Source organism: Malania oleifera, chromosome 8 (genome assembly GCF_029873635.1).
Source record: "Malania oleifera isolate guangnan ecotype guangnan chromosome 8, ASM2987363v1, whole genome shotgun sequence".
NCBI classification, from domain to species: domain Eukaryota; kingdom Viridiplantae; phylum Streptophyta; class Magnoliopsida; order Santalales; family Ximeniaceae; genus Malania; species Malania oleifera.
This window is the reverse complement of record NC_080424.1, coordinates 72,667,270-72,739,358: the sequence shown is the minus strand read 5'-3', so window position 1 is coordinate 72,739,358 and position 72,089 is coordinate 72,667,270. Positions and strand designations below refer to the sequence as shown.

Genomic DNA, 72,089 nt, shown 5'->3' with positions numbered 1-72,089 from the left:
TTTGAGTACATAAAGGATTTATATGCTAAAGATTCTGATTTTGCTAATGTATATGAGGCATGTGATAAAGTTGTGTTGCATAGATTCTATAGGCATAATGGATATTTGTTTAGGGAGAATAGACTTTGTGTTTCTAACTGCTCCTTAAAGGAATTGCTTGTGCGAGAGTCACATAGTAGGGGTTTGATGGGACACTTTGGGGTACAAAAGACTTTAGATATTCTGCATGGACACTTCTTTTGGCCACATATGCGTAGAGACATAGAGAAAGCATGTTATAGATGCATTTCACTAAGTCTAAGGTCTTACCTCATGGTCTTTACACTACTTTGCATGTACCAAGTGAACCTTGGGTAGATATTTCAATGGATTTCATATTAGGTTTGCCTAGGTCCAAAGGGGGTATGGACTCTATATTTGTGGTGGTTGATAGATTTTCTAAAATGACACATTTTATTCCTTGCCATAAAACTGATGATGCCACAAATATAGTCAATTTATTCTTTAGGGACATTGTGCGATTGCATGGCATTCCTAGGAAAATTGTGAGTGATAGGGATGTTAAATTCCTTAACTACTTTTGGAAGGTTTTGTGGGGAAAGTTAGGAACTAAGCTATTGTTTTCTACTACTTGTCATCCTCAAACGGATGGTCAAACCAAAGTAGTTAATCAGACTTTAGCTACCTTATTGCGTGCAGTCATTCAAAGGAATTTAAAATCATAGGAAGAATGCATACCACTGTTGTGTTTGCTTATAATAGAACTGTGCATGCCTCTACTAATTTTTCTTCATTTGAAATTGTTTATGGTTTTTATCCTTTTGACTCCATTGGATTTGATGCCGCTACCTATGAATGATATTGTAACGCCCCTCAATTTCTTAACATAAAATATCACATAATAAATAAAATAGTCAACCCGAACCCGTGGGTAGCGGGGACACCTGTCAAACACAGCGGAAAACCTAGCAACAGTAAACATAAAATCTTAAACATCCAATCATAAAACATAATACCAGAGCTTTCTATAACATCAAAATACTGTTATGATATACAACCTCCAAAAGTCAAAATAACACTAGGATTAAATAACAAAAACTCCCGATCCTAGTTCAATGCTTACCCTTCTAGTAGGGAAGTTCCAATCACTCAATGGCGGCTTTAGCCCGCCGGTCTCACTGGATTTCCTGAAAATCAGTTTATGTTCGGGGGTGAGACACTTCTCAGTAAGGGAAAATAAACTAAATACAGCTGTGTGGCAACATGAATATTTAATGCATTTGTACGTATACAATACATTTCATAATTCTATAAACATAATCATATCGTACTGGGTAAACATATATTTTCACATCTGTTAATAAATCATATCATACATAAAATCATCTGTTATAACTGTAGTACTGAAAACAAACCCAGGATGACTAGCTAGCTGGTGTCATGTATTACCCCCCATGACGGGTTGTGCAGCCCGAAGGCGGGACCCGACAATGGCTGGCCGACCACTGCCGAATCAAATATGTCTGTAAGTATGATGAGCCCGCCACACCCTGGTCCGGACTGCTAAGTGGACGTCCACACTCTACTGAAAGCCACATCGACTATCCATCTCCCATCCCCTCATGGGACGGTAGCACTAATAAGGCCTCGTGCCAAAATTAACCCATAGCTACGGTACCGAGCTCCTGGTCTGAACTAACTAACATCCTGGTTATGAAAACATATAATACATGATTATACGTAACATCATTACGGCCTCGCGCCGAAAACATAGATACGGCCTCGCGCCGAAATCATACATATGGCCTCGCGCCAATAATATAAATACGGCCTCGTGCCGATAGCATAAATACGGCCTCGTGCCGATAACATAAATACATGGCCTCGCGCCAATAACATAAATACGGCCTCGTGCCGATAACATAAATATATGGCCTCGCGCCAAAAACATAAATACGGCCTCGTGCCGATAACATAAATATATGGCCTCGCGCCAAAATTGTTTCAGGTATATATATACTGAAAATACATCATTTATCACATAATCATCAAAATCATCACAACATAACTCATATTTTCATAATACCTGAAATCATGCTTTGTTCGTAAAATCTTTCACATCATAATACATTTCACATAAAATAATATTCATACCACACATATGCTTTTAAAAGTCATACTTTATATTCTAAAATCATGAATTTCTTACATCTCATACATACATATACATTTTAATCATCATAACAGTATTTTCCCAATCGTACATTTCATTCGTAATACACAATATAACATATGCTTTTATGAAAATAAATTTACTCATAATCAATAATAATTTGTATAGAAAATTACTGCTTTAGTTTATTCCGTTACCTAGCTATTGAGAAATTTCTTAGGACCCAAATCCTACGCCCTTAGCGCTCGAAATTCAACTCCTGAAATTTACATTTTTCCCTAGATTAATTAATCTATTTCTCCAAAATAATACTCATCTAGCCTTCCTTAGGCTCCATATACCTCAAATTAATATTTAAACTATTATTTAATATCCCTACTTAATTTTTCAAATTTTTACCTGCGGGTCCTAAAATTACACCCGCGGCGCTCACCCGAACCCTAAATTTTAGAAATCCTACTTCAGTCTCAGATGCTTAATATTTTAGTATTTCTAAATTAATGTTAATTAATTAAAAATGAGCCCCTTAATAATCGCCGCACCCCAAATTTGGGGTTTTTGCCCGATACCCTCACGAGAATTCCGTCCCACAAGACTTGTAGAGAATCATCCCTAGATTCTCGTGGTGGTGTCCGTTTATCAATTGGGCTTATATTTTGCAAGAAATTAAAGAAAAAGGGAAAAATGGCTTACCCTAGGGAATATGCTTATGCCACTCCTACCACCGATCCGCTCCGGTAGAAATGACGGCAGCGGCGAATGGAGTCCAGTGGTATCTTTGGATTTTCGATCGGGCGAAAATCTGTCACGAAATCGAGGAGAGAGGGAGAGAGAACGTGAGGAGAGAGAGAGGACCTGCGTTGCTGCTAAGAAAAGGAAAATAAAAGAAGAAGAAAAGAAAGAAGAAGAAGAAGAAGAAGAAGAAGAAGAAGAAGAAGATAGATGATAAGGGGGGGGGGGTTGAATTTAAAATAGAATCCACCTGAAGCTTAGCTTCAAGTGGTTTAACATATATATATATATATATATATATATTATATATATATATATATAATATATTTAATTAATATTAATAATATATTTTATTAATAAAAAATAAAAATAAATTTTAATTAATTAAATTTTTGTTTCCTTTTTCTTTTAAATTCGATTAATTAATTAATTAATTAATTAATTAATTAATAATAATTTATTTATTTTGAAATCAATCCACTAATCTGTTATATCTTTTTTTTTTTTTTTTTTTGGGTTTTTACATTCTCCCCTCCTTATAAAAATTTTATCCTCGAAATTTGTCATTTCCCCTGTTTCCCTTCCTTAGCGAAAACACTTCTTATTTTTATTAATTACTCTCACTTATGGCAGAGGAATACCGTGGTTACAACAACGGTTCTTGGAGATCACAACTATTCAAAATTCTCCTAAAACCATTCACGTTTCAAAACTAAAAACCCTATATATCTTACGTTACACTATACAATTAAAAACTACAATACTATTCCATTCACTTGACTGGCTCAGCTCTAAACTCCACTGAATAAGTGCTGATATCTTTGGCGCATTTGATCCTCTAGTTCCCAGGAAGCCTCCTCAATGGCATGGTTGCGCCACAGAACTTTTGCCAGTGGAATCTTCTTCGTGCGTAGCTCCTGTTCCTTCCAATCAAGAATCTGCACTGGCACTTCCTCATAAGCTAAAGTATCACTCAATTCCAATGCTTCATATCTAATCACATGGGAGGGGTCTGGGACGTATTTCCTTAGCATAGAAATGTGGAATACGTCATGGATAGGACCGGTGGTAATGCCAAACGATAGGCAACTGGACCCACTCTCTCAAGAATCTGGAATGGTCCAATATACCTAGGGCTCAGCTTACCCTTCCTCCCGAACCTTATAACACCCTTCAGCGGTGCCACCTTCCGAAACACGTAATCTCCTGTGTCAAACTCCAATTCTCGCCGACGAGTATTAGCATAACTCTTCTGCTGGCTCTGCGCTGTCCTGATCCTGTCTCTGATGAGTCTAACTTTATCCTGAGTCTACTGTATCAGCTATGGCCCCAATACCTGTCTCTCACCAACCTCATCCCAGTACAATGGGGATCGGCACCTCCTGCCATACAGTGCCTCATACAGTGCCATCCCAATGCTGGCCTGGTAGCTGTTATTATATGCAAACTCAACCAGTGGCAAATACTGCATCCAACGACCTCCAAAATCCAGCACACATGTTCGTAGCATATCCTCCAAAATCTGTATCATCATCTCTGTTTGTCCATCTGTCTGAGGATGAAAAGCTGTGCTGAATGACAACTAAGAACCCATGGCCTCTTGCAGACTCTTCCAAAAATGAGATGTGAACCGTGGGTCTCTATCTGAAACTATGGACACTGGGACGCCGTGGAGCCTAACTATCTCCTGGATGTATAACTCAGCCAATTTGTCCATGGAGTAGCTAATTCTGATTGGCAAAAAGTGGGCAGTCTTCGTCAACCGATCCACCACTACCCAAATAGCGTCTTGTCCATGCAATACTGGCAGTAATCCTGAGACGAAATCCATCGCTATATGCTCCCACTTCCATTCAGGACTGTGGAGTGGCTGCAACGATCCCGTCGGTCTCTGATGCTCAGCCTTCACTTGCTGGCACGTCAAACACTGACCCACAAACTGAGCTATCTCCCTCTTCATGTTGCTCCACTAGAAGGACTCTCAGAGATTCCTGTACATGTTAGTGTTACCCAGATGTACAGTATATAGGGATCGATGTGCTTCCTCCAGAATGACTTTCTTGATCTCAGGATCGGCAGGAACACATAACCGGGTATGGAACCTTAGGGCTCCATCATCTGAAATGCTGAACGCTGGTTCTTGACCATCCTATACCTTTCCCATAAGCTCTACTAGTTCTGCATCATTCCTCTGAGCTGCTTTAATCCTCTCCTGTAGAGTCGGTTGCAAAACCAAGTCAGCAATGAACGCCTGGTGATCGCCCTCTACCAGCTCCACACCGAGACTCTCCAGATCCATCTGAATCGGATGCTGAATCTCCACTGCAGATACAGATGATTCCACTGATTTCTGACTCAAAGCATCAGCAACCACATTAGCCTTTCCTAGGTGGTAGCTGATAGTGCAGTCGTAATCCTTTATTAGCTCCAGCCATCTCCTCTACCTCATATTCAATTCCTTCTGCGTGAAGAAATACTTTAAGCTCTTATGGTCAGTAAATATCTCACACCTACCCCCATATAAATAGTGCCTCCAAATCTTCAGTGCGTAAACAATCGCCGCCAACTCTAGATCGTGGGTAGGGTAGTTCTTCTCATATTCTTTCAACTGTCGTAAGGCATAGGCTATCACTCTCCCCCACTGCATCAACAAGCATCCGAGCCCTTTATGGGACGCATCACTGTAAATTACGAACCCCTCTTCTCCTAAAGGAATCGTCAACACAGGCGCAGTGATGAGTCGCTGCTTCAACTCCTGGAAGCTCTGTTCACATTCATCAGACCACTCAAACTTCGCTCCTTTCCTGGTCAATCTAGTCAACGGGCCTGACAATCGAGAGATGCCCTCAACAAACCTGCGGTAGTACCCAGCCAATCCCAGGAAACTCCTGATCTCGTGCACGTTCTTTGGTTGTACCCAGTCTACTACCGCCTCAATTTTACTCGGATCAATAGAAATACCACCCTTGGATATAACGTGTCCAAGGAAGGTAACCTGTTCCAGCCAAAACTCACACTTCTTGAGCTTCGCATATTGCTTCTTCTTTTGCAACACCTGCAACACTATGCTCAGATGCTCCTCATGCTCCTCTAGACTCTTCGAATACACCAGTATATCATCAATAAATACTACCACAAACCGATCCAAGTACTGGTGAAAAACCCTATTCATAAGATCCATAAACACTGTAGGAGCATTCGTCAACCCAAACGGCATAACTAGAAATTCATAGTGATCATACCGTGTTCTGAATGCCGTTTTCGGAACATCTTCCGCCTTGACTTTCACCTGATGGTACCTGGAGCGTAAATCTATCTTCAAAAAGATCTGTGTCCCCTGTAACTGGTCAAACAAATCATCAATACGCGGGAGCGAGTATTTATTCTTGATAGTTACTTTATTGATTTCTCGATAGTCGATGCATAATCTCATCGAGCCATCCTTCTTCCTCACAAACAAAACTGGTGCTCCCCAGGGTGACACACTGGGCCGAATGAACCCCTTATCTAATAGTTCCTGCAACCACTCTTTCAATTCTTTCAGCTCTGCCGGTGCCATTCTATACGGTGCCTTCGAAATCGGTGCTGTCCCTAGAACCAGATCAATAACGAACTCTACCTTACGATTAGGAGGTAGTCCCGGCAAATCCTCTGGAAATACATTAGGAAAATCTCTCACCACTGAGATATCCTCCACCCTCAATTCCCCTTCTGATACAGCCTTCACATAGGCTAAATATCCCTGACAACCTTCTGATAGCAATCTACACGCCTGAATAGCAGATAATAACTGAGGTGGGGTGCACACACGTGATCCCACGAATTTGTACTCCTGTCCCTCTGGAGGTCTAAACACTACCACTCTCTGATGGCAATCAATGCTAGCATAGTAGGCAGCTAGTCAATCCATGCCCAAGATTACCTCAAACCCATGCATGTCTAAAAGCACCAGATTAGCTAACAAATACCTCCCTTGAATATCCACTGGACAATCCCTGAGTACCTTCCTACATACCCCTACGGTCTCAGTTGGCATAGCAACAGACAAACTAATTTCTAACTGCTGAGGCTCAAACCCACACAATTTAACGTAATCCCAGGCGATAAATGAATGTGTCACCCCATAATCAAACAAAACTGTAGCTTTAAATGACAGTATTGAAATAGTACCTGTCACCACATCTCCTGCCGCCTCAGCATCACCCGGTGTCAAAGCAAAAAGTCTGGCTAGGGCCGTATTCCTCTGCTGGCCTCCTCGTGGTGCCTGGTAACCTCCTCGTGCAGGTTTAGGAACAGTACCAATCTGTGTCGGACACTCCCTCATTATATGTCCTGGCTCCTCGCACCTGTAGAACACACCTCGCCCATCACGACACTCTCTCAGGTGTCTCTTCCCGCAAGATGGGCAAGCGGGAGATGGCTGTGCACCCTGGAAACCTCGATTCCCGGTATTTTGTCTCCAGTCCCTATAATAGCCACCTCTTTTCCACGCGACGCGGTCGGCTTCCTGCTGGAAATCAGAAGGTATGGATCTCTTCTTCTGCCTCTGCTCCTCAGCCTCCAATCGCTCACCAATCTCTGCTATAGTGGCTCAGTCAACCAACTCAGTGAAGTCCTGCAACTTCAATATCGATACCTGCTTATAAATTTCTCTCCTCAAGCCTCTTTCAAACTGTCGTACCTTCTTCGTCTCATCTGGAATAATGTACGGGGTGAAGCGAGATAGTTCGATGAACCTCGCCGTGTACTGCTATACTGACAGCTGTCCTTGCTTCAGATTCAGGAACTCCGTAATCTTAGCCTCCCTGGAAGAGGCTGGAAAATACCTGTCGAAGAATATCTCTCTAAATCGCTCCCAAGTCATCTCTACAAGTATAGTCCTCTGTTTCTCTAACAATCTCACTGCTGACCACCATCTCTCGGCCTCCCCAGTCAGTCTATAGGTGGCAAACAATACCTTCTGCTCCTCCGAACACTGCAGCACTGAAAATATCTTCTCCATCTCCTGCACCCAATTCTCAGCGACTGCAGGATCCGTTCCCCCTGAGAAAGCTGGAGGATTCATCTTTATAAACTTCTCGATCGTACAACCGTGGCCTACAGACGGACCACCCTGCTCCTTCGAACTCCTGGCAATTTCTGCCATAACCTGCTATGCTACGCTGCGTAAGACTGCATCTGAATCACTACCCGCAACGCCTGAGGGTCCAGCACCCTCACTCCCACTGGCGTAAGCACTATTTCCACTGTGGTCCATCCTGAAAGAAGAAATAACCTAACTCAAAACATCTTTCTTTATACATATCACTCAACTCATATGGTATATTTTCCTAATTAACTCATCACTCTTGATCTTAATTCAAGGTTCCATCCTGAAATCTAGATACCCAACCCGACGATAGTTTATAATGAATTTCTTGAAATCGTCACCCCAGGAAAATCATACAAACCACCACGGAAGTCCTGCATCTAGACTACAAAACCAGACCTCAAATCCTCTTATCCTATACTCTGGTGTTATTACTGCTGCACTCTAGAGTCTACAGAACCTAGTATCCTAGGCTCTGATACCAAATGTAACGCCCCTCAATTTCTTAACATAAAATATCACATAATAAATAAAATGGTCAACCCGAACCCTTGGGTAGCGGGCACATCTGTCAAACACAGCGAAAAACATAGCAGCAGTAAACATAAAATCTCAAACATCCAATCATAAAACATAATACCAGAGCTTTCTATAACATCAAAATACTGTTATGATATACAACCTCCAAAAGTCAAAATAACACTAGGATTAAATAACAAAAACTCCCGATCCTAGTTCAATGCTTACCCTTCTAGTAGGGAAGCTCCAATCACTCAATGGCGGCTCTAGCCCGCCGGTCTCACTGGATTTCCTGAAAATCAGTTAATGTTCGGGGGTGAGACACTTCTCAGTAAGGGAAAATAAACTAAATACAGCTGTGTGGCAACATGAATATTTAATGCATTTGTACGTATACAGTACATTTCATAATTCTATAAACATAATCATATCGTACTGGGTAAACATATATTTTCACATCTGTTAATAAATCATATCATACATAAAATCATCTGTTATAACTGTAGTACTGAAAACAAACCCAGGATGACTAGCTAGCTGGTGTCATGTATTACCCCCCATGACGGGTTGTGCAGCCCGAAGGCGGGACCCGACAATGGCTGGTCGACCACTGCCGAATCAAATATGTCTGTAAGTATGATGAGCCCGCCACACCCTGGTCCGGACTGCTAAGTGGATGTCCACACTCTACTGAAAGCCACATCGACTATCCATCTCCCATCCCCTCATGGGACGGTAGCACTAATAAGGCCTCGTGCCAAAATTAACCCATAGCTACGGTACCGAGCTCCTGGTCTGAACTAACTAACATCCTGGTTATGAAAACATATAATACATGATTATACGTAACATCATTACGGCCTCGCGCCGAAAACATAGATACGGCCTCGCGCCGAAATCATACATATGGCCTCGCGCCAATAATATAAATACGGCCTCGTGCCGATAGCATAAATACGGCCTCGTGCCGATAACATAAATACATGGCCTCGCGCCAATAACATAAATACGGCCTCGTGCCGATAACATAAATATATGGCCTCGCGCCAAAAACATAAATACGGCCTCGTGCCGATAACATAAATATATGGCCTCGCGCCAAAATTGTTTCAGGTATATATATACTGAAAATACATCATTTATCACATAATCATCAAAATCATCACAACATAACTCATATTTTCATAATACCTGAAATCATGCTTTGTTCGTAAAATCTTTCACATCATAATACATTTCACATAAAATAATATTCATACCACACATATGCTTTTAAAAGTCATACTTCATATTCTAAAATCGTGAATTTCTTACATCTCATACATACATATACATTTTAATCATCATAACAGTATTTTCCCAATCGTTCATTTCATTCGTAATACATAATATAACATATGCTTTTATGAAAATAAATTTACTCATAATCAATAATAATTTGTATGGAAAATTACTGCTTTAGTTTATTCCCTTACCTGGCTATTGAGAAATTCCTTAGGACCCAAATCCTATGCCCTTAGCGCCCGAAATTCAACTCCTGAAATTTACATTTTTCCCCAGATTAATTAATCTATTTCTCCAAAATAATACTCATCTAGCCTTCCTTAGACTCCATATACCTCAAATTAATATTTAAACTATTATTTAATATCCCTACTTAATTTTTCAAATTTTTGCCTGCGAATCCCAAAATTACACCCGCGACGCTCACCCGAGCCCTAAATTTCAGAAATCCTACTTCACTTTCAGATGTTTAATATTTTAGTATTTCTAAATTAATGCTAATTAATTAAAAATAAGCCCCTTAATAATCGCCGCACCCCAAATTTGGGGTTTTGGCCCGATACCCCCACGAGAATTCCGTTCCACTAGACTTGTAGAGAATCATCCCTAGATTCTCATGGTGGTGTCCGTTGGTCAATTAGGCTTATATTTTGCAAGAAATTAAAGAAAAAGGAAAAAATGGCTTACCCTAGGGAATACGCTTACGTCGCTCCTACCACCGATCCGCTCCGGTAGAAATGACGGCAGCGGCGAATGGAGTCCAGTGGTATCTTTGGATTTTCGATCGGGCAAAAATCCATCACGAAATCTAGGAGAGAGGGAGAAAGAACGTGAGGAGAGAGAAAGGACCTGCGTTGCTGCAGGAAAAGGAAAATAAAAGAAGAAGAAAAGAAAGAAGAAGAAGAAGAAGAAGAAGATAGATGATAAGGGGGGGGGTTGAATTTAAAATAAAATCCACCTGAAGCTTAGCTTCAGGTGGTTTAACATATATATATATAAATATATATATATATATATATATTAATATAATAATAATATATTTTATTAATAAAAAATAAAAATAAATTTTAATTAATTAAATTTTTGTTTCCTTTTTCTTTTAAATTCAATTAATTAATTAATTAATTAATAATAATAATTTATTTATTTTGAAATCAATCAACTAATCTGTTATATCTTTTTTTTTTTTTTTTTTTGGGTTTTTACAGATATGGCTAGCTTAGACGGACGACATAAAGCTGACTTGGTGAAGACGATCCATGAACAAGCACGACAGCACTTCGAAAAGAAGAACTGACAATATTCATCTCAAGCCAATAAGGGGCGCAAGTTTGTTACTTTTGAACTAGGAGATTAGGTATGGATGAATATGAGAAAAGAGAGGTTTCCTACAAAAAGGAAAACAAAGCTACACCCGAGGGGTGATTGACCTTTTCAAGTGCTAGAAAAGATCAACGACAATGCATACAAGTTGGATCTATCGAGTGAGTATAAGGTCAATGCAACTTTCAACGTTTCTGATTTATCCTCTTTTGATGTAGGTGATGGTTCGAGGACGAATCCTTTTGAGGAGAGGGGAAATGATATGAACCAACAAGCTCCGATTACACAAGATGATCTACACATACCAAGCAAACCCATCACAAAATGACTTTTTTAAAGAGCCTAAGATGGTAAATTGTCTAAAGACGCGTGAAACTAGAACCTTAATCCAATAGGGGCTCTTTGGGGAATTTTTATTGTTTTAATTAAAGTATGGGCTAAATAGTGGGCCAATTGTGTCAATTAAGCATGACATGTGACTTGGACATGTTTCATTAAATGACATGGCACATGGCATGTGACTTGCACATGTTTCATTAAATGACATGGCATGCTTAAGGTTATGTGGGGCTATTTTATTCGCCAGATTGATGTCATAGCCTATTTTTATTAGGCAGACTAATGTCATGGGTTTCTTTTATTTTCAATAAATAGTCAACTCTCTATTGTATTGAAAAAGGAATATTTTTGACTGAATACAATTCCAAGTGAGGTTTATTTCTCTTCAAGTTTTTCATTGAACTTTCACCGAACTTATCAAAGATGCTACCTTTGTGGCGTTCATCCATTAATTTGATATTCTTGGTTTATGCTTCAGGTCAAGGAATAGGTCAAGGATCCACTACCATATCGAATCTTATTTTCGGTTTGGGGTTTTGATAAATCTGATTTGGGGTCTCTGAACGTTCGTTCTTGGGGTTCCGCATCAACAACCCAAGGCCATAATCTCTAACTAAAACCAAACCCAAACAAAACCAGCTCATTGACCCAAGCAAGCCCAGAAGCCTATGACCCACCTTTTAAATAAAAACCCCAAAAGCTCACTCCATGTTGTTTTAAAGCCATCTGACCCATTTTTAACCCCGAAACTCCACTCCCTATTTTTAAAAAACTAACCGACCCATTTTTAACCCAAAAGCCCACTCTCTATTTTTTCAAAAACTAACTGGGCGATTTTTTTCAAATAAACACCCAGAAGCCCACTTCCTATTTTAAAACTAACTGACCTATTTTTTAAACTAAAAACCCAGAAGCCCACTCCCCATTTTTCAAAAACATTTGCCCTATTTTTAATGAAAAAAAAAAAACAAAAAACAAACCCAGAAGCCCAAGGCCCAACTTTCAAACTTAATTGAGGCTCATTTAAAAGGATCCAATCTTGGCCCCATTAGGGCCTAATTTCAAAACCCAGTGGGTTGACTCAACTGAGTCAACTTGAGCCTAACTTATTGAGTCAAGGAAAAACCAGATCCGATCTGGGCTAAGAACATCAAACCAAACCCAAAAATCAGCACACGAATCCTAGATTCAAAACAGATTAGCACACAAATCACCAAACCAAGCTAGATCAGGACACAAATCACAAATTTCAACACAAGCTGGTGCTCAAACACAAAACTGAACACACATCAAACACTTAAATCACCTACGCGAGCACAAATTTGCACACAAAATCATAAATACAAACCCAAACCCTAACCCAAATCGGGAAATAACACTTATTTGTTAAGATCATTTTCTGAACCCTCCTTCACACCGAATGAAACCCAACTACAAAAACAAAAATAGAAAAAGGGGAGAGGGACCTGTCAAACCATAGATCCGATAAAAAAGTCCTCCATACGCGCGTTTGATCCCTCGCGAACCTTAGGGGCCATCCTTTAAGAAACTAAAACTGAAATGAGAGAGAAGCACCATAATAGAAATAGAAGAGGGGAGAGAGAAGAGAATTTGGGAGAAGAGAAAAAGAGTTGATAGATCGAACGAGAGATCTGAGAATCAGAAAGGGAAAGAAAGAGAAGGAGAGAGAAGAGAGCTCGGGAGAAAAGAGAGTGTTGACTTTTTGAGTCCGATCCTAGTTTTGATTATGACAAATAACAACATCTCACTTTTGTACTTAGTAGATATAAAGGTTTATAATTCTAGAAGCACAAGTGAAGGATGCAAAATTGAAGCCGTAAATGCACTTCAAGCTCACACCAATCGGCGTATTCCATGGGAATCATGAGAGCAAGCTTGAAGACTTTATTTATTTTTGGGTTGTAATAATTAATTAGGTTTAATTGTACATGCATCTCATGATCTAATTCGAAGCTCATTCTTGACCTAAGACTGACCTTAGGCACTCTATATTTCATGGAAAATCATTTTACAAATGTGCAAACCCTTCATGTTTCTTCCGGCTCATTAATGAACAATTTTCTCGATCAATCCATTATCATATTAAAACATGTTCAACACGAAAGTTGTGGGATTTTCTCTCAACTTTATGTTTCGACCAAGAACGTTAGATTTGAAGTCGTATAAGACACATTATGATCAAAACACTGAAAGGTGTCTGTAGTAGAAAAATTCCCTTCATGTTTCTTTCATCTCATTGATGGGTTTTTTTCTCAGTCCATAACTTCTTATCTTAAATAGTGTTCAACATAAAAGTTGTGTGTTTTTCTCTTAGCTTTCTTTTGATACTGAAAGATATTCGCGTAGAAAGCTCCCCAACGGCAGAAAAAACGACTAGTTTTCAAATTAAATCATATTTTAATACCCCAATGGCCATAAAACGGCTTTTTGGTTTTTGCCTATAAATACAAGTCAAAGACAATTGAAAATTTAAGGAGAAACATCCTGAGAGCATATCTACAAATTTTTTGTTTCTCCCTCATTTTTCATTCCCCCTTTGTGCATTAAATTTCATATTTCTCCTACTCTTTCACTTTGAAAATTCTTTTTGGGAGAAACTATTGTGGGTTATTGAAGGAAACTTGGAGCATATATCCACTCATATATTTCTACTTCAAAGGCTTTTTTTTCTTGAGGTAATTTTGAAAAGATTTGAGCATATATTCAAGTTTATATATATTGCTTAAAGGCCTCTACTTTTTATTTTTGTTGTTTTTCAAAGATCAAATTTCTCCTACTCTTCTTGAAAATATTTTTGGAGAAAAATATTTTGGATGTTTTATTTAGAAAGGCTTGAGCTTATATTCAAGTTTTTATATATATAGTTTGATAGCCTTTTTATTATCATGTTCTTCAAAGATCAAATTTCTCTCATACCTTTTATTTGAAAATATTTTGGAGAAATTTATTTTAAAATTGTCTTGAAAGCTTAAGCATATATTTAAGCTCAAACATATATTGCTAGAAAACCTTATTATATTTGTTTTTATAAAGGTCAATCATTTTAAATGAAAATCCTAAATTCTCCTATTCATTTACTTGGAAATATTTTTATTGGAGAAAATTTATGGGTTAGTTCAAGCATACTTTGAGCATATATATTTATGATATATATTGTGCTTGAGAAGCTTCTTGACAATGACTAAGACTAATATTCCCTTTCATATATTTTGCTCGAAAGCCTTATTTAAATTAAATTTTAAAATGTCATTTTCAAAAAGAAAATCATTTTCCATTTACTTGAAAAATATTTTGTGAGGAATATCATACTCTACTGAACTTCATTTTTAAATCATTTGAGAGTGCATATTAAAGCTTTCATTGTGTACATCTCTGCTTATCTGAGAAACATTCTCTTTGTATACAAATTTTTATTATTATTGTATTCCCGGCATGTGGTCAGAAGAGGATTGCACTGGTCTGTAACGTGCACCGGATTGGTTCAAACCGCGTTAGGAGAACTAAAAGCACCGTCCTCTAAGGTGTAGTTGTAGGTTGTGGCTCAACCCCGAAATTTGACCTGGGGTTTACCTCACCTCGTAAGGAGAGGTTGTAATGGTGTCGCTCCACCCGATAAGTGCGCAAAAGTTGTGGAATCCTCTAAACTAGTTTGGCTTGAGGTGGGGACGTAGGCAGGATTGGCCGAACCTCGATAACAAATCCTCTCTCTCTCTCTCTCTCTCTCTCTCTCTCTCTCTCACACACACACACACACACACATTTAAATTACGTACTTTAATTTCCACATGTGTATGAATGTTTATTTATTGTCATTCTTATTTTTCATGCACGCTTTAATTTTTAAATGAGATTTAATGTGGTGAATCGGTGAAGTTTAAATTAGTAAAATATTTTTAAATTCCAACTCACCTCCCTCTTGGGATCACACCATAACTCTCAATTGGTATCAGAGCCCGATTACAATAAGTTTAACCATTTTTGCATAAAGATTGTAAGGACTCGTATTTGGTGTATCCTTGTTTTGAGGATCAAACCTTTGCAAATCCTCCATTACTTTTATTGTGTAGATTTTACCATTTGAATATTGAAAATGATTTTTGTAAAATCAATTGATTGGACGTTTTGGAAAGAGTTTGTCAAAGGATTTTTATCTCAATAAAAATGATATTAAAAATTCATAGTTTCCCAAGCTTGAATGTGAAATGAATGAGCATGACATTGGTTTTAACGCATATCATTTGAGTGTCATGCATTATTTATTGTGTCTTATGCTACTAATGTTTTTGAAGAGGTTTATATCTTGTACTAGTAGTGCTAAGTATTTTGGGAACAATAAGAAGTGTGGAAAAACCAAGATAGACAAGAACACCACTTCAAGGATTTCGGGCTTAAACGACTAAGAAGTTAAATCAAAATAGGTACATCTTCCTCCTTCAACTTTATTAAGTATTCTATGTCATGATTCATGTGATATTTTTGTGTTAAATTTTTTATGAATCATGTGATATTAGTATACCATCTTATGAGATGCTACATAAGAATATTTTATATACTCATAAGATTTTAGGAAATAATATAAAAGGGGTTATAATACTTTAAATGCTTAAGTAGTGTTTTATGCTTAAAATATTAAATTTTAATATACACTATTGTTTTATTGAGAACCATAGAAGAGCATGCCAATATAAGAATTTTAGTGAAATATCCAATCTAATAACTTTATATATATATATATATATATATATATATATATATATATATATATATCATGATGATTGGTTAGTATTGGATTATATTGGCTATAGCATGCTTAAATAAATTATTATTTCTTGAATTGAATCTTAGAAGCTTGCTTAGGTGAAACTCTCCTCAAGTGGACATATGTGTTCTTATTTCTTAAAGTTATATATATGCTTAAAGTCTTAATTGTTGTCCACCACATTGAATTGAGTTTTAGGGAATCTATCAATTGTATGTATCATATATCCCTAAACTCTTCATTGAGCTTAAGTGATCAATCATATTCAAATGCATTTTAAACTCATCCCTAGTTGAAAATATTAGTTATGCCAAATATTGCTAATTGAAATGTAATGTGTCATGCCTATATGCTAAAAGTCTAATATTTGCTGCATGCTGAAAACCTTTGAAAGGATAAATATATGATGAGTGCGTGTAAATGAACATCATCCTTGAACTAATTGCATTCATGTATGCATGCAAATATATAGGGGAGCTTAAGCCCCATCCTTATGAAAAAGGATTTAAAATCACCTGTCCTATGGATTCATATGCACTGTTCTTCCATTGTTTTTATCTTTGAGTCCTAAAGGTATTATGGAATACCTTGTGTGCTAAATTCCTATAATCTCTCGCATGCTAAGTTTTTATTATAAAGAATGAACATATGATGAATGTTTTTAAATGAAATTCATCCTTAACTGTAAATGCGCTTATGTATGCTTGAGAGTATACAAGGGTGTTGTGCCCCATCAAAAGAAATTAAAATAGAGCTTTATTGTAGCATATGTATCATTGTTTTTGTTTTTGAGTCCTAATCTTTTATGGATCCATGAACATTATATCCTGTTCGTTATAGAATTATACTATAATATGGATTGTTCTTGAATTTAGGAACATCATTGTATGACTAAATTTCAATTTTTTAATGCATGTAAATTCTATAGAATGATTTTACTAGTTGGATGAAATACCAAATCTTTATCCAGTAAATTTTTTAAAAAATTGTTGCTTATACTATCATAATGAATTTTTCACCGTTGGTATTAGTATAAGTAGATAAAAGCATCTAAGCTAAGATTCAAATCGAAAGGGGGAGCATCTAAAAATAACTTTTTATCTTGTTATGCTTACCAACATTTTTGGCTTAGATCTATTTTGAAATTCTCTGTGGCTTGTGTACTTTAAAGCATGATGATTTTATTGAAAAACTTAAGTGACAACTTATTGCTTGCCACAATCTTTTAAAATTTTTTGTATGAAATTATTCTAAAATTTTGAAAAAAAATTTAGATCTATATGGTTGGGTTTTCTGGTTATATTATGGACTATTCTTAAACATATACCAGAAAATTCTTTGCTTGCTTAAGTCCTTATGGTTAAAGTTTCTTTTTCAGCAAGGATTGTCCCAAGAACTTATTAGTAATATCCAAGGGGTAATTTGTTTTAAAATTTTCATGGAAATAATGATCTTATAATTTCTAAATTTTATCTCTTGCTTGTGAGTTTAAATGCATTCATGACATGTTTTACTAAAATTTGTTTGTGTCATGAAATTTTACATTTTAAGGGCTTTACAGTTTTAAATGGTCTTCTTTTCAGAGGAGATATTTTTTATGGCCCTTTTGTTGATGATAAAAGGGGGAGAAGATCTATGAGCAAAATTAATATTCATTTATTCTCTTACTTTTGTTTTACAAAAATGGAAATTGATAAATGTGATTAATTGAATATTTTTACGTAAGCTTCAAACATATGCTGCACATTGAACCACTGAGTTTAAATGTATAACTTGGAAATTTCTAAAGTCTTCATCAGTGAAAATGAACGTTATTGAATATCTTTTAAATTATGCACAGTTTCAGGAGGAGCCTTGTCAGGCGAACCCAATTTTGCTCTTGTATTTGTCATTATCAAAAAAAGGGAGATTGTAGACTTTTGGAGTCCGATCCCTGTTTTGACTATGACAAACAACAGTATCTCACTTGTGTACTTAGTGAATATACAAGTTTATAATTCTAGAAGCACAAGTGAAGGATGTAAAATGGAAGCCGTAAATGCACTTCAAGCTTGCACCAATCAGCGTATTCCATGGGAATCATTAAAGCAAGCTTGAAGACTTTATTTATTTTTGGGTTGTAATAATAAATTAGGTTTAATTGTACATGCATCTCATGATCTAATTTGAAGCTCATACTTGACCTTAGACTGACCTTAGGCACTCTATATTTCATGAAAAATCATTTTACAAATGTGCAAAAATTATTTCAAGTGCAAAAATCTTTTTTTTTTTCTATATGAAAAACTCCAAAGCAAGCTTTTCAAAGATCCCTCCATGTTTCTTTCGGCTCATTCATGAACAATTTTCTCAATCATTCTATTCTCATATTAAAACATGTTACATATGAAAGTTGTGATATTTTCTCTTAGCTATCTATGCCACAAAGAATGTAGAATTTAAAGTTGTATACAAAACGTTATAGTCAAAAAAATGAAAGGTGTCTGTAGTAGAAAAATTCACTTCATGTTTCTTCCATCTTATTGATGGGTATTTTTCTCAGTTCATAACTTCTTATCTTAAAAACTATTCAACATAAAAGTTATGGGTTTTTCTCTTAGCTTTCTGTTGATACTAAGAAAGTTCAATTTGGAGCTACATAGAAAACATTATGAGCAAAAAACATAAGGGTGTCCACATAGAAAGCTCCCCAAAGGCCGAAAAACGGCTAGTTTTCAAATTAAATCATATTTTAATACTCCAACAACCATAAAACAACTAGTTTTGGTTTTTGCCTATCTATACAAGTCAAAGATACTTAAAAAATTGAGGAGAAACATCTTGAGAGTGTTGGCCTAACTGGGTTTTTCAATCTTGTTTTGATGATAACAAATGAAGGATGTTTAACTTGTGTTGTTAAGTGACTTTATTTCAGGTCTAAGTAAAAGGACACTCATGGTTAATCATGGAAAGTAAGTTAGAAGTCAAAGTCAATAAAGTGAAAGCTTCTCAATATATTAAAGCAATGAACGACAAATGAAGAGCTTAAAGGCTAAGCAGGACTTGAAGTAAAGACTGAACCTCAAGAGGCTGCAAGACTTAGTGATTAAGGAGATCATGCTTAAAAGAATGTTTGTAAGTACTTCAAATTCATTACTATTTAGATAAGTGAAGCTCTTTAAGATAAGAAGACTTAGAAACCATTTCTTCTAAAACCCTTGAAAATGATTTTGAAAGAATGGTACTTAAGTTTTTCAAAATGAACTAGAGTTTAAAATCAAAAATGAAAAAGAGAGGACTGGTCAGTCGACTGACCAGAACACACCATGTTTGGCCAGCCGACTAACAAGCATAATAAATGGAAAAATATATGTCTAACCGACTGACCATTTTTGAACTGGGATTAGTCAGCCGACTGACTCCCTGGTCTGTCCAGCCGACTGACTATTTTGAACATAATTGAGTTAGCTAACTGACAATCTATTAGAATTATATTTTGAGAGACAGAATGGAGTCACCTGCCTGTCTAGTCGACTGACAATTTATCGGAATTATTTTTTGAGAGATAAAATGGTGTCAGCTGCCTGTCCAGCCAATTGGCTAGTACAAAAATGACCCAGTTAAGTGAGTTAGCCGACTGACTCTACGAAAATTTTAAATTTCGAACTGTACGAGAAGTTTTTCAAAATTGATTCTATGATTTAATATCTTTTGAAAAGTTGCTAAATACTTCATGTTAAATGAGGAAACTTTTTTTTAAGAAGTTTATAAATACTTCTCTTGCTCAATAAAAAAAATACGCTCAAGCAATACACGCTTCCTATGCTAAAGTTCTCCTAAAGCTCATACTTGCTCACACTCTTACTAGAGGAAACTCTACGGACTTGTTGGGTGATTAAAAAGTTTTGGTTCTTATTTGCAACTAAAATCTCTATATTAATAAGAAAGAACCATTGGTGACTTCTAAACCTTGAACTTCACAATTTCTAATTAGTTTTGGTTTTGAAGTACGATTAGTGATTTAACTTGTACAACTTGCTCTGTGTTTGAGAGTGTTTTCGTACGCAGATATCCATTCCTTTCTACTAGATCTTTGACGGTTCAAGGTATAGTTGGATCGTTGCACCAAGCATAGGTTGTTGCTTGGAGATATTTCTCTTCATGAAAAAAAGGTTGATTGTTGTTAAGGTTTTTGTTCCACCAGGAAGGAACAAGGTATAGTGAAATCCTTAGGTGGTTGACCTAAGGCGAGGATGTAAGCTGGGGTAAGACGAACCTCGTAAAAACACCATCTCACTTTCTTCTCTTATTCTCTTTAAATTTCAGCAACAACTCACTTTCTTCTCTTATTCTCTTTAAATTTCAGCAACAATATAAACTGCATGGATATGTTAATCTTACAAACAACCTTGAATATTAAACAAACCTAAGATTAAAATTGATTGGATTGATTAGCATTGATTGTAGAAACAAAAAGGGAGTACATTCGTTGATCAACTTCTAAATTCTTTTAACTAAGGGTTTATTTAAAATATAAGTTATTGGAAAGAGTTATTGGATGTTATTTTAATTTTCAATTCAAAGGCCAACTACAGGATTTGCACATTCATATTCAAGGCTGCTGAATATTGTAAAGCATATATTGATTACTTGTATTGTGTTTGTTTGGTTTGAACAATTAATCAATTGGTTGTGGATTGAATAGAAGAAGTAAATTTTTATGTGGATTGCCTAATCAACAAGAATGTAAGAAGTCTTTAAAAGAATTGTAAAAAGTCATGAACTCATAAAAAGACTCTAAGGAATTTTAAATAACCCAATTTACCTCCCTCTTGGGACTACACCTTAGGTTTCAATTGGTATTAGAGCATAGTTATAACAAATCCTAACAAGTAGCTATATAATGATCTAGATGGCACAAATAGGAGTAGCTCCCTTTGGTGAGGGTCAATCATTAACTAGATCACCCATTTTTTGTGGACTCTATTACACCTTTTGGAAGTAACGAATGAGAATCTACCTTCAAACAATGGATTGGAAGGCATGGAATGTTGTCACAAATGGAAATCTGATCCCTACTAAACTAGTAGATGGAAAAGAAGTACCTAAAGAAGAAAAAGAACTAATCAAATCAGATTACAAACTGCTGCAAATTAACTCAAGTGCAATAAACGCCCTATATTGTGCACTTGATGCAAATGAATTCGATAGAGTAATGGCGTATAAAACAGCTAAAGAATTTTGGGATAAATTAGAAGTAACCTACAAAGGCACAGTAGATGTTAGAGACAGTAGAATTGATATGTTGACTAGTGAGTATGAAACTTTTAGGATGAATATTGATGAAACCATCACAAGCATGTACACTAGGTTCACGCATATCATAAACTCACTAAGTGCCTTAGGAAAAACATATTTCACTCATGAGATGATTCATAAAATTCTAAGAGCACTTCCACCTATTTGGGAACTAAAAGCCATAGCCATAGCAGAAGGTAGAAACCTCAAAACAACTTCAACTCATAGGATCACTTCTAACCTATGAAATGGCTTTGAAAGAAAAAAGCACTGAAAATAAAAATAAGAAGTCTATAGCTCTAAAAGCATTGAAATAACATTCAAGTGAAGAAGATAATGAATTCAGTGAATTAGAAGATGAAGAATTAGCTTTCATAACTAAAAGACTTGGAAAATTCTTCAAAATTAACAAGAAATTCACTAGAAAATTCAACGGATCAAAAACTGAAAAAGGTGATAATAGCAAAAAGGAACACAAGAGCAAAAATGAACCACCCACCTGTTATCACTGCAAAAAGACTGGACACATCAAGTCAAACTGCCCACAACACAAGAAGGAAAAGAGGAAAAGGAAGCCTGCAATGAAAGCAACTTGAGATGGCTCAAGTTTGAGTGAATCGGAGAGCGAATCCAACAAACAAGAAGTAGCAAACATGTGCTTCATGGCACACAACAAAGAGGTAAATTCTTACTACTCTCTTTCTGTAGATTTGTATAATGATTCATGTGAAAGTATGCCTTCTTATAAAGAACTCTAAGCTAAATTATTCTCTCTTCAAAATAAATCCATCAAGATCTCAAAAAGGAACATAAGCTTGAAACAACAAAATGAAACACTTAAAAATCATCTTGAATCTTCAAAAATTGTTGAAGAAAAAGACCTAAAAATTGATGAGCTTGAGAATAAAGTAAATGACATGTCTCATAAATTAGTTAAGTCTCAAGTAAATGAAGATGGCAAGAGAGAGTTAGAAATAATTGATCTTAAAAACTCAATTTAAGATAAGGAAAGGATTATTTACAACCTCACTAGAGGTATAGTAAACTTTGAAAAAATGATAGGACAGCAAAGGATGGCTAACAATAGAGAAGGAATTGGTTACAATGGAACACCAGCCAAAAGAATGAAACAATTGTTTATGGGGTGTTTTGTAAAGCAATCTAAACACTATGCAAGTACTTCATCCACAAACATTTATAAGCATACTACTTGCTACATGTGTAAAAATAAAGAACATATAATGTTTAATTGTCCACTAAATAAAAAATACATCAAAGTGAAAAATGAATGGAAGATGAACACAAAAACTAGACAAGACTTAAAGAGAGTCAAGAAAGTTTGGGTTCCAAAAGTAACCACATGAATCCTCTCTTGTAGGTTTGCTTTAGGTCCACTCTGTCTAAAAAAAAAATGGCACTTGGACAGCGGATGTTCAAGACAAATGATGGGAGATAAATCTAAGTTCACTTCTCTCACTCAAAAGGATGGAGGATATGTAACCTTCGGTGACAATGCAAAAGGCAAGATCATCGGAATTAGTAAAATAGGTAAATACTCTTCACTCACTATTGATGATGTCTTGTTAGTAGATGGTCTAAAGCATAATCCATTAAGCATTAGTCAACTTAGCAACAAAGGATTTGAAATAATGTTTAAGAAAGACAAATACATAATACAGAAATCTAAGAATCATAAGACACTATTCACTGCACATAGAATGAATAATGTGTATTATATAAACCTTGATAGCTTGATCTCTCAAGATATAACTTGTTTAGCTGCCATGAGTGAAAACAGTTGGCTTTGTCATAGAAGATTAGGACATGCCAGCATGGATCTCATATCTAAACTCTTTAAAAAGAATTTAGTTAAAGGCTTGCCTAACACCAAGTTTATCAAAGATAAAGTGTGCGATGCCTGTCAACTAGGAAAACAAATCAAGACAAGCTTCAAAAAGAAGAAACATATATCAACTAGTAGACCCCTAGAACTCATACACTTAGACTTGTTTGGTCCTACTAGAACTCAAAGCTTAGGAGGAAAACAATACGTCTTCGTAATTGTTGACGATTACTCTAGATACACATAGGTATCATTTTTAGCTAACAAAGAGGAAGCTTGTAATTTGTTAATCACTCTATGCAAGAAGCTTCAAAATGAGAAAGGGTACAATGTCTCAAATCTAAGAAGTGACCAAGGAAGAGAATTTAAGAATTAAGATGTTGAAAAATTTTGCAATGATCATGGCATAAGCCATGACTTTTCAGCACCTAGAACCCCACAACAAAATGGAGTTGTGGAAAAGAAAAATAGAACTCTTCAAGAAATGACAAAAACTATGCTTAATGAAAATAACTTACCCAAGTATTTTTGGGTTGAAACTGTAAATATAGCTTGCTATGTAATAAATAGGGTTTCTATTAGATCAAGTCCAAACAAGACACCTTATGAATTATAGAAAGAAGGCCTAACATAACTTACTTTCATGTCTTTGGGTGTAAGTGTTTTGCACTCAATAACAAAGATAACTTAGGAAAATTTGATTCTAAATCAGATGAAGGAATTTTCCTAGGATACTCTACAAATAGTAAGGCCTATGGGATCTATAACAAATGAAAACTCGCCATAATTGAATCAATTCACGTAAACTTTGATGAATCAAATCCTTTTTCAAAAAAAGTCAAAAATGAAGAAAAGGATGATATTTTCAAAAAGGAGGATGAGATAAAAATCAAGGAAGAAAAGAAAATAAATGAAGAAAACCCAAAAGATGAACCTATAGAAAATCCTGAATTACCAAGAGAATGAAAGTATGTAAAAGATCATCCTCAAGATCAAATTATAGGTGAACCATCTAGAGGTGTAACTACTAGATCTTCTTTAAAGAATCTATGCAATCACTAGGCATTCCTATCTCAAGATGAACCTAAAGACATTTAAGAGGCTTTTAAAGATGACTCTTGGATAATTGCTATGTAAGAAGAATTAAACCAATTTGAAAGAAGCAAACTATGGCCATTAGTACCCAAACCTGAAAATCATTCGATCATAGGAATTAAATGGGTATTTAGAAATAAAAAGGATGAGAATGGTATAGTCATTAGAAACAAAGTTAGACTTGTAGCTAAAGGGTATAACTAAGAAGAAGGGATAGATTATAATGAAACCTTTGCCCCTGTAGCTAGAATGGAAGTTATAAGAATGTTGTTAGCTTATGCTTCCTACAAAGAATTTAAGTTATACCAAATGAATGTCAAAAGTGCATTCTTAAATGGGTATATCAATGAAGAAGTATATGTTGAACAACCCCCTGGTTTTGAAAATATAGAAAATCCTAATCATGTATTTAGACTAACAAAGGCTTTCTATGGATTAAAACAGACCCCTAGGGCTTGGTATGAAAGACTTAGTGGATTTCTAATTGAAAAGGGGTTTTCGAGAGGAAAAATTGATAGTACCTTGTTCATTAAAACCAAGAAAGATGATATACTCCTAATTCAAATCTATGTAGATGATATAATATTTGGTGCTACTAATGAATATCTATGCAAAGAATTTGCAAAATGTATACAAGAAAAATTTGAAATGAGCATGATGGGGGAGTTAAACTATTTTCTTGGACTGCAAATTAAACAAGCCAAACATGAGACTTTCTTAACTCAATCAAAATTCATAATAGAAATGATACAAAAATTTGGTTTGGAAAATAGTAAACCCATAGGAGAACCTATGAGTACCTCCATCAGCCTAGACAAAGATGAAAAGGGAAAACCTCTAGACACAAAGTATTATAGAGGTATGATTGGAAGTCTACTATATCTAACAGCCAGTAGACCCGACATAATGTTTAGTGTGTGTATGTGTGCACGTTTTCAATCAGCACCTAAGGAATCACACCTCGTAGCTGTTAAGAGAATCGTAAGATACTTAATAGGCACTATGGACTTAGGACTATGGTACCCTAAAGATACCGAATTTGAAATGATTAGTTATTCAGATGCAGATTATGCAGGGTGTAAAATAGATAGAAAAAGTACAAGGGGCATATGTCACTTCTTAGGAAGATCTTTAGTCGCTTGGTTCTCTAAGAAACAAAAATCTGTAGCTTTGTCAACTGTTGAGGCTGAATATGTAGCAGTCGGGAGTTGTTGTGCACAAACGCTATATATGAAACAGCAGTTAAAAGATTTTTACTTAGAATACACAACTATACCAATTAAGTGTGACAATATGAGTGCGATAAACATATCTAAAAATCTCATTTCACACTCAAGAACCAAGCACATTGACATAAGACATCACTTCCTAAGAGATCATGTTCAAAAAGAAGACATCATTCTAGAATTTATCAATACAGATGATCAACGGGTTGATATCCTTACTAAACCTCTCTCAAAAGATAGAATCATGACCATTAGAAGAGAGCTTGATCTATTACATAGTAGAAAAATTGAATGAAAGGAAAAAATTTAAAGAAATACTTACAATCAGCCGACTGACAAAAGGCCCAGCTGACTGACTGAATTATTCTTCTTAAAATAGAGAGCAGTCAACCAACTAATTGATGGAAAAACCCTAGGCTCGTTTATAAAAACCCAAGCCATTCTTACTCCGTTTGATTAATTTTCTTATACTTATGTCCTAACTCTTTCCCCTTGTTTTGAATGATGTCCAAAGGGGGAGAGATTGTGAAATGTAGCAAAGATGATATGTAATATGCTCTTATATGATGTATGTTTGAACTTATGATGAATGATATGTAGATGATATGTGCCTTGAACTTATGATGAATTTATGATGAATAGAAATAGTCATGTTGAGTATTTAATTAAAAGAATGCTTATAGTAAGGGGGAGCTTTTTCATGTGAACCCTAATTTTTGCTCCTCGTTTTTCATCATCAAAAAGGGGGAGATTTTTTGCCTAACTGAGCTTTTCAATCTTGTTTTGATGATAAAAAATGAAGGATGTTTTAACTTGTGTTGTTAAGTGACTTTATTTTAGGTATAAGTAAAAGGACACTCATGATTAATCATGGAAAGTAAGTTAGAAATCAAAGTCAATAAAGTGAAAGCTTCTCAATATATTGAAGCAATGAATGACAAATGAAGAACTTAAAGGTTAAACAGGACTTGAAGTAAAGACTGAACCTCAAGAGGCTGCAAGACTTAGTGATTAAGGAGATCATGCTTAAAAGAATGTTTGTAAGTACTTCAAATTCATTACTATTTAGATATGTGAAACTCTTTAGAATAAGAAGACTTAGAAACCATTTCTTCTAAAACCCTTGAAAATGATTTTGAAAGAGTGGTACTTAAGTTTTTCAAAATGAACTAGAGTTTAAAAATAAAAAATGAAAAAGAGATAACTGGTCAACCGACTGACTAGAACACACCATGTTTGGCCAGCCAACTAACAAGCATAATGAATGGAAAAACATCTGTCTAGCCGACCGACCATTTTTGAACTGGGATCAGTCAGCCAACTGACTTCCTGGTCTATCCAACCGACTGACTATTTTGAACATAATTGAGTCAGCCGACTGACAATTTATCAGAATTATTTTTTGAGAGACAAAATGGTGTCAGCCGCCTATCTAGTCGACTGACAATTTATCATAATTATTTTTTGAGAGATAGAATGGTGTCAACTACCTATCCAACCAATTGACTAGTACAAAAATGACCCAATTGAGTGAGTCAGCTCACTGACTCTACGGAAAATTTAAATTTCGAACTATATGAGAAGTTTTTCAAAATTGATTCTATGATTTAATATCTTTTGAAAAGTTGCCTAAATACTCTATGTTAAATGAGAAAACTTGTCTTTAAAAAGTCTATAAATACTTCTTTTACTCAATGAAAAAAAATACGCTCAAGCAATACACGCTTTCTACGCTAAAGTTCTCTTAAAGCTCATACTTGCTCACACTCTTGCTAAGGGAAACTCTACGAAATTGCTGGTTGATTAAAAATTTTTTGTTCTAATTTGCAACTAAAATCTCTATATCAATAAGACAGAACCATTGGTGACTTCTAGACCTTTAGCTTCATATTTTCTATTTAGTTTTGGTTTTGAAGTACCTATTAGTGATTTAACTTGTACAACTTGCTCTGTGTTTGAGAGTGTTTTTGTACGTAGATATCCATTCCTTTCTACTATATCTTTGATGGTTCAAGGTATAGTTAGATCGTTGCACCAAGCATAGGTTGTTGCTTGGAGAGGTTTCTTTTCCTGAAAAAGAGGTTGGTTGTTGTAAAGATTTTTGTTCCACTCGGAAGGAACAAGGTATAGTGAAATCCTTAGGTTGCTGACCTAAGGTAAGGACGTAGGTTGGGGTAAGACGAACCTCATAAAAACACCGTCTCACTCTCTTCTCTTATTCTGTTTGAATTCCAGCAACAATATAAACTGTGTGGATGTGTTAATCTTACAAACAACCTTGGATATTAAATAAACTTAAGATTAAAATTGATTGGGTTGATTATCATTGATTGCGGAAACCGAAAGGAAGTACGTTGGTTGATCAACTCCTAAAATATTTTAATTAAGGGTTTATTTAAAATCTGACTTATTGAAAAGAGTGATTAGATGTTATTTTAATTTTCAGTTCAAAGGCCAACTTCAAGACTTGCACATTCATATACAAGGCTACTAAATATTGCAAAGCATATATTGATTACTTATATTGTGTTTGTTTGGTTTGAACAGTTAATCAATTGGTTGTGTATGTTGTGGTTGTGGATTGAATAGAAGAAGTAAATGTTTGTGTGAATTGCCTAATCAACAAGAATATAAGAAGTCTTTAAAAGAATTGTAAAAAGTCAAGAACTCATTAAAAGACTCTAAGGAATTTTAAATAACCCAATTCACCCTCCCTCTTAGGACTATACCTTAGGTTTCAGAGAGCATATCTACACATTCTCTATTTCTTCCTCATTTTTCATACCCCCTTCGTGCATTAAATTTCATATTTCTCCTATTATTTCACTTTGAAAATTCTTTTCGGGAGTGACTATTGTGGGTTATTGTAGGAAGCTTGGAGCATATATCCACTCGTATATTTCTACTTCAAAGGGTTCTTTTTCTTGAGGTAATTTTGAAAAGGTTTGAGCATATATTCAAGTTTATATATATATTGCTTGAAGGCCTCTACTTTTTATTCTTGTTGTTTTTCAAAGATCAAATTTCTCCTACTCTTCTTGAAAATCTTTTTGGAGAAAAATATTTTGGTTGTTTTATTTAAAAAGGCTTGAGCTTATATTCAAGTTTATATATATAGCTTGATAGCCTTTTTATTATCATGTTCTTCAAAGATCAAATTTCTCTCATACCTTTTATTTGAAAATATTTTGAAGAAATTTATTTTGAAATTGTCTTGAAGGCTTAAGCATATATTTAAGCTCATACATATATTGCTAGAAAACCTTATTGAATTTATTTTTATAAAAGTCAATCATTTTAAATGAAAACCTTAACTTCTCCTATTCATTTATTTAGAAAAGTTTTTGTTGGAGAAAATCTATGTGTTACTTCAAGAATGCTTTGAGCATATATATTCATTGATATATATGTTGTGCTTGAGAAGCTTCTTAACAATGGCTTAGGCTAATATTCACTTTCATATATTTTGTTCGGAAACCTTATTTAAAGTAAATTTTAAAAGGTCATTTTCATAAAGAAAATCATTTTTCATACTCTCATTAGTTTACTTGAAAAATATTTTGAGAGGAATACCATACTCTACTGAGCTTCATTTTTAAATCATTTGAGAGTGCATATTAAAGCTTTCATTGTATACATCTCTGCTTATCTGAGAAGCATTCTCTTTGTACGCAAATTTTTATTATTGTTGTATTCCCGGCGTATGGTTGGAAGAGGATTGCACTGACCTGTAACGTGCACTGGATTGGTTCAAATCCGGTTAGAAAAATTAGGAACACCGTCCTGTAAGTTGTAGTTGTAGATTGTGGCTCAACCTCGAAATTTGAGTTGGGGTTTACCTTACCCCGTAAGGAAAGGTTGTAACGGTGTCACTCCACCCGATAAGTGAGCAAAAGTAGAGGAATCCTCTAAGCTGATTTGGCTTGAGGCGAGGACGTAGGCAGGATTGACCGAACCTCAATAACAAATCTTCTCTCTCTCTCTCTCTCTCTCTCTCTCTCTCTCTCTCTCTCTCTCTTTTTTAAATTTCGCACTTAATTTCCATATGTGTATGAATGTTTATTTATTGTCATTCTTATTTTTCATGCACGCTTTAATTTTTAAATGAGATTTAATGTGGTGAATCGATGAAGTTTAAATTAGAAAAATATTTTTAAATCCCAATTCATCCCTCTCTTGGGATCACACCATAACTCTCAGAGAGAGAGGAGAGGAAAAATGATGAAAAAAAAATGAATTTTTATATGTAGGGTTTAGTGGCCACATGTCACCATCGATCAGTGACACATGGCATAATATGGTCTGAATGTTTAGGTAGCGACCAAGCTCAACCAAGACCGTCTGATCTATGTTTTCTCCAGACGATCTTGATCACGCCACATCAACAATCTGTTTCCATCAGCATGGGACATCCGACATATGACACGTGGCACGGGTGACGTCAGCATGATGTCACCCCCACTTTTTAAAAATAAAAAAAATTATAATAAGGGGAAGACCATCTGGTGTGCAACACATATCAGCGTCTGAAGTTGACATGTGCCCCTCCTTTGCTGTCTCATACTCCCCCCGAACCGGTTGACCTAGTCCAGATTGGTCAAGCTGATTTGTTATTTATTTTATTTATTTATATTATTTATTTAATTTCAAAATTGAGAAAAATGGTATAAAAAATCACAAAAAAAAAATAGAAAAATAGAGAAAATTTCAGAAAAATATTTTTGAAGTCTAGAAAAATATTTTGAGTCATTTCAAATAAAAAAATTGAAAAAAAAAACTCTTAAAAGATCTCCAAATCTTTTGAAAAATGCCAAAAGTACTCAAAAAAATTTCTACAAAATTTTGAAAAATTTGAGAATATTTTTAAAAGGTGTTTTCTTGATTTTTGAGGGGGGAGTGTGTCCCTATGATTTTAAAAAGGGGCAATGGGGTATTTTTAGACCTTACCTGTATCGACTCTAAAGGGGGGTTTTCTAGCAAGATTTCCTCTTTTTTAGGTCTTATTAGACATTCCTAAGTCACACCCAGTTTTTCTTATATCCTATTAATTTTGTACATTTATTTGTTTGGTTATTTTAAAAAGAGTTAATTAAAAGGTTGTTAAATTTAATTTGGGGATAATTCTTAATTAATTAGGTACCGTTCGTAGAACGGGTGTGTAGGGGATGCGAATACCTTTCCCTTATATAACTGAACTCTTGATCCCAATCTTGTTATACGTAGATCGATACTACTGGTTCCTTGACCTAGGTTTAGTCTAGCGACTAATCAAATGAATAGTAATTAGGTGTTTTAACCGCACTAAAGAAAATATGTTAGTGGCGACTCCAAATTCTAAAATTTTCAAAAATCACACATTTGATTCCCTCGCCTCCCTTGGGGCACATCGCACTCCCGAATGTTGCGAAGTGTATCACAAGAAAAGTATAAAAATATTCTCCACATTTTTATTGCATTTTATTTAGAGTTTTTTGGAACTTCATTTTTAAAAAAAATTTCAAGGTCACAATGTGTTGACCTTATAGGTCACGCCCGGTTTTGATTATGACAAATACTCATTATATCTAATGGATATTTGAGATTATGTGTAGGAACTTAAATTGAAAGATCTTAATGCACATGGAAGAAAGTGAAGATTAGAGACCAAGTTTTAATGTGTTGTAATATGTTTCGTTTATGCTAAAGGGTCTGTAATAGTAATTAGGACTTTTGCTTGTAATAATCACACACTCCACATGCATGGTCTAATAGGTAAGCTTAGACTAAAATATAATTGAAACAAGACCTAGAAAAGACCTTAGGACACTCACCATTGCACTTGCATGTGTTAGACACTTGAATAGGGTAATTGTGGAATAAAATAGGATCGAATTGCACAAAATGTGCACCTTCGGTCGACTGACCTATATAAGTCATTTTGCCCCTAATCGACCAAACCCAGTTTGGGTCAACCAGTTGACCACAGTCCGGTCGACCGAGCTTCTGAAGTTATTTTGACCCCGGTCGACCGAACCTCCTTGAAGTCAACATTTTAACTTCCTGGTCGACTGACAGGCTTAGTTCAAAAATGACCCTAGTCGACCAAACCTCGCAAAATTGGAAAAATTGCCTCGGATATACATGTCTGATTGACTGACCTAGGCAGTTTATTTTTTGCCCGGTCGACCGAACCATATGAACTTGGGTCGACCGAAAGTGTTCTGGTCGACCGATGCTCTCGGGTTGCCCTACATTTTTACCTCGATTAACAATTTTTTAACTGGGTTAAAATAACTAAATGTCATTAAAACTTTTCTAATAATTCCAATATTGTCCCTAAAGGTTATAATTTTAGGGGAGTCTATATATACCCCTTCATTTGGGAAACTTAGTAACAAGATTAGCAAATCCAATTAAAAATTCTCTTTCAAGCCAAAAATTTTCTACTACTCATTTTCTTACTCCAATCATTCATACTTACCCTCTTCGATTCCTTGAATCCTCTGTAAGTTGATTGAGTGTTTGTTTCAATAGGTTTTCTCTCCCATTCTTATTTGGTTGATTCGATTTTAACGAGAGCTAAGCCTAAGTGTTCTTAGGGGGACTTTGCTAACAAGCCTCTCCTAAGAAGACTTATATTAAGCTTCTGAGTATTGCATTTGTGTTGCAATATCTTAGGAAGCTTGTATTTGCTTTTGAGTTGCAAAAACTTTTTAAAAAACATTCTCAAATATCTTGGGTGATTTATTTTGACATATTCATGAAAAGATATTTGTTTATGTGATATTAATCTTTGTTGCAATATTTATTTACATATCATTTGCTGAATCCAAAGATTATATATCTTTTGCAAACCAAGCATATACATTATCTAATATTCACGTGATTGAGATATCTTGTTGATTGATATTTGTGAGACTTGCTTGATATCTTTGTGTGTACACGTTGATTGAATATCTTGAGATACAAAGATTATCTATTGACACTCTCACGCACTCATTACATTGATAGCAAATATATTTGAGAGTTGCAATATTATACCATACTAAGCTTACATATTAAATCATTTTAGGTGTATGTGACTGAGCGTTTTTGAGTACATATCTACTTTACACGAAAGCACAATCACTGTACCAATATTCTTTGATTGTAAAATTTGAGTGTTTTCAGGCGTGGTCTGAGGGGGCGGTAATTTAGGCCGGTAAGGATTAATTGTAAACGTTGAGGTTAGCATTGTGCTAATTGACCTGGTTTGTTTAGGTGTCGCTCCACTTGTTTAAGTGAGCACGTTATAGTGGTAATCCTTGTGCTCGTTAGCCAAGGAGAGGATGTAGGCAATTGGCCGAACCTCGATAACATTTCTGTGTGTCACCCTTACTTTACTGCTTTCTGGTGCATATGTGTTTAATTAAATTGCTTTATTTACTTTCTAGTATATATTTACATTACTTGCACTAGATTGACCATAGGGTTGTGAATATACTGATGTTAGAATATTTACCTAGGGATTAAATTTTAAAAATACCAATTCATCCCCCCCCTCTTGGGATCACGGTAAAGCTAACAATTGGTATCAAAGCCACGTAGCATAGACTAGCTGTTATTTTGCAAAAAGATCACTTATGGCTCATAGCTCCGTGACCCCTTTCCCTGATGGACCATCTTCCACACGACCTTCTATTTTTAGGGGTGTTAATTACACCTTCTAGAAATAGAGAATGTGCATCTACTTTCGGAATACTAATTGGAAGGTGTGGAGGATTGTCTCTAAGGGAAACTATGTCCCTATGAAAACTGAGGGTGCAGCTAGGGTTCCTAAGGCTGAGGATGAGTATGGTGATGATGATATGAAAGTTGTTAGCCTAAATGCCACTACTATGAATATTTTGTACTGTAGTCTTGATGTAATGAATTTAACATAATTATGGCATGTTCTACTGCAAAAGAAATATGGGATAAGTTAGAGGTCACATATGAGGGTACTAGAGATGTCAAGGACAGTAGTATAGATATGTTGACCAGTGAGTATGAGGCATTTAGGATGAATGTGGGTGAGTCCATTCAGAGCATGTACACTAGATTCATACACATCATTAACACTCTTCATGCATTTGGAAAGACCTATCCCACATATGAGATGATTAGGAAGATCCTTAGAGGCTTACCTCCTGTTTGGGAAGCCAAGGCTACGACCATTGCTAAGGGTAGAGACCTTAAGGTCATAAACCTAAATGAATTGATAGGTTCCCTAATCACTTATGAATTAGCCATAAATGAGAGACTTAATGAGCATAATAGGGTTAAGAAAGTGACTGCATTGAAAGTTTCCACTAACACATCTAGTGAGTGTAGTGAATGTGACACTGATGATGAAATGGCCATGCTAACCAGAAAATTCAGAAGATTCTTCAAAAAGAACAGGAAGCCGTATAAAAAATATAGAGAGTATACTATTGAGAAGGGAGAGTCCAGCAAAAGAAAAGAAAAATCAAATGCTTTTACGTGCTATAACTGCAACAAGGTTGGGCGCATAAAACCAGATTGCCCACTGCTGAAAAAGGAGGCTAAGAAAAAGAAGAAAGCCATGAAGGCTGGGACATCATGGGACAAACTTAGCAGCAGCGACTCAGAATCAGACCATAGTGACTCAGAGGTCACTAATTTGTGCTTGATGACACACGAGGATGAAGTATCTTCCTCTAGCTCATTGTCTTCATATTATTTATCTAATGATTGTGATTCTGATGGCATGCTTACATTTAGAGAGTTGCAATTTGAATATATTCGTGTTTCTAAACTGTTAGGCAAAATGATCAAAGAAAATAATGATTTGAAAAAGAAACGTGAAAATTGGTCAAAATTGTTTAATATTACAAAAACCTCTCATGCTTCCATTTTAAAAGAAAAGGATGCTACTATTGTTGAGTTTAAGAGGAAATTGGAGGATAGCTCCAAAATCATTTTTAAATTCACCGAGGGCAAACACAATTTTGAAAAACTACTTTGTTAGCTTTGGTGCAATCCTAAGAGGGGGGTGAATTGGTATTTAAAAATTTTATCCCTTAAGTCAATCCCCTGACAATAGTATTACACAAGCCTAAGGTCAATCTAGTGCATGTAAAATAAATCAATGTAAATATACAATGGAATTTAAACTGCAATAAATGTTTAACCAAGCATGCACAATAAAGCAGTAAAGGAGATGACACCCAGAAATGTTATTGAGGTTCAGCCTAATTGCCTACATCCTCGCCTTGACCAACAAGCACAAGGATTACCACTATAGGCTCACTTAACAGGTGGAGCGGCACCTAAACAATCAGGTCAATTCAAGGGGCTGACCTCAACCGACACGCCTTAACAGGATGGCGCACCTAACTTTCCTAACTGGGTCTAAGCCAATTCGGGACTATTTCAAATAGCTAGTCTCCCTCTTCAAGCACATGCCTGGAAATACAATAGATTTGAAATACAATCAAATGGTACAGTGATTGTGCTTTCGTGTAAAGCATATATGTACCCAATACGCATAGTATAACTAATGCACTACCAAAAGATAGGATATGATAAGCTCAGTGTAGTTTAAGTGTTTACTCTCAAATATTTATGCAAATATAGCAATCAGTCCATGAGAGTGTAAATGATAGGATCTTTGTGTCAAAATAATATTTCAATCACAATGCACAACCAAAGATCATAAGCACACTTCAAATATCTCAACAAATAATATTTCTCAATATAAACCACAAGAGATATTCAGATTTAATTTATAAAGTAATTTGATCTTTGTGTTCAAGAAGATAAAATCAATCAAAGGCTATTTCAACAAAGATCTTTTTGCGTATGCACAAATATCTCAACAAAATATTTATCAAGGTAAATCACACGAAATATTTGAAATCGATTTGCAAAAGTTTATTTCACAAACAAAAAGCAATACGAACTCTTGAGTATTGCAATGATGATGCAAAACTCGCAAGTTCTATGAAGTTTTCCTAAGAAAGACTTATTAATGAAGTCTCCTAGAAAAACTTCAAGCTTACTTTCGAATAAAAATATATATCAATCAACTAGAACAAACGAGAGTGTAAGCTTAACTAGATACTCACAATAACACTTTTACTTAACAAGATTTGCAATGAGGATGAGTAAGAATGAAGAAATAAGGCTTGGATGTGATGAAATAGAGCTTTGAGAATCAAAGGATTTTTGCTAATTGTTTTTCTAATCTTGTTACTAATTATTCCAAATGAAGAGTTATACATAGACAACCCCTAAAATATAGCCGTTAGGGACCTATTGGAATAATTAGGAAAGTTTTAAATCATTTTAGCAAATTTAGCCGTATTTAAAATATTTTAACCATGGCAAAAAATCAGGGTAACCCGAGAGGTCCGGTCGATCAGAAACATTTTCAATCAACCAAAGTTCATATGGTTTGGTTGACCGGGCCAAATTTGAATTACAGGGTCGGTCGACTGGGAAAGGCAATTTTTCCAAACAGCGCGATTTGGTCTACCGGGAAGAAATGAACTAGATGGTTCGGTCGACCAGACCATTGGGGCATCTCCCGAGGACCCTCGATCGACCAAAGCGTTGGAGTTCATTTTGGGCTCGGTCGACCAGGAGGTCAAAGTGTTGACTCATAGGGAGTTCGGTCGACCGGACTGTGGTCAAACTGTTGACCTGGTCTGGGTTCAGTCAACCGGAAGTATATGTACTGTGATGTACGGTCGACCGAATGTGCCTATTTCGAGCATTTTGGTCCTATTTAAGCATGCAAACACCCTATTCAAATGACTATTCATATATATGCATGAGTGAGTGTCCTGGGGTTATTTCAAGGTCCTTTTTGGTTTGAGAACACCGAAAAAATCCAGTGTCGACCGACCGACTGAAGGGTGTTCCCTAAGGTCCATCTATGGTCTTGAGCTTATCCATCCTACCATGCAGGTAAGACATTAATTATTATAGACCATGTTCCCTAAATTACTATTATAGACCCAAATAATATAAATTACAACAAGAAAAAGTTCTTCAGGGTCTTCGGTCTTCAAGTTTTCACGTGCCATTAAATGATATTATTATTATGAACCTGCACACAAACTTGACAAACATCAAATATCAAAGTATTTGTCATAATCAAAACAGGGTATGACCCATAGGGTCAACATACTTGATGCCCAAAGAAATTACTTAAGTAAAAAGGGTCTTGGTTTTAATGGTATTGAAAATATTAGACGACCTAATCTTTACTTAGGACATTTTACACGTGAGTCAAAGTCTCATATCCCTCATAAAGATCCTAAGCGTAGATTAAGATGTTTTAAATGTAAACAAATTGGTCATATTCAATTTGATTGTCCACTTAGGAATAAGCATGCTAGAATTAGGAAAGTATGGGTAGTTAAGGGAGATTCGGCTACTAACCCCCGTGGATCCAATAAAATTTGGGGACCAGCATCAGTTACTTAGTTTATTTTGCAGGTTTGCCTAAGATCGTCTTCCTCCAAGGACCGGTGGTACCTGGATAGCTGGTGCTCACGACACATGACCGACGACAAAGGAAAATTCACTTCAATCGTTCCCAAGGATGGAGGCTAAGTGACATTCGGCAACAATGCAAAAGGACGCATCATCGAGGTAGGTAAGGTTGGTAAGGATTCATCTCTTACTATTGATAATGTTTTATTGGTTGATGGGTTGAAACATAATCTACTTAGTATAAGTCAGTTGTGTGACATAGGATATAAAGTATCTTTTGCAAAATGACAAATGCATAGTAGAAAATAAATCAGATCACAAAGTGCTTTTTACTGCCGATCGTCATGAAAATGTTTATACCACTTCTCTTGAACTTAGTTTCACAACAAGTGACATGTTTTTCTGCTGTAAATGAAGCTAGTTGGCAATGGCATAGGCGCTTAGGACATGCTAGTATGGATTATTATCTAAACTTGTTAGAAAAGAATTAGTTAAAGGCTTGCCTAAGATATTTTTTTGTAAAGGATAAAATTTGTGATGCATGTCAAATGGGTAAGCAAACCAAATCTAGTTTCAAGAAAAAGAAATTCATATCTACTACTAAACCACTTGAGATGCTTCACTTAGATTTGTTTGGACCTAATTCTTTGCAAAGTCTTGGTGATACATCTTATGTTTTTGTAATTGTGGATGACTTTTCTAGATTTACATAGGTGTTGTTTCTTACACATAAAAATGAATCATGTGAACAGTTCACCAAACTTTGTAGGAGAATCCAGAATGAAAGGGATATAAGATAACTTATATAAGAAGTGATAGAGGCACGGAATTCAAAAATGAGAGTATAGAAAAATATTGTGACTTAGAGGGCATATCACATAACTTTCCTACATTTAGGACACCTCAACAAAATGGTGTGGTAGAAAGAAAGAATAGGTCACTACAAGAAATGGGTAGGACTATGCTGAATGTACATAACTAACCTAAATATTTTTTGGCCGAGGCCATTAATACTGCGTGTTATGTTATGAATAGGGTGTTGATTAGACCGTCAATAAATAAAACCCCTTTATGAATTGTGGAACAACCATAAACCTAATATTTCCTATTTTCATGTGTTTGGTTGTAAATGTTTTGTGCTTAGGGATAATGAACACTTAGGAAAATTTGACTCTAAATCAGATGAAGATATTTTCCTAAGTTATGCACTTAATAGTAAAGCATATAGGGTTTTCAATAAAAGAACATTGACTGTCATTGAATCTATTAAAGTTGTGTTTGATGTATCTAATCCATTTTCTAAGAAAAATGATGAAGATGATATTAATATTAGAAAATGCTTAGATAAATTATCTATTGAAAATAATGCAAGTGAAAACCCAGAAGAAAATGAAAAATCATCTGAAGATAATGAAAATCAGGAGTTTCCCAGAGATTGGAAATTCATTAGAAATCGTCCTATAGATCAAATCATAGGTGAACCATCCCGTAGTGTAGCCACAAGATCCTTCTTAAGAAATCTAGTGAATCATTATGCTTTCTTATCCCAAGAAGAACCTAAAAATATTAAAGAAGCCATAGAGGATAAGTCTTGGGTGATGTCCATACAAGAAGAACTTAATTAATTTGAAAGAAGAAAAGTGTAGGCTCTAGTTCCTAGGCCTAATGATCACATAGTTATTGGAGCTAAATGGGTATTTAGAAATAAAAAAGATGAAAATGGGGTAGTAACTAGGAATAAGGTTAGACTAGTTGCCCAATGATACAATCAGGAGGAGTGGATTGACTTTGATGAAACATATGCTCCCGTTGCTAGGTTAGAAGCCATTCGTTTGCTACTTCCTTATGCTGCTTTTAAAAGTTTTAAATTACTTCAAATGGATGTTAAAAACGCTTTTCTAAATGGCTATATTAATGAAGAAGTATATGTAGAACAACCACCCGATTTTGAAAATCATTAATATCCGGATCATGTTTACCAGTTGTCTAAGGCCTTGTATCGATTGAAACAAGCTCCTAAAGCTTGGTATGAGAGGCTTAATGGTTTTCTACTAGAAAATGGGTTTACTCGTGGCAAGATTGACACTATACTCTTCATTAAATCCAAAAATGATGATATGCTCCTTGTTCAAATTTATGTGGACGATATCATTTTTGGAGCAACTAATGATGAGTTGTATAATGAGTTTGCCAAATGTATGCAAAGTGAATTTGAAATGAGCATGATGGGTGAACTTAGTTTCTTCTTAGGGCTGCAAATCAAACAAGCTAAACATGGAACTTTCATATGCCAATCTAAATATATCAGGGACTTGCTAAAGAAATTTAATATGGAAGATTGTAAAATTCTTGGTACATCTATGAATTCTTCCATTAAACTTGATAAAGATGAGCAAGGAATTTCTATTGACGTAAAATCGTATCGTGGCATGATTGGAAGTCTCCTATATCTCACTGCTAGTAGGTCTGACATTATGTTTAGTGTATGTATGTATGCTAGGTTTCAGGCTACCCCTAAAGAATCTCATCTAAAAGCTGTTAAACAAATCCTTAGGTATCTAGTTGGGACTATAGAGTTAGGCTTATGGTATCCTAAGCATACTACTTTTGAGATTGTGAGTTATACTGATGTTAACTTTGCCGGTAGTAAGGTTGATAGAAAAAGTACCCGCGACACTTGTCACTATTTAGGACAATATCTTGTTTCTTGGTTCTCCAAGAAAAAAAACTCAATTGCCTTATCCACAGCCGAAGCAGAATATATTACGGCTGGAAGTTGTTGTGCCTAAACTCTTTATATGAAACAACAACTTATGGACTTTGGATTGCACTATGATACAATACCAATTAAATGTGATAAGACTAGTGCAATCAACATCTTTAAAAATCCTATCTCACATTCATGAACTAAACACATTGAGATTAGACACCACTTTCTTCGTGATCATGTGCAAAAAGGAGATGTGGCTCTTGAGTTTGTATGCACTAATGAACAGTAGGCGGATATATTCACTAAACCACTTCCCGAGGATAGGTTCATACAAATTAGACATGAGTTAGGTCTAATGCACAGTAAAGAGGCTTTTTAGATGTTTCAGAGTTTGCTTAGATTTAGGGGGAGCTCGCAAGTTAAATTTAAATTTGCAAGTCTTCTCAACTTACATTGCTGTTCATATGTCTTAGTGGATTAGACTTAATGAATTTTGACTATTGCTTGTGTATATAACTCTTATATCTACAGTATGATCATAATTGACTTTATGCATATTGATTATTGCTTGTGATGTACCACTCTTTTTGTCCACTTCATGATGATATTAGAATTTATACTTGATTCTTGGACCATACTGAACTATTTGAGTAGTTGTGGATAAATTGCTAAGATGTTTAAACTCAAACAAGTTACAATTTCTACAGGATTTGTTTTGGAAAGTCCAATTTACAAACGACACTCTGCCAAAATTTTTCAAAATCTTCCCAAAACTTATAATGTATAAATGTAACACATACCCATTGCCTAGAGTTTTTAACTCTTATAGCCCTTTTTGCTGTTGCCAAAAGGGGGAGATAGAGAGGGGCAAAAATAATTGGGTAAAGTAATTTGGTTAAAATAAATTGGATACATATTGATACGAGGAGCCTTCTTAGGCTTATTCCCATATTTTTTCCGGTTGTATTTGTCATCATCAAAAAGGGAGAGAATGTTGACCATATAGGTCACGTCCGATTTTGATTATGATAAATACTCATTATATCTAATGGGTGTTTGAGATTATGTGCAAGAACTTAAATTGAAAGATCTTAATGCACATGAAAGAAAGTGAAGATTGAAGACCAAGTTTTAATGTGTTGTAATATGTTTCGTTTATGCTAAAGGGTCTGTAATAGTAATTAGGACTTTTGCTTATAATAATCACACACTCTATATGCATGGTCTAATAGGTAAGTTCAGACTAAAATATAATTGAAACAGGACTTAGAAAAGACCTTAGGACACTCACCATTGCACTTGTATGTGTTAGACACTTGAATAGGGTAATTGTGGAATAAAATAGGATCGAATTACACAAAATGTGTACCTTCAGTCGACTGACCTATACAAGTCATTTTGCCCCTGGTCGACCGAAAGCGGTTTGGGTCAACCGGTTGACCATAGTCCTATCGACCGAGCTTCTGAAGTTCATTTGACCCCGGTCGATCGAATTTCATTAAAGTCAACATTTTGACTTCCTGGTCGACCATGAGAAATTTGTATACCACCAACCTGGTCGACCGATAGGCTTAGTTCAAAAATGACCCTAGTAGACCGAACCTCACAAAGTTGAAAAAATTGCCTCGAACATACATGTCTGATCGACCGACCTAGGCAGTTTATTTTTGGCCTGGTCGATCAAACTATATGAACTTGGGTCAACTAAAAGTGTTCTAGCCGACCGGTGCTCTTGGGTGGACTTGCATTTTTACCGCGGTTAACTATTTTTTAACAGGGTTAAAATGACTAAATGTCATTAAAACTTTTCTAATAATCCCAATCTTATCCCTAACGGTTATAATTTTAGGGGAGTCTATATATACCCCTTCATTTGGGAAAATTAGTAACAAGATTAGCAAATCCAATTAAAAATTCTCTCTCAAGCCAAAAATTTTCTACTACTCATTTTCTTACTCCAATCACTCATACTTACCCTCTTCGATTGCTTGAATCCTCTGTAAGTTGATTGAGTGTTTGTTTCAATAGGTTTTCTCTCCCATTCTTGCTTGGTTGATTCAATTCTAACGAGAGTTAAGCCTAAGTGTTCATGGGGGGACTTTGCTAACAAGCCTCTCCTAAGAAGACTTGTATTAAGCTTCTGAGTATTGCATTTGTGTTGCAATATCTTAGGAAGCTTGTATTTGCTTTTGAGTTGCAAAAATTTTTTCAAAAACATTCTCAAATATCTTGGGTGATTTATTTTGACATATTCATGAAAAGATATTTGTTTATGTGATATTAATTTTTTGTTGCAATATTTATTTACATGTCATTTGCTGAATCCAAAGATTATATATCTTTTGCAAACCAAGCGTATACATTATCTAATATTCACGTGATTGAGATATCCCGTTGATTGATATTCGTGAGACTTGCTTGATATCTTTGTGTGTACACGTTGATTGAATATCTTGAGATACAAAGATTGTCTATTGACACTCTCACGCATTCATTACATTGATAGCAAATATATTTGAGAGTTGCAATATTATACCACACTGAACTTACATATTAAATCATTTTGGGTGTATGTGACTGAGCGTATTTGAGTACATATCTACTTTACATGAAAGCACAATCACTGTACCAATATTCTTTGATTGTAAAATTTGAGTGGTTTCAGGCGTGGTCTGAGGGGGTGGTAATCTAGGCCGGTAAGGATTGGTTGTAAAGGTTGAGGTCAGCATTGTGCTAATTGACCTGGTTTGTTTAGGTGTCGCTCCACCCGTTTAAGTGAACACGTTATAGTGGTAATCCTTATGCTCGTTAGCCAAAGCGAGGACGTAGGCAATTGGCCGAACCTCTTTAACATTTCTGTGTATCACTCTTACTTTACTGTTTTCTAGTGCATGTGTGTTTGATTAAAATGTTTTATTTACTTTTTGGTATGCATTTACATTACCTGCACTAGATTGACCATAGAGTTGTGAATATACTGGTGTTAGAATATTTACTTAGGAATTAAATTTTAAAAATATCAATTCACCTCCCTCTTGGGATCACGATAAAGTTAACATAATGATTTACAAACATGAATCTAATAAATAACAATATGGTGAAAGAAACAATATTTCCTAAAAAGTTTTTTTTTTTGCATAGATAAAAACATTTAGCCTTTTTCTTCTTTTAGATAATTTCAATGATTTTTAATGGCTTTTCAAATAAAACTATAAGATAACTAAATAAAATCCTAATGTATGCTAATTTTAGTAATAAAATAAACATGAATCTACTAAATAAAATATGCTTAAAGAAAAAGAATTCCTAAATAAGGGTATTTACATACATAAAAACATTTCTCTTTCTTGTTTCTTTAGAATTTTTTTCAATGTTCATGTTTTTTTCTATTTTTTAGTGGCTTTTCAAATACAACTATAACTAAATAAAATAATAGTGTAAGCTAATTATAGTAATAAACTAACCAAATAACAACCACACTGTATAATAATAATAATAATACTTAAATAAAATTATATTATGTAATAATATTGATGATACTAATAAATGAACTTCGGTTAATCAATAATTTAAGTGGATATTTAATTGTTAACTAAATTGAATCAACTTATTTTAAAAAATAATTGTCAACATGTAAAAAAGTAATATTTTCTAAATAGACAGTATACATTTAAACTATTTAATTATAAGACATTAGTTCATTTTGATTAACCATTTTTATCGAGATTCCTAAACCAATATCAAACTTATTAGCAAATTAAAAATGATTAATCAATTTTTAGTTCGATTTGGTTCAATTTTAGGTTTATCAATAAAATCAATAGTCAATCCTCCTCTCCCATATGCATATGCATAACACATGTAAAGCAAAAAAAATTTTAAAAAAAAAATAGTGAGTTAGGTATTTTGTCTTCCTTGACTACACTAAAAACTAATTGGAGGTCACTTTTTTTTCTCTTGGATCAAAGAATTATCCCTCACACTCTCGAGCAGGCAAATGATTTTTAAAGATATTTAAAATTACATTTGGATCATTAAATAACAATATACATGCTAAAACTCATTGAGAACCTTATTTATAGTATTATATTGTAAAATCTATCTTAAAAATTAGTAGATGAATTCGTCTCACCTCATATGATTTTTAGATTGTTAACGATTTCTAGCCAATTTTATTCATTTTATCAACCTTTCATATAAACACCAAAAATTTAAGAATATAACTATTTATCTAAGATCTAATATTTTTCAAATAATTATTTATTTATAAGAATCACACGCCATTTTTTCGGTTTCTTTGAGCTTGGTTTAGTTTAGTTTTAATATAAGTTTATTTCTACACGCGAGTAAAGAGGCAATGAGCACCAACGGTCTTGGGAGAGGGCGCCAGGGGTATTTCCGTAAAACCAAACATTTTGAAATCCAAATACTAGAAAGCGAAAGCGCCCGCCGATCCGACCTCCATTCAAACCAGAAGCTCCAGAGTCCAGATCGAAGATCGTCTTCGGACCCCAGAGAGAGAGAGAGAGAGGAGCGGGCATGGAGAAGATCTGCGTAGCAGTTCGAATGAGACCTCCAGTCTCTCAAGAATCCTCCAATGGAACCTACTGGAAGGTTGAAGACAATCGAATTTCTCTTCACAAGACTCTAGGCACCCCTGTTCATGGCTATTCCTACGCTTTTGGTATCCACCTCTTTGTCTGTGTTTGTGTTTGTGTGTGTGCGTCTGTGTTTGTGCGCGAGCGCGTAAGTGTTTGTGTGTGTGTGTGTGTGACGCCAATTTTTCTCTTTCTCGATCTCTAACACTTTCTGATCTTTCGATGCTTTTTCAGATCATGTATTTGATGAGAGTTGCACAAACGCAAGGGTTTACGAGCTTCTTACCAAGGACATTATTCATGCTGCAGTCGAGGGATTTAATGGTATTCCCAGTCCAATTTTTTTTTTTTTTTTAAATCTCTCTTTTGGATGACGTGGATCGAAATATTCCTCTAAAAAAGATTTGGATATTTTGAGTCTTTTGTTCATATTTTCTCTGCTTTCCTTTCACTGCCATGTTTGGGTAATTTGAATACTCTTTCCCCCTGTTTGTTTTCCTTAGAAAAGAAAACGGAGAAACTGAAAAAAAAAAACTGTATCCTTTTTTGGGTCCATTTTCTGTTGTTTTGGCCTGCTAACAATGAGAAATTCAACTGTGCAAGATTGTAGCTTTTTAAAGTGAAGATTCTTGCTTGATCGGTCTTTGAAAATGTTGGGTGGTCCAGGCCTTTTCAACCCCAAAAGCTAGCTCATGGGGTTAGGCTTTCCCTCACAACTGACCACCAGACTCTTACACAACTGATGTGGTATAATCCCAACAATCTCCACCTCACACATCGGGCTCCAAATCAGCAGGCACCACCCGACATCCTAGGGAGAATGTTGAACCATGACTCTGATACCACTTGTTGGGAAACCTGTACAGAAATTAGAGATAAACACACACACACACAGAGAAAGACGCCAAGATATATGTGGTTCAGTCAATTTCAGCTTACGTCCACGGGAGACGTAGGCAAAATTCTCACTCAAAACTCTCTCAACTCTCACAACTTTCTCTGCCTACACTAGCTCACTTCCCTCAACTCATTTTCCACTGATATATTTTACATTCACAACACACACCTATTTATACACGGAGGAGGATCAATCACTCAAGAATAACTACCACAATCATGCTTGAATTTTGCTATTGATTTTGTGGAGAACCATCTGTAGGTGATTAATGGACGAGAAATCGCAGGAGAAGACTTGAATATCTACTCCATAATTCTTGTCTTAATTAGGGTATGGACCCATCAATTCTCCCCTTCCATACCCATTAGAGGAGAATGCATGCAACCATTCTTCAATTGGTATCCATCTTGGCTATGTCTCTACATAGCTCAAACTTCTCACGAGTCACTACTTTTGTTAACATGTTTGCAGGGTTCTTGTCTGTGTGAATCTTCACTAACTTTAACAGCTGTTGTTCCATCACTTCGCGTATCCAATGATAGAGAATGTCGATATGCTTCGTTCTGGAATGGTACATTGAATTCTTGCTCAAGTTCAGAGCATTCTAACTATCACAATGTACTTTGTACTCTTTCTGTGTGACACCCAGATCTTGGATAAATCGCTTCAGCCACAACATTTCTTTATCAGCTTCCGTTGCAGCAATGTACTCTGCCTTTGTTGTAGATAAAACAACATACTTCTACAACTTGGATTGCCATGAGACTGCTCTCCCTGCAAAAGTGAAAAGAAATCCTAATGTAGATTTCCTACTATCAAGATCACTTGCCATATTAGAATTAGTATATCCTTCGAAGACTGATTCAGCTCCCCTAAAACACAAGCACATCTTTGATGTATTCTTCAAGTACCTAAAAATCCACTTAACTGCTTCTCAATGGTCTTTCGTGGATTTGAAAGAAACTTGCACACAACACCTACCGTGTGGGCAATATTTGGCCTTATGCAAACCATTGCGTATCAGACTACCAACTGCTGATGAGTTTGGAACTATTTCCATTTCTTCCACTTCTTTCCTCGAAGAGGGACACGATTTTTTACTCAACTTGAAGTGATTTGCCAATAGAGTAGTGACTGACTTTGCATTCTTCATGTTGAACTTTTCAAGCACCCATTCAACATAATTTTCCTATGACAACCACAATTTCTTGGCTTTCCTGTCATGAATAATTTTCATGCCCAATATTTGCTGAGCTAGGCTTAGGTCCTTCATGTCAAAGGACAGTTCTTGCTTTAGTTTGTTAATCATACTTACATCCTATCTAACAATCAACATGTCATCAACATAAAAAGTCAATATAATGAAGTTACCATCAGGGAATTTTTGAATGTAGGCACATTGATCTGCTGCAGTTCTCTTGTAACCATGACCCACCATGAATGAGTCAAACTTTTTATACCACTGTCTTGGCGCTTGCTTGAGGCCATAAGACTCTTTTCAAACTTGCAGACAATATGCTCCTTTCCTAAAACTTCAAAACCTTCTGGTTGTTCCATGTAGATTTCTTCTTGTAAATCTCCATGGAGAAAGGTTGTCTTAATTTCCAACTATTCAAGCTCCAAGTTTAGACTTGCTGTCAATCTGAGTATCACTCGTATTGAAATCATCTTCACCACCGGTGAGAAAATCTCGTTAAAGTCGATACCCTTCTTCTGTTGAAAACCTTTGATGACCAATCGAGCTTTATGTTTGATGATCTTTCCACTTGCCATCTTTCTTCAACTTATACACCCATTTGTTTCTCAGCGCTTTCTTTCCTTTAGGAAGTCTTACCAATTTATATGTTTGGTTCTTTTGTAAAGAGCTCATCTTTTCTTGCATAGCTTGCAACCATTTACCTTTGTCTAGATGATTCTGAGTTTCTTGAAAACTCTCTCAACTCTCACAGCTTTCTCTGCCTACACTAGCTCACTTCCCTCAACTTGTTTTTCATTGATATATTTTACATTCACAATAAACACCCATCATCCAAACAAATTTTTCAATGTGGGACAAACTCACAAGTGGAATTCTCAACAATCTCCCCCTCCCTTGTGAATTCCAACTAACTCCCCCTTGAACGAAAACTGTCTCCCTTATGGGAGTAAGCCCAATTTCCCAATAGTTGCCGACTTACGTGTCTCGGATTGTGTTAAACTGTCGTAGTATATTCATGAGCCCTGCGGTGGATATACAATATAGAGTCGAAGGGGGGGGGGGGATGGCTCTTTTCTCGTATTTACAATTTCTCTACAAATAAATGTCTTGGCAAGAAGCAAACAATTATATCACAATAGATAAAATATAAAACATGCACAAGACAAGTAAATAAAGAGTAGGGAGAGAAGCTTAACACCAGTTTTAACGTGGTTCGGCACCAAGCCTACGTCCACGCCTTAGCACAAAGCCAAGGATTCCACAATCCACTATGAATACTCCTTCACCGGCGGAGCAAGCCTTACAACTTGGGAACAAATCCCTACCATGCTCACCAAGAGCCTTTACCAGGCGGTTCACCAAGAACCTTCACAATGATTCACAAAGAACCTTACAAGAATAAGATGAATACAAATGATGCTCCTTTAATTTGAGTTGATAATAAATTCAAAACAAACCTCACACTTAATCTCTCAAGGATTGAATCAAACACAAATTAGAGAGCAAGAGAGATCGAGCACTTTGAAATGAATAACTAGATTGCAAGAGTGCCTAGGTTTTGGATTCAAAGAAATCTTTCACTAAATGCTTGTATAAATCATTAAAACCATGCTTAAACAAGCCTAATAGCTTGTATTTATAGCCAAAATACCCAACTAACCGTTATTGGATCGTTGGGAACAATTCCCAAACAAAACTAGCCATTTTTGCCCATTAGCGTCATTCTACCCGTTAGGCTCGTCGACTAGCCCCCTGCACTCATCGACTAGTGCATGCCTGCGACTCATCGACTAGTGCCCTGCCTTGCACTCATCGACAAGTGCCCTGAATCAGAAAAGGTCATCAACATGAAAGTTGTGGGAATTTTTCTTAACTTTCTAGGGATACCAAGATCGTCCTTTTTGAACTTTTCTAGCAAAAGTTATGCCCCAAATACAGAAAGGTGTTCAGGACTCAAGGTTGCACTACGTTAGTTGACGATTGCTCTATTTATCCTTGTCAAAAAGCCTTTTAATGACTTAAAACATTCTTGAACAAAAGTATATGAAATATATTATGTCTAATAAAGTTTAATACTTGTCCAAGTGAGTTTCCCTTTGAATATAAGATATCTTGATTTATGAAAACACATTTGAAAGCTCGTTTTGATATCTTATATGCTTAGTATGTCCTTTATAAAAATATTCTTGACTTTCTTGAGTTTTTAGGACATTAAACATGTTTTAACAAAGCCGGGACTAAGTATAAAATTATTCTTAAAACTAGGATGTTAAAAATTTGTCCCTTTGAAAACATATTTTGAGTATAGGAGGATATTTTTGACAAACTCTTTGATTTTAACTTTGAAAACTATTAAAGTTGAGTTTGTGACTTTAGGTGAAATCCTATTTACTTATATGTCCTAGTATGCATGCATTTGCTCAACTCTTGCTCAGAAATCATGCAAGAAACAAAATGCAAGAGTTACAACATGTTCCTACCACACACAACCCTTGTTACATATAATTCAACAATAATTTTCCTTTGGTTGTGCTTGAGTCCTTTCTGAGTGAGCGTCCTTTTGATCTTTCCTACTCGACGTCAACTCGGTATGATCTTTGCCTTTGATCCAGTATTTCATGTATTTTAACTTTGAAAACTATTAAAGTTGAGTTTGTGACTTTAGGTGAAATCCTATTTACTTATATGCCTTAGTATGCATGCATTTGCTCAACTCTTGCTCAGAAATCATGCAAGAAACAAAATGCAAGAGTTACAACATGTTCCTACTGCACACAACCCTTATTTCACATAATTCAACAATAATTTTCCTTTGGTTGTGCTTGGGTCCTTTTCGAGTGAGCGTCCTTTTGATCTTTCCTACTCGACGTCAACTCGGCCTAATCTTTGCCTTTGATCTAGTATTTCATGTATTCGTCATTGGAACCTGTACTACACATGATTTGCAAAGACAGGAAATACTAGGAACAACATATAGGTTAATATCATCAAAACATATAAACCATGATTATGTAACCCCCAAGGCTAACAATCTCCCCATTTTTTATGATGTCTAACCTATTACTATTTTACTTAATCTTTGCATTTGTGTTTATATTTATCATAGTTTATTATGCAAAGATAAGCTTACCTAGAACCACTAATGAGTTGTTATCATCAAAACAAGACAATTAAACTCACGTAGTCTCTAAGGCTAACAGATTGCATTCCAAGTGCCTCCAAACCAATCCTACCTCCGCGTCTTGATCCTATTCGGATCCATCCCAGGCCTAGATGATCCTTATTGGCTTCGGTCACACACTTGGTCCTCCAACTGTTAGCACGTCAGGAGAATTAGCTTCACGTCTCAACTTTTACGATGTCGCTCACCCAGAATTACGAACCGTCGGCTCTTATTACACTTGTTAGCACCGGAGGAGTCCATGGGTGGGCTTGATACACATGATTAAACACCAACTTGACCCAAAAGCTTAAGCGTATTAGGTCTTAGGCCTAACCATGTATATAAGCACCCATCACCCACTCAAATTTTTCAATGTGGGACAAACTCACAAGTGGAATTATCAACAATGTTAGCACCGGAGGAGTCCATGGGTGGGCTTGATACACCTGGTTGAACACCAACTTGACGCAAAAGCTTAAGCCTTTTAGGTTTTGGGGCCAACTATGTATATAAGCACACATCATCCACTCAAATTTTTCAATGTGGGACAAACTCACAAGTGGAATTCTCAACATAAAATTCAAGGATTCTATTTCATCTTATTTCCTGCATTTTCTCAGTGACCGGGTTGGGGAACTAACATGCATTTGCAGCTTTCATGCTTATTGAAAGGCCTTTATATTTTCTCTGGATAAATTTGCTGTCAGCTGAAAGATTCTTGGGCAAGTTACAAAGGTGGAACATAATATCAAATTTTATGGGTTTCAGCAATTCAACATTAACATTATTTGCGTTGAAATGTCCACATGTAGTTGTGGAAATTTTGCATGGGGAAGACAAATGAATCTGGGAAAAGAGAATGTAGACTGAGAAAGGTTGCATTCCTTAGCAGAGCTTTCATTTTGGAAAGAAACTGAAGACGAATACAGTGACAACAGTGTAAAGAGAAAAGGATATAAGTGACTTGTCCAATGTATGTGTCTTTGTCTTATAATTTGAGGAACAGATTGTTTTTCTTATGTTGAGAATGGGGCACTACTATAAGTTGATATTTTTGTTTGTATATTTATATTGTCTGAATGCAATGTTAAAACATATAATTCATTAATTGAGTAATGAAATACCTATTCTTGACTTTTAATGGGAAACTTTTTGAAAACTGCTGTGTATTTCATAAGTAATGTTTTTTTTCTTGGATCTGAATTATGTCTTCACTCCAATTTTTCTGTTCTTCCAAATTTTGGCATGTTGTTGATAATCCTGTATTGAGAGCAACATACAATGTGTTGTGGTTACCTCAGCATTCTGATGTATGAAAATATATGGTTACTTCTATTGTTACAACTTTTCAATATGAAGTATGATACATGATTATGAAATTTAAGATGATTTGTATGATTTCATTAGAGAATGTCTAGACTAGTTAACCGGCTTGATGGTGATGTGGAAGCTTATCATTGTGATAATTATAGGAACTGCATTTGCATATGGGCAGACCAGCAGTGGCAAGACTTTTACCATGAATGGTTCTGAAGCTGATCCCGGAATTATTCACCTGGCTATTAAAGAAATATTTCAAGAAATTCAGATGGTATTGTTGTTGTTGAGGCTGTTTTCTTATTGTTACTTTTTCATCATTGTTATTTAGGATTTTTTTGTTTTGTTTATGCTATCCTTTTTAAAAAAATTATTTGTTTGGAACCTCAAATTTTTCAGGTGATTGACAGAGAATTCTTAATTCGAGTTTCGTACATGGAAATTTATAATGAAGAAATTAATGATCTTTTTTCCATAGATAACCAGAAACTGCAAATTCATGAAAGTTTGGAGGTTAGTCACAGATAAAAGGTCAGGCTCTTCAATAATAGCATTTTCCAAATGTTTGAATCCACTAATTTCTCCCCTCCCCCCATCCCCTCTCCCCAGCGTGGCATATTTGTTGCAGGTCTTAGGGAGGAAATTGTGAATAATGCTGAACAAGTGCTTAAGCTGATTGAAATGGGAGAAGGTTTGACAGTTGTGCCCTGTAGTGAATAGCGTTAGGACTGTTTTGTGTTCTCTAGTTGGATTTTTACACCAATGCTTACATATATTTTGACAACTATTTCTTACAGTTAATAGGCATTTTGGTGAGACAAACATGAATGCTCGAAGTAGCAGATCTCACACTATATTTAGAATGGTATGTTCAGATGCTTTCCTGGACTTCAATTACAGAGTATTTTATAATACATCTACTCTTACTGTTGGAGCTATTCATCTTATATGCACCAGGTAATTGAAAGCAAGGGAAAAGACACCAATTCTTATAATGATTATTCAAGTTCAGACGCTATCCGAGTCTCTGTCTTGGTTTGTATTCTTTGCATAATGTTGTTCAACGATAAAAATTACCTGATGGCTACATTTGAATTGTTTTCTTTATTGTAATGATTTGTTGTTTACTTCATTTGTAGGCTAAGCATTTACTCTTTTGTTCTGTTTGTTTCTCTCTTTGGATTAATGTATTCTTTTGGAACCTGGAACTAGAATTTGGTAGATTTAGCTGGATCTGAACGAATTGCTAAAACTGGAGCTGGTGGAGTGCGTTTGAAGGAAGGAAAGCATATCAATAAGAGCTTAATGATTCTGGGCAACGTGATTAACAAACTAAGTGATGGTGCTAAACAAAGGTATTTGCATATCCTGCAGTTCACTTTTAACGCAATAAAATAACCATGTTCTAATGGAAATGTGAACTAAATATTTTGATACAGGGGACACATTCCTTATCGTGACAGTAAGCTTACTCGTATACTACAACCTGCTCTTGGTGGTAATGCTAAAACTTCAATAATTTGCACCATAGCACCAGAAGAGGTAGTGTACAAATTATGTTTCAGATTCAGTTTTTGTGTCGCGGAGTAAGTTTTACATTATGTTTATGGGGCATGCTTAATGCATTTAGATTCACATTGAGGAAACAAAGGGAACCCTCCAGTTTGCTGGCAGAGCCAAGCGCATAACCAATTGTGTCCAAGTGAATGAGGTTTGTTTTTATTTGACATAGTGTTATTTCACTGCCTTTCACCTATAAAAGAGTATGATTCTTAACACTAGTGTATTATTTACTTTTCATTTGCTTCAGTCTGTGTAAGTTTTATACTTCTGTGAGGGAGAATTATTTGTTAAAAATTGAATGACCAAACTGAACCAATTCAACTTGTTTAATTGGTAACTTGGTCAATTTAGTTAATTTAATTCGGTCCATTTAGCTTCCGATTATCATTTTCAGTAATCCAAGTATATCATTATTATTTAATATTGTAAAATTATAGAAGAAAATTATCTTTTAAGTTCTTAAACAGAAAAAATATCCACCATATTGTTGCTAGTAAGCTGGAAGTCAAATCATTTCTTGTAAATCAGCTAGCTGAATATTAAACTGAGCAAAAATTATTTTGGTTAAATATTTTTTAGTAATTTGGTTTGTTTCTATTATAAGCCTCATAATCAGTTAACCCAGTGTGGTTAACCAAAATATCGCAAAGTTCTCTTTTTCTCTCTGAGCTAAGATGCGTAATGTAATTCACAACTGAATACTATTCCATATCAAAATGTTAAATCCACGTGTAGTTTGATCTTTACTATGATAGAATATGTTTTTTAATTTATTATGTGCATGACTTGAGAAGGTTTTAAATATTTTTTTGTTGGTTTGAAGTTGAATTATGGAAAGAATTCATATGAAAGCTGTTATTTTATTGAGGCACCAGAAATTTTTTCCAAAAACTTGCTGAAATTGCATCAAATGCCAAAACACTATGCAATATGAAGTTATATCTCAAAAGAAGATATTTTTATTTCAATTTCTTATGAGGCATGCACTTAAGAATCTCAATTCTCTCAAAATTTGCATGACTTTACTTTTATTGTTTTGATGTGTTTCCATGTGCCAAGGTACCGGGAACTCTGTGAAGTGAGTACCAAGGCATAGGGACTATATGCATATGATTAATTCCCAAAAATATGGCATAGATGGATGTGATAAATTCTCAAATAGATGCTATTGATGCACAAAAGCAAAGAAAGAAAACAGCATTATTGGAGTTTAAGCTTCTAAAGTTTAAATGTCTTGCCTAGATGTGTTTTCTTGAGGCCTAACCTCAATGCATAAACCTTCGTAACTTTAATTATTGGCAATCATTCTTCCAGTCCTATCCAACGCAGGAATAAATACTTCAGAGTTTAATTCCTTCCCCCTTTCAATTGAATTTGATGGTATAGCTGATGATAGTTGAATTTACAACAGATTTTGACAGATGCTGCCCTATTGAAGCGACAAAAACTAGAGATAGAGTTACTGCGTAGGAAACTTCAGGGATCACATTCTGAGGTGCTGGAGCAAGAGATCTTGAAACTGCGGAATGACATGCTTAAGGTGAATTATTGTTATCTGTAGTGGAATCTGGATAATAAGCTTGAGCAGGATCCCAAGTTATATGTTATTTGTTTCATTTCATACATAAACTTTTTCATTTTCCATTCATCAGTATGAATTGGAGCGTGAAAAACTTGAAATGGAACTGGAAGAGGAGCGAAAATCACATAAAGAGAGAGATCAGTACATAAGAGAGCAACAGATGAAAATTGACAATCTCAATAGCCTTGTAACTTCTTCAGACTGTGATAGAAATTTTAGTCAGGTAAAATTATGCAATGTAATGCTTATGCAATTAGCAATTCTTATTATTTTTTTGTTATTGGCTAAACGAAACAGTATCAAGCATCCACTTTCCACAAAAAGTTGTAATTACTGTTTGTTACTCTACTGCACTAAATTTTTTCCACTTGGTTATGGCCATAGGATTACTTTTTTGAAATTCTGCTTTATCTATGCCAACAAATACTGAACATCTATGCCAACAAATACTGAACTTTGCTAACTTCTCTGTGCCCGTATTTCTTCATTAAGTGTAGATGGATATTTCTATTTACAATAATATCTATTACACTCATTCTTTATTATAATCTTTCATTCTTCCTTTAATATAATTCTTTCTTTGTCAATATATATATATATATAATTTGTTAGACTCAATGAATGTAGGAAGTAGAGTTAAAATTTAAAATTTTCAATTTTATGAAGTAAGGAATTGCACATCTCTCTCCCTCTCTCTTTACATGAGGAGATTTCTTCAACTTGATCTCGAGACCTTGGAGTCTAGGCAGATCATAACAAGATCTTTGAGTCTAGGCAGATCATAACAAGATGTGGATTATAGATAGACTGATAGAGCTCAAGGAGAATGATTGGGATTTTTGAAGGACCTAACTCAATGGGTGATAATTATTGACAAAAAGCATATTGTTGTGTTGAAGGGAAGGGAGACCTCTAAGAAGCCTAAACAAATAACATATGTTTTTGATAAATAGAGAGAAATTAAATTAAGGGGATTGATTTCTCTCCTATACTATTTAGATAACCGAGGAGGAAATGGAAGGGTTTAATAATATTTTATTAAATTAACCTTTTATTTGTTAACTAAATTGGTAAACTTTCATTTTGTTTTATAGTTGATGGGATATCTTTTATAAAAAAAATTTAGGTAAAATTACAAATTCCTTTATGGTTTGACCACAAATCATTGAGCCACTTTGTGGTTTTATTGTGAGCACTAAACCCCTTTGTGCTTATAAAAAGTTATAACGCCTTTAGTTTTATTGATAAAAATCGATATATTTGATGAAAATGCTATTTTAATGGACAAAAATGCCCTTAAATGATAATACTCTTTTTCTTTAAACCTCCAAAAAACAATCAAATTGTTTACTATAGTCGCCATTATTATTAAGTAGACAAGGTGTGTTCATCAAGGCCTATGAGAATACTATATACATTAATTACTAGGTACATTAGATACAAATTTAAAATTAAAAGAAAAATTCGAGATATTTATTTTAGATGGTGTCTTATCTCAATAATTATCTAACAAACCTAAAAATATTAGGAATAAAGATACAATAGTAATAAAAATTAATTAAAATATATTAATGTTAATTACATGGGGCACTTTAGTACCTTTAAATATGAGTTAACACTGTTATAACTTTTCATTATTTTAAAAATCACACGGGAGAGTAATAATTATAATAAAACCACAAGGTGGCTTATTGATTTTGGGTTAAACCACAAGGCGGGGGTTTATATAGTTTTCCCAAAAATTTACTATAAAACTAGTCTCCTTCCTCTCCACATCTCTCCACTTTTGGAGAGATTCAAAAAGAGGCTCATAAGGGGTTTACTTCCTTTGTTTCTCTCCATTTATCTCTATTTGTTTCATGAAGTATAATTTGAACAAGTGATTCAGAGAGAAGTCTCCAATTTTTTCTTTTCTTTCTAAATCACTCAACCAAACAAAGTGTAAATACTACGAACTCTTTACTAACATATGTATGGAAGTTGTTGGGGTAAAGAAGAAGAATCATTTTGGAAGGCCAAGGAGAAGCAGCTAAGAGTGTTTGAGAGGTTGTGCCCAATGAGTCACTTTGAGATGTCGTTGTTGTGTTTAAGTGGAGTAACTAATAGTAGCTAATGAGTTTGGGTTATAGACTTCAAGGACCTATGTCAAGGAAAGGGAACAACTCGTGTTTTTGTTAAGGCTTTAACTTAATGTAGATGTCTAGAAAAGAAAGGTTAAGATCCTTAGCCTGTCTTATCTTCCCACCCATCTATTTCAAGCTAGGAAATAAGGGTTCGTTTCTAACGAAATTTTTGGGCTAGTTTGTTGTAAGAGGTGGCTTAGAGGGGAAGTGTGTGTGTGTTGCCACCTGTGCAAGTTGAAGAGAGAACACTAGTGGGAGGGCCTTTAAAACAAAAGTTAGCGAAGTGATGGCGGTAGCTAAAGGTAGTTAATTACGTTGAAAGGGGATCAGAGAGTACAAGAAAATGGCTTCATCTTGGAGGTTGGAGATGTCTAAAAGAGTATTAAAAAGGGTGGCCTATATTTCCAAGGTTGTTATGATGTCATTCAAAGGACGCAAAGTGGAGACTCTTAGGTTGTTTGCTAGCATTAAAAGAAAAGGAAATTAAGAGAGACAGACTATAGTGGTTTGAACTACTCATAGGGTGGCCTAATAGTAAAGGTGAACTTCTGAGCTAAGCTGTCAACTTGGATGTCTTGGGTTCAATTCTTTGCAGACTCAACCTACATTTAACAGGACACTAGTGGTGGGGTTTTTGCGCTAGGTTTCCTTGAAGGAACCTGTCAATTTACTGTTAGACCCCTTTGTTATTCAAAAAAACAAAAACAACTGCAGTGTTCTGTCAATTATGATTGGAGATGTGGGAGCAAAGGTAGTGTAAGCAAGTTTAGTGCCTTTTTTAGAAGTATTGGAAAATAAAGATGAAGGTTAAAATAATTACTTGTAATATAAGGGATTGAATGATGATCATAGGGCAGCAATATTAAAGTCTTTTCAATGGAGGCTGGGTGAATTTGCATTTGAAAGAAACAAAGGATAGGTATAATAGAAAAGAAGTTAGTGTTGTGTGGGCTATTAAACACCTTGATCGAAGTGGGATTGAGATAGGATGCTTGGGGATTATCATTATACCTCTTTGTTATTTAAAGGGGAAAAAAAAAACTAGAGTGTTCCATTTGATTAGAGATCTGGAAGCTGTGATGTGATAGTGCGAGCAAGTTTTTAGTGCCTTTTCCACAAAGTATTGGAAGATAAAGATGAACCTTAAAACAATTATTTGCAATGTGATGGAATTGAATGACAGTAGTAGGACTGCACTATTAAATTCTTTTTTTAAAGGAATGTTGATTTGACTTGGTCAAGGGATAGGTACAAATTACAATAGAAAGGAAGGTAGCTTAAAGGGGTTTCTAGAAGTTGGGGTGATCCTTAGTTTATTCCTTGGATATTTATTAGTCCTTCATCAGTAGTGGAGAGAGTTTTAGGTCAGCAATAAGGACTTTTATGGTTCTATTCATTTAGAGGCCTTGATTGATCTTCTTTTGAGGATAGGGTTTTTTTTTTTTTTTGGTGGTGGGGTGGGGAAGGGGGGGGGGGGGGCGGAGTTAAACCAATCAAACTTTGGAAGAAAACCAAATTTCTTCATAATTTATAGGTTCTTCACTTCGTGGGATGCAAGTTTCAAAATGGGATGTTTCATGCCAATTTCATGCAAGCTTGTTAAACTAGATGTTTGGTGAGTGTATAGAAGAGGGGAGGGTGCTAAAGAGAGACACAGATTTTGGCATGTGCTAAAAGGAGTTTCCAAAAGTTGGGATGAATTTGCAAACTTTAATTTATTCGGAGAGAAGTAGCAATTAGGGTTCTAGGTCGACTATAGGGAGTTCTTTTATTTTGTTTGTTCAAAAGCCTTGATTGTTCTTCTATTAAGTGTCACGGTGCTGCAGATTCCATTGCCATGAGCATCACCTTGGCCAAACATTCTCAAATGGTAAGGATGTCATCCCACACTTCACAAGCATTGAGGGTTGACTGCATCCCATGACACAATCCTTATGTAAGCATACATGCCATTAAACATCAATAAGCCAGTGCTATCATTAGCATAGCATCCTATATTACTTGAGACAAGCATACAAAGTTGTTATAAGCCAAGCTTCTTCAAGGTATTATGCTTGTTTGTGATCATTTGTCTTGTGTACACGGGACAGTTAACCATCATGTAAGTAGTAGTGAAAGTTTTAGTCATTGAGTAGGATAATGCCTAAGTGTAAAATGGGAGTATAATTCCTCCATCAGTTTGATGTTTCCTACTATCAGAACTATAATAGCATAGATTTTTATGCCTATTTGCCTCCCTCACTAAACACATGTTGCCTATAAAGGCGTGAATAATGAATTACCTTGCTTTATAGTTTGCCACGTGACTTTTGTCTAGTTTACTTCTTGCACTTAATTTTTATATTCAATGGTTGAGAATTTGTTCATGTGGTGAAACTGTAGTGTACTTTCAGCTGACTAGTTAAGCAAAAGTGCTATAACTATTATTGCACAGACTCTCACAAGGTTTGAAGCGTTCGTCCTAGGACAAGAGGATTAGTATCCCTTAATAGCCTAATTAGAACAAGATGACACCATCGAGTGATAAATTCAAGGGACTTGGCGAATGCACATATCAACCCCTCTTTCAAGAGTGAAGAGCAACACAATACTATTTATTTTATTCCATTGAGCTCTCGACTTTAAGTAGGATTCCAAGGAACCCATCATGGATTCTAAGAGCCCACTCCTAAGCTTTACTTGAGGTGCTCACTCTGGGCCTATTAGGCAGGATGTTAGGATCATTGGAAACTCAAAATGTGGTCCCCCCCCCCCCCCATAGACAAGTGCCATGGTCATTTTCTTATGTCCATGACACATGCAAGAGGGTAAGTAGTTAGCCTTGGAAGGGCATGGTGTTCTTCTCAAATGTCTTTTGGAAAGAACTATGGCAAACATGGATGCAAGCAGTTCAGTATTTCTCAACTTATCAATTTTAATGTGTGAATTTATTAATCAATCAATCTTAGCCAATTACCATACTGACGTACTAACCAGTTAACACGTACACAACAATCACAGAATTAAATGCAAGCGAAAATTAAAAGAGTTAAGGAAAAGAGAGATGCAAACACAGTTCTTATGAGGTTCAGCCAACCCGGCCTACGTTCCTCGTCTTGAGCAACCCACTCAAGGATTCCACTAATCCCGCTCCTTTAACTGGGACGGTGCTTCCTGTTACAATCCGCTGCATACAAGAGACGTAGCTTCCTCCTCAACCCGGTTCACAACCCGAATTGTCAATATAACAATATAATTACAATTTTCTACAAAACTCAAACGCTCCTTAACAAGTCAATGAGTACAATTGAAATCCTAATACATACTTAGATGATATAACATAAAGCTCAGTTGAGTGTATGTAATATGTTTAATGAAGCCTTTTGCAATAAATGATGAATGATCGTTGTATAAAATATGTATGATAAATATGCTCCAAAGATCTAATCCACTATATGATCTTTAGAAAATTATTTGAAGGACAAGTTTGTTTCAAAGATCTAATCAAATATGTTTTGCAATAATTGAGCTGAGATGAAAACTTTGAATAAAAGTCAATACTTTCAAATATTTAAACTTTGATAAACCCTTTAAAAATTTCTTCACATAAAAATATATATGAAGAACTCAAGTTCTTGCTCTCAAGAAATATTTAACAATATGATTGTGAGAGTACAAAACTTTGAGAATAAAGATCAATATATCAAAAACGATACTTTGTTTACCAAACCTCAATACCCAAGTTGTTTGCAAAAGATATGAGTGAACGCCCTTTGATCTTGAAACTCAACACATGAAATGCCCAAACTTGATGTGAATGCTTTGGAGTGCAGACAAGAAGTTTGTAATAAGTTCAAAGCTCTCAAGAAGTATGCAAAAAGTGATGCCCTAGGGTTTAGAGGTTATGTTTATAAGTGTTCTTGCCATCTAAAAGATTTCTGGCCGTTGGATCATTTAAAATAAAAGATTTCCGTCTGTGTCTGCACTGGAGTGTCGTTTAGTGCGACGTACTCGTTGACGAGTACACACTTTTGTCGACGAGTGTTCAACACTCGTTCGTCAATGAAAACATGAGTTCATCATCGAATGGCCTATCTGAAATATTTCAGCTCTCGATATTTTCTCGTCGACGAGAGCAGATCATTCGTCGTCGAATGGCCTTAAGAATTCTTCGACGAGGCCAGGATGTTTGTCGACGAGGCCTCTATTTTTCAAACTTATTGTGCCTCTACAATGTCTATCCAACCTAGAACTAATGTAAATAGATTTTTCATGAAATGCATGTGTCCTAATTTCAGTTTAGGTCTTTTTGAGCTTCCAACTATATCATGTGGGATATGTAAATACAAACAATACTAAATACCCATTACAATTGAAAACTCGAAGCTTCTTCATCCTTTCACTCTTCTAATTCCATGGAGTGTGCTAGGTTGTGAAAAGTAAGGTATAGTCCCAAGAGGGGGGTGAATTGGATTAAAAAACTTTCTTTTAATTCCTTTTGAGAATTCTTAAACTTCTTTTATTTCTTTTAACCAATTCTTAACTTGTTTGTTTAACTCTTTAATCACAAAAGAACTTAAATTCTTTTATCCAATCAACAACACTATTGCTTAGCCAAACAAGTAATCAATCATTCAACCAAACCAATCAAGCATAATGTTTAAATCAAACAACCAAATGATTTGTCAAGTATAATTAACTGTAGCCCTATTTGATTAATAGAAGATTCAGCACTCTTTGGAATATAAACACAAACCAATCAATATTAAACTTTAAACCATTCAATCATAATATAGCTTATGTTGTCAGCTTTAGATATAAAATTGAATTAAGCCCTGTATATATGAAATGTTATGCTTGCTGATACAAAGCCCTGTATGAATCGATTTGCCTCTTTAATATGATGTGTAATATAGAATCCAAGACGCTTCCCAATATTCAAAATCCAAATAAACTCTTAGTTAATTTATCTTTGGGATGTTAACCAAGTAACGTACTCCCGTATGGTTTCCGAAAAAAATGGTTTAACCAAACTTTCTCAGAACTGAAGGACTGAGGTGAACTCAATTCCTGCCCATCCCATTTCGTAGCACTTTTGTGACCAGGTCAATTTGACTGTCCCACTCCCACCAAGATTCTAGGTCGCACCAAGTTGGCCGAGGAACCTAGTTCATTTTGAATCTGGTTCACTACCATGTTCAGACCAGCCAAGCCACCAGATCTGGCCAAACTTTGTCCTGGATAGTCTAGTCTGAGTTTTAAAACCATGGGATACACTATTGTTTTGGTTGGGAAAGTGTCGATAAAGTGCACAGCTTTGCAAACATTCTGGGGAGTAGGCTGGATCCTCTCGGTTTCCATTTTTGGGCCTCCCTTTTGGATCCATTGGGAGCTATATTCAAGGAGAAAAAATCTGTGATCCAGTGATTGAGAGGTTTGAAGGAAGTTTAGCCACGTGGAAGAATCTTCTATCTTCCTAAGGGGTTTAGGTCTAGACGCTGCTTAAAAGCACTGTTGCTGATTTACAAGTTTACTTCGCGCTAGTTTTTCCCATCCCAGTTTCAGTGGCTATAGGCTAAAGGGTGTCCAAAGAAGATTTCATTGGAGTGCAAGCAAGGAGTTAAGCTATACTTAGGAATTATGGGGGCTTATGTTGGAGAAGGATAATTTATGGACAATTGCAATCAGATTAAACCCTCAAAGCATGGTGGCAACTAGAATAATTGAATGGCAAAGTAGGGCTGGAAACCTCGTCAAGTTGGGCTATGGAAGCATATAAGAAGTGAGTGGGTGGATTTCTTTTTTGCTAGAATCAGATTCTCTGACCCCCAGTGATAAAGTAAGCAACTGGATGTTTATGATGAGGGTTGAAATTAGATGGAACTTGAGATTTAGAAGGAATTTGGATGAGTGTCTTAGCCTTCTTAACAATGTTCAAGATAGAAAAAGTGAGGGTTTTTGGTGGGCAGGGTGGGAGGGATGACAAAGTTAGTTGGACATATAAGTCTGGTAGCTTTACAGTCAAATTTTTTATACTAGACGGCTTTTGCATGAAGATAAGGCAGGCATCCAAAAGTTTTTGCATGAAGCTAATTGGAATTGCAGGTACCTTCAAAAATTGCTTTTTTTCCTCATCATGGGAGGCATCCTAGGAAAAGTCTTAACATTAACAATTTAATGAAAAGAGGCCTTTTCTTTGTGGATAGATGTTTTTTGTGTAAAGAAACTGATGAGACAGTAACCATCTATTTTTACATTGTAAATGGGTGAAATGTTCTGTGTAGATTAACAAATGTATAAAATAGTGCAGAACAGAAAACGCTTCAAGGCACGTTACAATGTCGTTTTCCTTAAAACGTTATTTGCCCCCACCAGATCAGTGTGTATTAAGTCAACAAATACGTTTCCAGGATACAATGAAGCCCAGAATGTAATCTGATATTAGTTTGCGTTATACACAAACGAAAAATTGATCACAAACACCTTTAGAGGAATCTAAACAAATTTCTGGAATTCTATTTCTACAGAAAACAGAACTCAAGATTGAAGAAAATATAATTTGTGAAAGCCTTATGAGAGAAAGAGGAAGAGAAAGATTGAAATTTTCTATATATTCATGGAGCAAATTCTATCTTTAAATAGACAGAATCATGCCTTTTCCGAAAGGTTACATCTGTATAAATTTGTTTCATTAACTGCCATTCACGAAGCAGATTTCTGAACTCGACTAGGCATCGACCTAGTCGTGGCCTGGTCAAGCCTTGGTCGACACAGTTTGAAATATATTTAATTCTTTCTTTGTGTTCAGTAGACCTGGTCGCACTTTCAAGGTCTCTTGGTCGCGCCTTGGTCAAGACATTATGGGAAATCAATTATTTTAACCGTTAAATTATTTATACGGTTCAGATAGCACCACTTGATCTTATAAAAAATATAAGATTAATTTTAACCCATCTGATCATGATCAACAGTCACGATCTCGCAACGATGCAAGCATGCAAAGTGCTAAGTGCTTGTTGCCAACTAAATGCGCCACTAGCACCCTACAGCCCACGTCACGCGCGCGCATGTGCGTACGGTGCGAAGCACTGTCCTAGGGTGCACTAGAATACGCACTAGCACTATCTCTTAACCAACTTTAAGAAATTATTCCGCCTTATCATTTATTAATGATTTTTCCTTTTCCACTCTTTCTAATGTGGGACAAACCTTCATAGCATTAAATACTCCTCATGAATGCTTTAAAGAATTCATAAATGGAAGACTTTGAAAACCCATAAAATTGATTATTTTAGAAAATATTTCAACAATTTGACCTATGTTACTTTGGGCATTAAATGGGTGATGACTGGGTTCACACAGAAAAACACTGCTTGGAGAGGTTCCAAGTCTGTGAGCTGTGGCAAGATTCTGCTGGATGTTGACCCTTGGGCTATTTTCTGGCTGGCATATGGAGCACGGGAAATTCCAGAGCCTTATGATGGTGTTGAATCTTCCTTGGAGACACTAACCCCATGTGTGGTAGCTTGGAAAAATTCATTTTGGACTGTGTAGATTATGATTGTTAAGAGTATCGCTTTACGTAAAAGCTTAAGCTATTAGATTGTGAGCCGACAATGTATACGCACATGCAGCTCAACAGCACGTGAAGAGAAAATAAACACATGATAAATAACCCAACAAAATAATTTTTTAAACACAACACAATAAACGCAAGCAACAAAACTAGAACCCAAGACCTCCTGGTAACCAACTCTAATACCATATTAGATTAACACTTTATCTAAAAGCTTAAACTGTTAGGTTATGGGCCAACAATATATATCAAGCTTTAACAAGGATGAAATGAATACAAAATTATGTTGAGTTTTGTTTAGATCCACAGAAAAACCAAATTTGAGGCTTGAATTCCAAGTTCCCACAGTCCCACCCAAACACAGGGTAAGAATAGATTGTTCTTTTTGTAGAGGACATCCATTTGTTCCACTTTTGTTGTACTTAGGCGTCCCCTGCTCAGAGACACCAGTAATACATCTTGTTACCTTATAAAAAAAGAAAAAGGAAAAAAATATTTACTTTGGTTAAGGATAAATTGAAATGGTTACATCACGATAGACTTGTCGCAAGGGAATTACTGAAAATGAAGAACTGCAACAAAAACTAACCCCGTGTTTGGAAGCTTGGAATTCATCTTGGATTTGGATTTTTGCGGATTAGGATAAAATGCAATACAAGATTATATTGAGCTTTGTTTAGATCTACAAAAATCCAAATTTGAAGCCTGAATTTCAAAATCCTAAACAAAGCGTAAGAGTAAATGGTTCCCTGTCTCACATTTTTTGGGTGAAGGGATTCTTTTGGTGACAATCCTGATTCCTCTGTCCAGTTCATAGAGGACATGCATTTTTTCAACTTGTGCTTTTTTAGTTGTACTTGGGGCATCTCTTGCTCCAGAGACTTTTAGTATTATGTCTAATTACCTTATCAAAAAGAAAAAAAAAAATGGTAAATATACATCCAAATGACATATGGATAGGCTTGTTTCAAGGGAGTTACTGAAAATGGAAGTACTATAACAACTAGAACTGTATCCCTACTATTTTGAAATGGTTATTTTGAATCCATTTTCTCCGTTCATTTTGGTTTTAAGACTGCCAAAATGAGCGCATTGGCAAATTTAATGACATACATCTTTTCTTCTGGTCCTAGTGTACATTGTTGTTTGGATAGTTGATGCTCAGTTTTACCTTAGATAGATTACTCATAAGTTATAAATATTTTAAATTGGTTGTCTCTGATACAACATTTTTTCCTCTTTTGTGTGTTCGATCATTATTTCTCAATCTCTCTTCTATTATTGATTTTGAGATAGTTGATGTAACTAATATTCACTGGAACGGACAGGATTCTACAAGACAAAGTCTGAAGGATGAAAGCCATGATAGTCATAGTATATGTCAAGGAGATGCTTTTACAACCCCTTGTTTTAAGGCATTTCCCAATGCCTTTGTGGCGAAACGGTCAAATTACTCAAGGCTTCCTGATTGCAGCCCTCTTCCAGATACATTAAGCCATATAGCCGATGAAGACACTTGGTTGAAAATGAACAAAGGCTACATAGCGGACCTTGACTCCCTTCAAGTGACCCCAGCAAGAAAAACTCAATCCTTGCCAGCAAGCGATGCAACTCCTGTGAGTTTATTTCACTAAAAGCAGAGTGCTCCCCACTCCTCCTTTTTGAAAATTATTTTCTTTCTTCAATCAACAATGTCTCAAAATAGATTTAAAATAAAATACATATTTGATGGTTGGACACTCCTTAGGTTGGTGTTAGTTACAGCATCTATTTCTATATATTAGAAAGGTGATTCCCCTTGATCTGGTTTTCCAAAATCCCAAAATGTACCTGCAAGCGCCCTTATAACCAATCTTCTTTTTCTATTGAATTAAAAAAAAATAAAATAAACAAGGATCAATTGTGTAAATGAAAAGAGCAGTTACCTTATGAAATAGAAAACAGAGAGTTTGAGAGCCTTGGAGCACACACATAGTGCCTGCCCATGTCCAGTATAATGCTGAAGAAGAGGTAAAAAAATGATCGTATGGCTAGTATAATGGTGGGAAAGGGGAAAAATTGATGGTTTTATTGCTACATTGCCTACATCAGAGGGTTAGATCTCTCCATTTTATTTTATCTTCCACTGGTGCATGCATAGTTAACATATTAATACATACATCCATCCATAAATGCATATGTACAAATATATGAAATTATACATTCATGCAAAAGCCATTTCTTTAAACTCTGTCTTTGGCTAGGAAAAGGTTTGCTCCAATAATTATCTATTTGAAAACCAAAGATTTTAGATAAAGGATAATATATAAAATAAGGGGTGGGGGGAGGAGAAGGGAGAATTGTGGGTTTAAATGAGCAAGTTTCTTTAAAGAACACTGATTGCAACTAGCAAGACAAGCATAAGAAGTTTGCACAAAACAAATGAGCAAAAATTAAAAGGAAAATATCATCAGGAAGCTCACCACAGCACTGAAGCTAACTCTGCAGAGGCGCCCATAAAGAATGATTGATTCAGAATTCAAAGAAAAAACTACTCACCAGAACATGTTAAGGAAATTGTGCACCTTCAAATAATCCTGTTTTTCTTTTTCTAAACAAAGGAGAACCAGCATTTGAATATTATTTACTTCTTTTTCACTCTGAAGCTAACTCTGCAGAGGTGCTCATAAAGAATGATTGATTCAGAATTCAAAGAAAAAATACTCACCAGAACATGTGAAGGAAATTGTGCATCTTCAAATAATCCTGTTTTTTTGGGTTTCTAAACAAAGGAGAACTAGCATTTGAATACTATTTACTTCTTTTTCACTCTGGTTCTTAAAAATTACAATAATGTCATATTTTTTTTTAGAATTTTAATATTGTTTAAGTACATGATTTATCTACCTTAAAACTTTGCTACCTTTAATATAATTATTAACTCAGTACGGATGATCATGAGAATAAGATCATTTTGTGCCCTTAAGTGAGCAATTACTGTACAATACTTTAGTTTTGGACTTGGTTGGACTTACTAAGATTTTTGTCAGGGTTTCTTGGATGAGAATTACAAACAAGAGATCCATAATCTCAAGGAGCAATTGGAACTTGCAATTGAAGAAAAAAATGAACTCAAGGTTAGTACAGTGTTACAGCTTTTCCTAATTTATAAACTGGTTCCGTTGGCTGGTTTCTGAAAGATTAATCTAATTTTTCAAATCATTCTACACATTGCGCGGCATGTTTATTAATACAAAAAAACAATTAGGAAGAGGAAGGACCCGTTTGGAATGATTTTGTGGTAAAAATGATTTCACACGCATGCTAGCATGCAACAGTTTGGTTGCAAAGTGATTATTGATTTAAAAGTCAGCTTTGTATGAAGCTTTGATAACCAAATTCCTCCCAATGTGATTTTAAGTTCAAAATTACTTTCCAACTCCAAGAACAATATACCCACAAAGTTGTGAAAGACCAGCTAATACCAACTCGCACGAAGAAATCACTTTCAAGTAAAAGTTGCCCAAAAGGGGCATGAAGTGATGAAGAGTATTCGCAACCTGTTGCCTAGAGCTGGTGCATGTATATTGATTGAAACTGATATTATAGTAGACATGTCTTCCCATTTATTATAATAAAATGGTTGTGTCATTATTATTATTATTATTTCTAATTTGTGCACGTAGTAGCTACTTGTTTCTGCTAAGTACTTTTTTCTCTCAGTAAGTAACTAGCGTCGCCTTTATATTTGTCCTTAGTTTATATCTTTCATTAACTTTGCATGTTGGTACATACGATTTTTCAGAGAAATCTTACAGAACAGTTTCTATTGAACAAACAATTCATGGGGGAGATATCGGATCTTCAACAAGAGGCATTACTGATTCGTGAAATTCCTCAAAGACTTTGTGAATCTGTCGCGAGTTGCAAAGATATATACAAGGATGTTATCCTAATTATGAAGGTGAAAACTTGTGTGCTGTACTTGCCTTTTTCATTCTGTATTTGCTAAAGGACTTCAAGGAAGGTGACATTGACTGTACATTCTTTTGTGAGCTGAACAGAGTTTTGTTGCTGACGAGAATTCCTCAATGGCAAAGTTGCTCTCTAGCACATGTGAAATTGGCACAAATCTTTTCTCAACATTGGAAACTCATTTCTCAAGGGCTACGGAGGGCAGCAAAACCTTAACTGGGAGCAGTAATTTAATTCAAGCGCAGCACAGTGCACTTTGTGAGAGCTTGAACAGCACAATTACTTCCTTGATGTCATCAGATACATCAGTTATCAAGGACAATGATTCGAGGAATTCACCATGCAAATGCCAAAATGAGGTAGCTACCTCGTCACATAAATCAAGATGTCACCCATCAATTATGATAATCTTCTCCATCCTGATGTTAGGATATATTGTTTCCTTTTTCAGGCTAATACTTTAATTGTTTGCGCTTTCTTTTACGTTCAAATTGTTGACTTGATGGATATTTTCTAATTATTTGTAAGAAAAAAACAGCCCAAAATTTTAGAATTTCCTATCAAGTTTCTGTTCACTACTTCAATTCACCATGGGATTCATTTATTCATTCATTCACTGGTTCATTTTTAGTTTTCCCTTTTAATATAATTTATATTTGATACTGTTGAGTAGTTCATATATATGTTTTTGTCATATAGCATGATTTGAGTTCGCTTCCTATGCTTCAATTAGATATAACTCTAAACAGAGTTTGACAACATAATTTGTGTAAAAGAACTGTTGGTAATGTGTTGTATCTATGGTGGTATTTCGGTAATAATTTATGTTTTTTAAATTTTAAATCCTTGTACCATTAGCTTAACAGGTTATTAATCAAGTTACTTTATTATCATTTTCTCAATGCCATTTTATTGGTATTCATATATATTATGTGCCATGGTATAAAGAAAATGGCAACACTATTTACCTTGTTTTGAATTGTTATTAAGAAATTGTTGTAGTTAGAAATTATGAGCACAGATTTGTGGAGTTTTGAGAGTGTGCCCATGCGGCCATGCTCTCTTCCACTGTGGAAGTTTTGAAGTATGCCCATGTGCCATCCTTACAGCCTCACGTGATACCAAAGAAGAAGCTTTTCTTTCTTTCTTCTTTTACCCACTTAAATATTACAGAGTTTCCAGTTACCTTCCGTTCTGTTTTAAGTTTAGTTTTTGGATGTGATAAAGGGCTGCACTTTGGAAGGAGAAACTACTTTTTGGGGGGAGAAACTAGACTCTGAACTCAACACAATCAAGGGCAAATACAAGAACTTGGAAATAGAACTTGATCTCAATAACCAGCTTTTGGAAGATGCTAAAGAAAGATATTGTAGCTTGGAAAAAGAACACCAGCTTTTGAAAGAAGAACGAGACTCTCTGCTCCATTCAGAGTCCAAGTCATCTCAAAAGCTTGCACTGATTGCTGATCAGAAGGAAAGGATTTTGAAGGATTTGAACTCTGAATTGCATAGAAGGAAGAATCTTGAAGAAGAAATCAAACGGTTTAGTACTGTTTTTAGTACTGTTTTTGCCTGTCGGCAGCGATCACTTGTGTCTCTCAACAGTGAGTTGAAACCCGCAATCGAGAAGCTGAGGGGCCAGAATGCAGTTTCAGTACTCAATTCTCTTGGATGCTGAAGATAGAAGTGGCAGCTTCATTTATGTAATGTTAGGATCGTAACATCTTCATCCTTGTTACCATTACATTTACATAATGAAATTAATAGCCTTGGTACTGCTTTGCATTATGTAATTGATTGGATTAATTGTATTTGATCATCAAGCTATTATTTTGCATCTTCATGTTTTGAGTTTATTCTTTAGTCATGAGAAACACATGCATTTAAGTTTCTGGACATCTAACTTCTAACTGTATACCACAGCATGCATTTATGAAACCTTTTGATTGCCCTTCTTTCCAGTACAAGGATTTAAAATGCACAAGTGCAGCCCACTGAAGATTTCGTAATCAGATAACATGATGGAGATATATAGGGCCCCTATGTAAGGACCCAAGGACTGGTTTTACATGCATATGCAGCAGCTTTTGATTTTTTCGATAATTTCTTCCTTTGTGTGAATGATGAAGGCTCGAGGTGTGGGAAAAGCCATGGTCGAAACATGGAGCTGTTGGTAGTATTCAGGTGGGTGTGTTTTCTCGCGCTAAGATTTTGCACAATTGGACTAGTTTGAATAGTATTGGAGCATATTGATTTTCATAAGCAGAATACCCACAAAAAGTTGAAGAAGACAAGAAGACTTTGATTTCAGAATTGAGGGGGGCATGGTTTCTGTTGTTAAGCCATTCTTAGCATCACTCCCATCACTTTTGAACCTTGAAAAAACAAAGCAAAATTCAATGAATCCTTGAAATTGCATCAAAGTAATCATTCACAAACTTGTTTGAGTTTTGTTTACTAATCTCTTTTCTCTTTCTTTTTTCTGTTTTTTGGCTGTGGGTTGGGGTGGGGGGTTAGAGTTTCAATTTTATGTATGATGGAACTCATCACGCTCTTCTTTTGTACATAAAAATATCCCTAAATTGTCTGGATGAATCATGTTAAATCATGAGAAGTTTGCTTTCAACAAAGTTGTTGGACACTCATTTACTAGATTTTGCACAATTACATGTGGAGTTCATGTTTAAGATGTCTATCATATATCATTTCGAACGTTTGATAGCCATTAATTGACTAGCCACTTTCATGAAAATTAGCATGGCAACATCTTGTAAATATTGAGGGCTAATTCTACTTTTGAAAAATAAAATTGAACTTGAAACATCCAAAATCACGTTATAATTTCACTCAACCACACCTGAAAGGTTGGAACCATATATAGGATTTGAATTTAGAAGCATGAATTTCAGACCTAAAATTTAAATTTATATAGATTCGAATATATTTTAATATAATTTTATATTACATCTATTCAATTTCAAATTCAAAAACTCTGCAAACATAAGATTTTAAAATAGTAAACTATAAAACAAATATTATATGTCTATAGTGTTTGTATAAGCGAGATCAATATCTAACTCTTGCATCTATAAATAGCTCTACTAATTTTGAAGATAATACTATTTATAATGTTTTCTGTGGTGAATATTTAAATTTTAAGTGTTGGGCTAGCTGAGTGTTTGACCAAAGAAGACATGAACTAAAGATGCATACCCCACCAATTCCCATCTTTAATCTGACCCCATCATTTAAATTGGGGAGGCAGGGGCTTTATTCACTACCACAAAGCAGCAACCAAAAGGCACAACAAAAAAATAATAAAAGCCAACAGAAAATGCCTAGTAGTTCTTTTTTTGGGCCCAAATGTGACATAAGTGCATTTCCTGGCCCATTAGATGTGCTGAAGTGATCGGAGAGTAATGCAAATTGGGCCCAACTGGGCCAGCACATCCCATCAAAGTACAAAAGACTTCACATCACAGTGCAACAATCATAAATGCCAAGTCTCCCCACTGTATGAATGGGACTTTTCTTATGACTCACCACACTTGGCTTTGTCTCGTGGAGGATATTTCATCCTTCTTTTGTTCACATAATTATTTTTAGTAATCCTCAAAGAGGTGGTCAAATTAATGTTTTTACACATTCCAAAAATTAAAATCCTAACTTATAATTATTAGTTTTATATGCCCTTTTTAATTAAAAATTTGGTATGTAAGAATAAAAATAAATTTTAATTTCTTTATTTTTTTTTTCAGATTCTTTAATTAATTTTTTATTTCATTGGCCGTTCTAAAATTCTAAAATATTTTAACATCTAAAGTCGGCTGAGTTGTTTTTTTTTTTTTTTTTTTTTTTTTGGTTTTATTAAAGCTATCATGTTGAGCCATGGTTAATAAAGTTGTATGTATTTGATCATTTGGAAGATTTGGCAATATTATGTTCACAAATACTGCTTGTAGAGCATTATTTATAGCTGAGGTTGAAGGTCAATTCTTGGCCAACCAAAATAGGCTCTCTTTGCTAAAGAATAAGTGGCGATACTGTGTAATTTTGGTTCTTGTATTTTTAGTAGTATTATAGTTTAACACGTGATAAGGAGATTAGATGTGCACCATTCAGGACATCAAACGTCTACAAAAGAATATCAAAGTGGGTCTATTTTGCATTATACCACAAAAATCATTATGTTTTTGCTTGCTTGCAAAGTTGGGAACATGGTTGTTTTTGAAGAGCACTGTTATGTTTTTGTGGCTCATATACTTGAAGGAGTGCATAAATAAGGA

The 72,089-nt window shown here is 35.3% G+C and overlaps 1 protein-coding gene across 1 annotated transcript; it reads left to right on the top strand.

The window, feature by feature from the left end:
• Positions 1-44,202: 44,202 nt before the first annotated feature.
• On the top strand, positions 44,203-69,659 carry LOC131161767 (kinesin-like protein KIN-7N). Its single transcript, XM_058117725.1, has 17 exons — positions 44,203-44,537; positions 44,686-44,775; positions 51,183-51,301; positions 51,427-51,540; positions 51,637-51,718; positions 51,825-51,892; positions 51,985-52,062; positions 52,240-52,382; positions 52,467-52,569; positions 52,658-52,738; positions 54,002-54,130; positions 54,243-54,395; positions 65,179-65,466; positions 66,880-66,966; positions 67,635-67,793; positions 67,894-68,163; positions 69,032-69,659. The coding sequence occupies exons 1-17, from the start codon at positions 44,393-44,395 to the stop codon at positions 69,479-69,481; spliced, it is 2,559 nt and encodes an 852-aa protein (XP_057973708.1). The 5' UTR covers positions 44,203-44,392; the 3' UTR covers positions 69,482-69,659.
• Positions 69,660-72,089: the final 2,430 nt, after the last annotated feature.

What these genes read in the sequence shown, in the direction of transcription:
- LOC131161767 (XM_058117725.1), top strand. Translation starts at nt 44,393, where the DNA reads ATGGAGAAGATCTGCGTAGCAGTTCGAATGAGACCTCCAGTCTCTCAA. An exon ending in ATTGTGTCCAAGTGAATGAG is followed by an intron (nt 52,739 to 54,001) that starts GTTTGTTTTTAT and finishes AATTTACAACAG; the next exon opens with ATTTTGACAGATGCTGCCCT. An exon ending in ATGTTATCCTAATTATGAAG is followed by an intron (nt 67,794 to 67,893) that starts GTGAAAACTTGT and finishes TGAGCTGAACAG; the next exon opens with AGTTTTGTTGCTGACGAGAA.